Below are 72,089 nucleotides of genomic sequence, written 5' to 3'. Positions count from 1 at the left end.
GGCCGTCAAATCCATACTGGGCCTAACACCGTCTGAGCCTGCCTCCTGATGTATAGACATATATTTTGAATGTGTACGCTATCCATACATGTTATCCGGGGATACGGTACCCTTTCTAACCTTTGTGCAATCACGTGCAATCCATACTGGGCCTAACACCGTCTGAGCCTGCCTCCTGAGACATATATTTTGAATGTGTACGCTATCCATACATGTTATCCGGGGATACGGTACCCTTTCTCACCTTTGTGCAATCACGTGTAATCCATACTGGGCGTGAGAACGGCTGGCGAGCTGTTAAGCAAGCTACAGCACCTGTGGTTTGCACACGTAAGTTTTTCATTTTTTCAGGAATGACGGTTAGGCCTAATTCCGGAACTGCGGTTGACCTGCACTTACTGGGAAATCATTGTTCGCGGGTAATAATTGTAATCAGTGATCCCCATCACTAACGTTGTTCAGCGGGTTATCTGCACCTGTAAGCGACAAACGCTGGCCTTTTCAGTGTAGCGCACATGCAGCCACGGACATGTAAGGGCATGACACACCAGTTATTGGCCAATCTCATGTGCCAGAGCCTCACGTGTCCCTCTAGTAAGCCGGACTCGGACCGCGGGGCATGACGGAGTCTCGTTCGTTAACGGAATTAAGCTTGCAATGTGTGCATCTGTTCTGTAGCTGGCATGGTTGAGGTTTCCCAGGTGGAGTCGAATTTAACCGTAGGCTCCACTCCTGGTGGTGCCCTTCTGGACATTCCTTTAAGGTTCAGCTTTGCAACCATACTGCCCACGTAAAACAAACACTTTGCCTTCATGAACGCTGTTTGGAGGGTCATGGGAATAACCCAATCAGTTAACCTGCTAGAGAGATCCTTCGTTGCTCCCAAGCATGACATCACACTCCCTAGGAAGAAGGTAATGCCACTGTGGCGACCGTACTCCTGGGGGCGACACAAGTGCACTGATGCCCAGCCACTGCTCGATGAATCTGCTGGTACATTGACCCAGACCACTACATTCCCCTCGCACGCTACCCGGCCTGAATCTGACCCTGATGAAACTCAGGTTACCCTTCCCATATACAGTTCCATCTTACACGGTGACAAAGAGGAAGCTGCAGATGAAAGTGCAGGTTCGGCCCACCCGCCATCAGACACACCACCGTACTATCAGGGGCCCTGTGCCAGTGCCGTCGCCAACGAGTGGGCCCCCCCTGCTTGCCCAGGATCACAGCACTTGCAAAGTTGAAATACTGTGCAGTGAGATGGAAGATGGGGACGACGAGAAGTCTAGACTAGTACAGGGATTCCCTAGCGAGGAGACTTATTTGATTGTTTTCAATGTTGGGACAGCAATTTTTGGGGAGCACTATACTCTGGAGAATGATAGATGGGGCCCACCATACACTGGAACATTCCAAAGGTGGACATCAGACACTGGAGCAGCATTTACAGGGCCCATTATACACTAGAGCATTAGAAATGGGGCCCATTATGTTTGGAGCATTATTTGGGCCCATAAGACAGTGGAGCTTCATCCATGGGGACCAACATATACTGTAGTATTATGTGGAGCTCATCATATACTGTTTCAAACATTATATGGGACCAATGATTCTGTTTGGAGAAATAGATGGGCCTCGTCATGAGATGTAAAAAGTGAGGTATTTTTCATTGTACTATACCGCTATTTCTCTGCCGTATCGGAGCATGATGAGTTGTGGTATGTGTTAAAGGGGCGCTCTTTCGCCCAGGGCACATGAAAACCTGCAGCCAGCCCTCCCCCCCCACAACTTTAGCCAAATAACCCCCATTTTTCAGTGCGTATCTTGTATTATGAAGTTAATTAAGGTTGACAAGCTTAAGTAAGAAGAATTGATGCTTTTGGCATTCAAATGGGCACTGTAGGTGTGTTTCCTGTCCTCCTCTCACTGCCGACTTTTATTCCCCATTGACTTACATTGGGTTTCGTGTTTCGGGACGACCCCGACTTTTCCCTATAATCGGACGATCTTGCTCGACCCGACTTTTGGAAAAGTCGGGTTTCACGAAACGAAACGCGACCCTAAAAAACCAAAAGTCGCTCAACTCTAGTTGCCAGTAATGGTCAGTCTTTGCCGCAGATAGGATGTAAAGAAATTACTGTTAAAGTGGGTCGGGTAGAGCTAAAGTCTCAAGGTCTGATAGTTGTTGATATTGATCGACGTGAATGTAATCCCATGATGACTCTTGGTACAAATGTAATTGAAAACTGTCTGTCCAAGGTTATTGTCTTGTTGCAACAGGTTCCTTGTTCCGGTGCTGGTTCCGGTGAACAACGAGTCCTGCAGAAGGAGATCAGAGCCCTGATGCAAAGACAACAGGTAGAACTATCTGGCGGAGAAATTGGCTGTGTCAGAGTGAGTGATCCCTTCCCCCATTGCAATACCCCCCAGATATGAAATGTTGGTTTGGTGTCGGGCAGCTATAGGTCTTAGAGGGAGAGATTACCAGGCATTGGTAGAACCAGTATACTCCGATAGCAGGCCCACTGTCCTGACAGCCAGAGGGGTGATTGACGTACGAAAGGGGAGAGTACCTGTACGCCTTTTGAATTGTGGGGAGGAGGAGGCCACGATACCTCGGTATGCCACAGTTGCTAAGCTGCTCACTGTCAATAACAACTCTTTGCAGGCAGCAGAGCCCTTGGTCTCATTCGATCAGGTGGAGGACAATGGCTCTGTAAAGCAGAGGGAGGAGTGGTGCCAGCAACTGCAGGTGGGAACTGACTCTACGCCCTCCTACCAGAAAAATGGGGTTTACAGAGTGACACAAGAGTATGAGCAGGTATTCAGCAAACACCCACTAGATTTTGGGCAGGCAAAAGAGGTTCAACATCATATCCCCAGTGGAGACCATCCACCCATAAAGGAGAGGTACAGACCTATACCCCCAACACAATACCAATGTGCTAAGAGTATGTTGAGGGAGATGAAGGAAGCTGGGGTTATCAGAGACAGTTGTAGCCCTCGGGCAGCTCCCATAGTTTTTGTAAAGAAAAAGGATGGTACCATGAGAATGTGTGTTGATTACAGGAAAATTAACAGCATTACACATAAAGACGCCTACCCTGTCATGAACTCATTTTCTGCTCCACCAGTTGAGAGTTCCCCTTCTGTTCTCCCTCTGGTGGTGACAGGAGGTAGTGCTGTTGGTTTAAGTGGTAGTGATTTGCCACCTGATGAGGAAGATAACGATTGGATCTCTGGAGTATCAGACTGGATATAAGACAGCCGACGCCCTATCCGGGTGCTGGCGATTCAGTCTTCTTCTCAGGTCCTGGACTTCAGCTCTCTTCCAGTCTTCTCAAGTTAAGTTTGCTTTTTGCTATTGTTCACACTTGCGCTTGTTGGTCAATTCAGTTTTTTGTGTAATCAGCCTGCCCCTGCTGGGACTATGCTGAAATTCCACTCCTATTAATCAGTATTTGCCAATCTGCTTTTTGTCCCTTATTAGATTGGCCTCTTTTTGCTCTGTCTCAGAATATTTCAGAGTGCTGATATAGATTTTGAAGTCTAGTGACTTCAGAGTTAATTTTGCTATCAGAAGTGTTGGACGATTTTTTTGTAGGTTGTTTTTGCAGATTGCAGACAGTGTCTTTCCTTTTCTGTCCTTTTTAGTTTGCCGGGCCCCACCGTTTGCTCAGCCTATTTTCCTGCCTTTGTTTGTATTTTCATCTGTTTCATCGTCAATACATGTGGGGGGCTGTCTTTCCTTTGGGGTCTGCTCTGGGGCAGTTAGTTTTCCTCTTTTCCTGCTTTAGGCTTATGTAGTTCTCCGGTTGTGACGAGGCATCTAGGACCAAAGTAGGAACGCTCCACGACTGCTTCTAGTTGTGCGGTTAAGATCAGGGATCTGCAATCTGCATAGTTACCAACTTCTCCGGTTTTCTGAGACTTAGCTTGTTGTCTTTTTTTCCTCCTCGGTTTCCCATTCATAACATAATCACCAGCCATACCGCAGATTCTAGGGTACTCAAAAGCAGGAAAGAATTGTTAGAGAAAGAGAAAAAAAAAAAGTGTCAGAATTTTTTTTTTATTATTATGTATTTTTTCGTCTTTTTCTTTGGGGCCGTAGGAGGATTTCTTTCCTAATGGAGATTAAGCAACTGTCTGATCGTGTGGAGCAGCTTGCTGCTGAAGTACATGGAATTTACACCTACCTTATTCAGTCACATGCTGCTGAACCCAAGATTCCTACTCCTGATGTGTTTTCTGGGGATCGGTCTAAATTTCTGAATTTTAAGAATAATGGTAAATTATTTCTTGCTTTGAAGCCTAACTCATCGGGGAGCTCTGTGCAGCAGGTTAAAATTGTCATCTCCTTGCTGCGCGGCGATCCCCAAGTTTGGGCTTTTTCTCTGACACCTGAAAATCCTATTCTGACTAATGTGGATGCATTTTTTCAGGCCTTGGGGTTGTTGTATGATGAACCTAATGCCGTTGATCAAGCTGAGAGAACCTTGATGGCATTAAACCAGGGTCAGGATCCTGCAAAGTTGTACTGTCAAAAATTCTGAAAGTGGGCAGTCCTTACTACATGGAATGATAGTGCATTGGCAGCTCTCTTTCGGAAAGGTTTGTCAGAGACCATAAAAGATGTTATGGTGGGATTTCCTGTTCCCTCTGGTCTGGATGGCTCTATGTCATTAACCATTCAAGTTGATCGGTGTTTACGTGAACGTAAAACTACACGGGAGGCGCTGCCACCTTTTGAACAAATGTCTGAACCTATGCAATGTGATGAGGTTTTGTCTAGGGCGCAACGTCGAGAGTTTAGAAGGCGTAATAAGCTGTGTTTTTTCTGTGGAGACGCCTCTCATACTATTTCTGTCTGCCCTAAACGAGAGAAATGTTTTGCACACACATTTGCTGTGGGCAGTATACAACCTAAGTTCCTTTTGGCAATTACTCTGATCTGCTCCTTGTCCACATTTTCCACTAAGGCTTTTGTGGATTCAGGAGCAGCTCTGAATCTGATGGATTTGGACTTTGCTAAACGTTGTGGTTTGTCCATGACACCTCTGCAGACGCCAATTCCTTTGAAGGGTATTGATGCCACTCCTTTGGCAGAGAATAAACCTCAGTTTTCGTCCCAGGTGATAATGCGAGTTGCCCAAGACCACCAAGAAAATTGTAAATTTTTGGTGCTGCATAATTTGCATGATACTATTGTCCTGGGGTTCCCCTGGTTGAAAACTCATAACCCAGTTTTGGATTGGAAATCTGTGTCGGTGGTGAGTTGGGGTTGTCAGTGTGTTCTTAGGGACGCTCCTGTTTAATCCACCTCTCCTCAGTCTCATGATATTCCTGATTATCTGGCTGATTTCTCTGATGTTTTTAGTGAGAGTAAGTCTGCGTCTTTGCCTCCTCATAGGAGTTATGACTGTGCAATTGAGTTGATGCCTGGGTGTAAATTTCCCAAGGGTCAGCTTTTCAACTTATCTGTACCCGAACATGATGCTATGCGATCCTATATTAAGGAGTCGTTGGAGAAGAGTCATATTAGACCATCCTCATCACCGTTAGGCACCGTTTTTTTTTGTGGCCAAGAAAGATTGTTCATTAAGACCGTGTATTGATTATCGTTCCCTTAACAAGATGACGGTTAAATATCAGTACCCATTACCTCTGATGTCTGATTTATTCTCCAGAGTTAAGAGTGCCTGCTGGTTTACTAAGCTTGACCTCGGGGGGCGTATAATCTTATTCGCATTAAGCACGGGGATGAATGGAAGACGGCGTTTAATACTCCGGAGGGACATTTTGAGTACCTGGTGATGCCTTTTGGGCTCTCTAATGCCCCTTCTGTCTTCCAATCCTTTATGAATGATATTTTCCGAGACTTTGTGGATAAGTTTTTGATCATCTATCTGGATGATATTTTGATCTTTTCTAGAGATTGGGATTCCCATGTGGAACATGTCTGGACTGTGTTCCTGATTTTGAGGGAGAATTCCCTGTTTGTTAAGGGATCGAAGTGCCTCTTTAGTGTACAGAGGATTTCATTTTTGGGATTTATCTTGTCTCCATCGACTATTGAAATGGACCCTGCCAAGGTACAGGCCATTTATGATTGGGTTCAGCCTACTTCTTTGAAGGCTCTCCTGAAGTTTTTGGGTTTTTCTAATTTCTATCGTAAATTTATAGGTAATTTTTCTAGCATTGTCAAACCACTGACTGATCTGACCAAGAAGGGAGCTGATGTGCTGAATTGGTCTCCTGAGGCTGTCTCAGCATTTCAGGAGCTTAAACAGAGATTTACTTCAGCTCCAGTTTTACGGCAACCTGATGTCTAACGTTCCATTTCAAGTGGAGGTGGACGCTTCTGAGATTGGTGCAGGTGCTGTGTTGTCCCAAAAAGACCCTGTGACTTCTAAGATGAATCCCTGTGCCTTCTTTTCTCGAAAGTTTTCCCCATCTGAACGTAACTATGATGTGGGGAATCGGGAATTGTTGGCCAAGAAATAGGCATTTGAGGAGTGGAGACATTGGTTGGAGGGAGCTAGACATCAATTTGTGGTCCTCACCGATCACAAGAATCTGATTTATCAGGAGTCGGCCAAACGCTTGAATCCTAGACAGGCTAGATGGGCCTTGTTTTTCACGCGTTTTAATTTTGTGGTCTCTTTTCTTCCGGGCACTAAGAATGTTAAGGCAGACGCCCTTTCTAGGAGTTTCTTTGCTGATTCTCTTAATGTGACTGAGCCTACTACTATCCTAGGTGAGGGAGTAGTTCTTTCTGCCATTTTGCCCGATTTGAGATGCGCCCTGGAGGAATTTCAGGAGGATAAACATGAGCGTTGCCCTATGGGAAGATTGTATGTTCCTGACCAGTGGAGAAAGAAAGTGATATCTGAAGTCCATTGCTCCGCATTGGCTGGTCATTCGGGTATTTTTGGTACCAGAGATTTGGTGAGTCGGTCGTTTTGGTGGCCTGCCTTATCTCGTGATGTCAGGAATTTTGTACAGTCCTGTGGGACTTGATCTCGGTCTAAACCCTGTTCTCGTTCTAGTGGGTTGCTGATGCCCCTGCCGGTGCCCAAGAGGCCATGGACCCATATATCAATGGATTTTATTTCTGATCTTCCTGTCTCTCAGAGAATGACTGTTATCTGGGTGATTTGTGATAGATTTTCTAAGATGGTCCATCTTGTACCACTCCCAAAGTTGCCATCTTCCGCTTAATTGGTGCCCTTGTTTTTACAACAGGTGGTTCGGTTACACGGGATTCCTGAGAACATTGTGTCTGACAGAGGGGTCCAGTTTGTTTCCAGATTCTGGAAAGCCTTTTGTTCCAATCTGGGTATCAGGATCCTGACAGTGCCGGCGTACAGTCTCCACTGAGCAGGGACTCACCCGCACTGTAGGGACCCCTGGGGACCAGAATAGCCAGAAAGTATAGGTGCACAGGACCTTAGTGATGAAGTTTAGCAAGCCGACAAGGGACCTACGGTCATGTGACTGCAAGGGGGCGGGGCTTAGCATCCTGCTTTCACAGAAGACAGCAAACTCAGAGTCAGGCAAAACGGAGGTCGTTCACAGTACGGACAGCGAGGTACAGAAGGGGTAAACAGACGGGAGGTCAGACAAAGCCAAAGGTCAAACACAATAGGGCAATGCAATACCAAGGGGACGAGCAGAGAGAAGTCGGGTCACAAGCAGAGAGTCATACACGAGAGGTAGCGCAGTACAAGAGGGACAGGCAGAACTCGTAACAGGGACAGAACCGAATCAAAAACCAAACAAGCAAGCAAGATATCAGGCACAAGGCACACGTACGCACAAGGTCAACTAACTCAGCTGAGGGCAGGAGTATAACTGACACCGGACCCAGGTCCAGTGAGCATTAAGTAGCCGCCCTCTGCCAGGGAGAGGTGGAATAATTAACCCCCAATCAGACCAGGATGGGCCAAAGCGAAACCACGTCCTGGATCATGACACTGGGAATTCAGTTATCCTTCTCCTCCGCGTTTCATCCCCAGACCAATGGGCAGACTGAGAGAACAAACCAGACCCTAGAGTCTTTTTTTGATGTTTTATATCTGCTGATCGAGATGATTGGGTCTCATTTTTGCCCTTGGCCGAATTTGCGCTGAACAATAGAGCTAGTTCTGACACTCTGATGTCACCCTTTTTTTTGTAATTTTGGGTTTCATCCACGATTCTCTTCAGGGCTAGTGGAATCTTCGTCCTGCCCTGGTGTGGCCACTGTGGTTGTGAGAATGCAGCAGATATGGGACCAAGTGGTGGATAAGTTGTCACTCTCTCAGGAAAAGGCCCAGCATTTTTCCAACCGGCGTAGGACCATTGGTCCCCGGTTTAAAGTGGGTGATATGGTTTGGCTGTTGTCTAAGAATATTCCTATGAAGGTTGCATCTCCAAAATTTAAGCCAAGATTTATTGGACCTTATAAGATTTTGGAGATTCTTAATCCTGTTTCTTTTCGATTGGCTCTTCCAGTTACGTTCAAAATCCATAACGTATTTCACAAGTCACTGTTGAAGAGGTTTGTTGAGCCAGTAGTTCCTGTGGCGGCACCTCCTGATCCTGTATTGGTTAAAGGCAATGTGGAATATGAGGTAGAGAAAATATTGGATTCTCGTTTGGTTAGACGGAGACTCCAGTATTTGGTAAAATGGAAGGGTTATGGCCAGGAGGATAATTCTTGGGTCTCTGCCTCTAATATTCATGCCAATAAATTGGTTCATGCTTTTCACCGGGCCCATCCTGATCGGCCTGGTGGCATGGATGAGGGTTCGGTGACCCCTCCTCAAGGGGGGGTACTGTCATGAACTCATTTTCTGCTCCACCAGTTGAGAGTTCCCCTTCTGTTCTCCCTCTGGTGGTGACAGGAGGTAGTGCTGTTGGTTTAAGTGGTAGCGATTTGCCACCTGATGAGGAAGATAGCGATTGGATCTCTTGAGTATCAGACTGGATGTAAGACAGCCGACGCGCTATCTGGGTGCTGGTGATTCAGTCTTCTTCTCAGGTCCTGGACTTCAGCTCTCTTCCAGTCTTCTCAAGTTAAGTTTGCTTTTTGCTATTGTTCACACTTGCGCTTGTTGGTCAATTCAGTTATTTGTGTAATCAGCCTGCCCCTGCTGGGGCTATGCTGAAATTCCACTCCTATTAATCAGTATTTGCCACTCTGCTTTTTGTCCCTTATTAGATTGGCCTCTTTTTGCTCTGTCTCAGAATATTTCAGAGTGCTGATATAGGTTTTGAAGTCTAGTGACTTCAGGGTTAATTTTGCTATCAGAAGTGTTGGACAGTATTTTTTTAGATTGTTTTTGGCAGATTGCAGACAGTGTCTTTCCTTTTCTGTCCTTTTTAGTTAGCCAGGCCCCATCGTTTGCTCAGCCTATTTTCCTGCCTTTGTTTGTATTTTCATCTGTTTCACCGTCAATACATGTGGGGGGCTGTCTTTCCTTTGGGGTCTGCTCTGGGGCAGTTAGTTTTCCTCTTTTCCTGCTTTAGGCTTATGTAGTTTTCCGGTTGTGACGAGGCGTCTAGGACCAACGTAGGAACGCTCCACGACTGCTTCTAGTTGTGCAGTTAAGATCAGGGATCTACAATCTGCATAGTTACCAGTTTCTCTGGTTTTCTGAGACTTAGCTTGTTGTCTTTTTTTCCTCCTCGGTTTCTCATTCATAACAGTACCCACTACCTAGAATTGAGGAATCATTAGCTGCACTTAAAACTGCTAACTTCTTTTCCACCTTGGATCTCACTAGTGGGTATTGGCAGGTTCCCGTGGCAGAGGCAGACAAGGAGAAAATGGCATTTACCACTCCATTGGGTCTCTGTGAGTTCAATTATATGCCATTCGGGCTCTGCACTGCTCCAGGAACATTTCAACGGCTGATGGAGTGCTGCCTGGGACACATGAACTTTGAGACGGTCCTGTTGTATCTGGATGATGTCATTGTTTTCTCCAAAACCTATGAAGATCATCTGGAACACCTGGCTGAAGTGTTTGAAGCTTTGTCCAATTTTGGCGTGAAGGTGAAGCCCTCCAAGTGCCACCTCCTGAAGCCCAAGGTGCAGTACCTCGGTCATGTGGTCAGTGCAGAAGGTGTGGCACCAGATCCTGATAAGGTCACAGTCATCCAGGACTGGCCGAAGCCCAGCAACCTTCATGAAGTACGCCAATTCCTTGGACTGGTAGGCTACTACCGAAGATTCATCAAAGGCTTTACTGAAATAGCCACACCTATGCAAAATCTTCTGGTGGGGCAGTCCAAGAAGACCAAACAGAAAAATTCCACCTTTGAATGGACTGAAGAGTTGGAAAGGTCCTTCACCAGATTGAAGATGGCTTTCACAGGAGATGAAGTTCTGGCCTACCCAGATTATGACAAACCCTTTGTGATGTACACTGATGCCAGCAACGTGGTACTGGGAGCAGTACTGTCGTAGGTACAGAATGGGAAAGAGTGATCTCCTATGCCAGCAGGAAGCTGCGCCCCACTGAAAGGAACCCTGACAACTACAGTTCTTTCCAGCTGGAGTTCCTTGCCATAGTCTGGGTGGTCACCGAAAGGTTCAAACATTACCTAGCTTCCGCCAAGTTCACTCTCTTCACGGACAACAACCTGTTGACGCACTTGGACACTGCAAAACTAGGTGCACTGGAACAGCGATGGAAGGCTCGGCTATCTAGCTATGAGTTTACCATCAAGTACTGGGCAGGGCACAAGAATGCCAATGCTGATGCGCTGTCCAGGATGCCTAATCTGCCAGATGTAGGAGAAGACCCTGAGGCTCTTGAAGAAATAGAGTTACCTCTCTTCCACCGGCCACTTGCGGCCCAGCGTGCTCAAGGAGTGAGAAACAGACGGTCTGGCCTGAAGGAGGTCACCCTGAATCCATTGCCCCATCATGACTGGGCAGAAACGCAAGATAGTGACCCTGCAGTCCGCCTGGTGAAGGAGCTGCTGGCACAAGCTGACTCACGCCCAGAGTTGGATGCTCCTTTAGAAACCCAGCAGTTGTGGAAGGAAAGAGGCCAGCTGTTCATTTATGAAGGAAAGCTGTGTCGGAGGAGTATCAATGCCCGCACTCATGAGCTGGTTTGGCAGGTGATCGTCCCAAAGAGAGAGGCATCAATGGTCCTGGAAGCATACCACAATGGAGCTGGACACTTTGGATGGAAGAAGTTGGAAGCATTGCTCCGGGAGAGATTCTACTGGGCTGGTATGAGGAAAGCCATTGAGAGGTGGTGCCGGGAGTGTGGACAATGTAACCAGCGCAGAAAGGATCGAAACAGCCAGAGAGCTCCTCTACAGCCAATCATCACCAAACAGCCCCTTGGGTTGGTAGCCCTGGACCATGTGAAGCTGGTTCCAAGCCGGTCAGGCTACATCTATGCTCTTACCATTGTGGACCACTACTCAAGATTCCTGGCAGTTGTGCCTGTCAAAGATCAGACAGCCAGGACAGCAGCCAGAGCATTCCAACAGCAGTGGCGTAGCAACTGTTTGTGGCGCCCGGGGCGGTCGAAAAATTTGCCTCCCCTTTGGCCGTTGATAATCCGGAAGCATCCGAAGAGCCCACACTACACTCAAAGATCTAATTTTTAGTCTGCTACTATCTCTGCTGTTATTATTTCTACATTTGTAGACTTTCATCTTCTTGCAGTTCTCTCTCTATATATATGTATTAGCTTGATGATGCTGGATGAAGACCTAATGGCTTTTTTAATAATAATTTTTAATAATGTGACAGAAAAAAACAAAGTATATGGGGAGGAGATGTATGAGGACACGTACAGGGGTATGTACGAGGACACGTATATATGGTTATGGGGGATGTACGAGGACACATATATGGGAGATGTACGAGGACACGTATATATGGGGGGATGTACGAGAACACTTATATGGTGGATGATTATTGTATTAGGACACCTGTGGTGTGATGTCTATGTGGCATGTGACAGCTGTCTGTGGCTTCTCCCGTACAGATGTTGGTGGTGCATTCTCCGGTAATGGCCGCGGTGCACCCAGCAGCCTCTCCCACAAGTCGCACCCATAACATGCTCCTCAGTATCCCACCTCACCCCGTGCAGTACTGTCGCTCCCAGCCGGGGCAGCAGCACCGCCATATTCTTTCCTCCTCCCGGGAGCATCAATAGGGCGGAGCCTCTGCAGCTGCTACGGTGCCAGGACTGGACAGAAAACCTAGGAAAGCAGAGCTGCTGCTATGCTGACACATGCACAGAGTGTACACACACAGGCGTACACACACAGGTGTATACACAGACACACACACAGGCATACACAAACACAGGCGTACACACACACATAGGTGGATACACACACAGGCGTACACACACAGGTGTATACATACACACACAGACACATACACACACACACAGGCATACACACACACATAGGTGGATACACACACACAGGCGTACACACACACATAGGTGTATACACACACAGGCGTACACACACACAGGTGTATACATACACACACAGGCATACACACACATAGGTGGATACACACACAGGCGTACACACACATAGGTGGATACACACACACAGGCGTACACACACATAAGTGGATACACACACAGGCGTACACACACATAGGTGGATACACACACACAGGCGTACACACACACAGACACACACACATAGGTCTATATACATACACAGGCGTACACACACACAGGTGTATAAACACACAGACAAAAGAAGAAAGACGCGCACTCTTGCTGTGGAGGAGATAGGTGCTGACTGTACGTGGAGGGTCCACAAACAATAGTCAGTAGATAAACAGTCGCACTCAAGTGTGGATTAATCTTGCCAAAAAATCTTGAAGATTTTGTGAAATTTTTGGATTTTTATTTTATTTCAAATGCATCAAATAGTGTAACACCGCAGACAAAAGAAGTATCCAAAATGTGGGTATAATATCGTAATCCAGGATATGAGTATACTATGGTTACGTTTCGACCTACTAAGAGGCCTTTCTCAAACCATACTCAAGTAGTGTCAAGGAAAAGATTAATTAGAGCATTTTCAGAAGTCCCAAACAGGGGCAGATGGCATGGGAGCAGCCTGGACCTGCGGTGTTGTACACTATTTGATGCATTTGAAATAAAATAAAAATCCAAAAATTTCACAAAATCTTCAAGATTTTTTGGCAAGATTAATCCACACTTGAGTGCGACTGTTTATCTACTGACTAAACACACAGACACACACACACAGGCATACACAAACACAGGTGTACACACACATAGGTGGATACACACACAGGCGTACACACACAGGTGTATACATACACACAGACACACACATAGGTGGATATACACACACAGGCGTACACACACACACATAGGTGTACATACACACACACACAGTGTGGCTGCAGGCACAGATCCTTTCGCTGCTGCACATGGTGAGACACAGGCAGCGGTGTTGGTGGCACATAACTGCACACAATTGAGGCAGAGACACACCCAGCGCAGCCTGTGATGAGGATGACAGCTGCCTGCACACAGGGCCGCCGGGGGAAGCCGCAGACCACCTTACCTCAGCCCCGAACTCACCAGCTCACTGCTTGGCTCTTCCTAACATGGCTCCTTGTGTGCATCACATTCCTGGCAGCCGCGACCATCCCACCATGACAGTCCTCCAGTGCAGCGGGGCTGACGGCAGCACTGCCTCTGCCCAGCGCAGCGCCGCTCACTGAGGATCCAGGCGGAGAGGAGGGAGAAGCTGCAAGGTAGCAGGGGTACAGCAGCTCCCGATAGGCGGAGGAGAAGGATGGAGGAAGGGTCGGAAGAAGAGGCTGCATTACCCCCTCACTGCACAGCCCCGCAGGCCGAAATGTACAGTCAGTGAGTCCAGGCTCCGCGCTTCTCCCACAGAGGAGAGGAACTGCTTCTGCTGCCGCGCCGCCCCCACACACGTGCCGCCTGGGGCGGACCCCCCACGCTACGCCACTGTCCAACAGCACTTCTGTAGACCACATGGATATCCTGAAAGAGTGCTTACAGATCAAGGTGCAGCTTTCGAGGCAGAAGTGTTCCAAGAATTCTGTATCTTGTATGGTTGTAAGAAGATCCGGACAACACCGTATCACCCACAGACCAATGGCATGTGTGAGAAGATGAATCAGGTAGTGATTGACCTACTGAAGACTTTGCCCTTGGAGGAGAGAAATCTGTGGCCAGAGAAGTTGCCAGATCTGTTGAACCTCTATAACCATATTCCAGTGAACTCCACCAACTGTACCCCAGATTACTTAATGAGAGCAAGACCTGGTAAACTGCCTATTGATTTGGACATGGGAGTCCTTACAGCCAAAGTAACGTCACCAGATGCTGACTGGGATACAGAAAGACAACAACAGTACAGAAGAGTTCAAGAATGCGTGGAAAAGAGTCTAGTCCAGGCAAGACAAAAGCAGGAAAAGCTTTACAATCAAAATGCACCTGCCGTTCCTTTGTTGCCGGGAGAACAAGTCTTAAAAAGGAAGAGAAGATTTCACAAATTGGATGATCAATGGGAAGCTGAACCTTATACCATTCTGCCCTCGAACTTTGATAATATCAAGGTATGCCTTATTAGCAAAGATGGAGGAGAAACCTCAGCAGCAATATCAAGAGATCACCTGAAATTATGTCCTGACCTGCTGAAGGAAAGAGTGGAAGAACCAGATAACATCCAACCCATAGAGGAAGAAGAGACGGTCAGCACAATACTTGGGCAATTCCCTGCGAATTGGACTAAAGTAAATGATGCTATAGTAGTGCCGGTGTTGACATTTCCCCAATTGGTAGCACAGGAAGACGTGACTCAAGGAAATCCTGAGGATCAGGAAAATCAGGCAGCAGATGCCACACCAGCAGTGGAGCCAGTGAACCCTCGCCCTGTCAGTGGTGAACCTGTTATGCCCCTGGTGAGTCTAAGAGTTCACAGACAATCTAGGATCCCTGTGCCATGCAGAACCCCCAGTAGTGTATCCGGTACATTACCCACTACACCAGTCTTACGCAGGTCTACCCGCATTACACAAGGGATACCACCCATCAGATATCGTATATAGATAAATGTAAATGCTGAAATTGTATGTGTATATATGTAACTGTTTTTCAAGTTTTGTGTCTACAGGTAGCCTGTAAGAGTTTCCTTTAGATTTGCCAATTTTATTTTTTGGACATTGTACCACAGGACTTGTGTGGTCACCAACTTGAAAATAATTCACCATTTGCCCAGGAATGGACCATGGACATTGATGCTTGGACTTATCATCATAGGACCATTTTTGAAGCTCTTAGTTTTTTGAACCTTTTTAATTTTTAACTCTTGTACAATTATTATTGTTTAACTATTTATATGTTTCATGTTTATGTTCAGCCCAGGAGTGCTGACTTGCACTAGGGGGGAATGTAGCGCCCCCAGGAGTATGGTCACCACAGTGGCTTTGACTTCCTCCAGGGGAGGGTAATGCCAGGCTTGGAGACAATGATGGGTCTCTCTTGCAGTCAATCTATGCATGCAACACAGTTCCACTCCAGGCCAGCAGGGGGAACTCTGAACTGGGATTAAGGGGAGGAGTACTCTCTGAGGGCCAAGAGGAAGGAGTGAGGGGTTAGTCTGCGGAGGGTGAAGTGTGCAGACATGTGGAAAGAGCGCTGAGATAGAGCTGAGAGGAAGAGCTCATCTCTGGAGAGAGCGCATGAACTGGAGCTTGGTCTCCACGGTTGTACGGATACTAACGGTCCTGCAACAGACACCAGAGGAGTAGGAGGCTGTAAATGCCCTACTCCCATCTAAAACTTGAGGGCACAACAGCAGCTTGGATAGTGAACCGGGACTCAAGAGAGAGGAGTCCCCGAGATAGGCTACAGCTGTCTGCCGTGCAAGTGAAGTTCTTGGGAACATCTGACAGGAGGAACTTCAGTGTAACTCGGTACTGGAGATCCCGCAAATAAGCGCTAGGAAGGAGACTGCACAGCCCATCTGCTGAGAGAGAATCCCTGAATTGCTTCCAGGCTAGCCTGCTCCAATACCATCTGTAATCAGGACCCTGGACTGCAGTTATCAAGTAAAGGTACAGAAATTGCACTCCGCTGTGTCTTGTCTGCTTCCTACCTTTCCAGCACTGCTACATCCCTGTGCCAACCACATCTACACTGCTCTGGGACTATAGCTTCACCTGTGGGGAGCTTTTACATCTTTGCTGCACCATACCATCGTCCCAGCGGAACTGTCTGCAGTGTCGGCTTAACACCTCCCTTGCCGAACACCACAGGTGGCGTCACAAACTATTCATCTAACTACATTCACCATTAACATATCGCCACTACTTGGGCGCCCAGGGCCATGGTCCAGGTCACTGCTGCTGTGATACATCCCACTGATACCGGCCCGGTACCGAGTACCCCACAGCCCTGGGAGGGCGACTCATATACCCTATGTGAATGAGCAAGCTAGAAATGCGATGAAACTACTAAGGTTAAATAAAACTGTAAGGGGCACAATAAACAACAAGAAAATGTTTAGGGAATTAAAGCAAGTGGATAGGGACGAGGCACTTAATAATTATAGAAAAAAAAATAAATTAAGTAGAAATAAAATCAATGCAGCAAAAACCTAGGGTATGTGCACACGATGCGGATCCGCAGCGTTTTTATCTGCACGGATTTGCATCAAATCCACAGTGTAGTGCAGAAGCAATGTCAGTCAATGGGAAATTAAGAACTGCTGTTCACATGCTGCGGAAAAATCCGCGCAGATCTGCAGCATTTTTTTTCCCGCAGCATGTCAATTGTTTTTGCGGATCTGCAGCAGCGTTTTCCAGTGTGGCACATAAAATCTCTCTCTATTATTGATACGAGTTATTGAGGCGCTCCCAGTGAGGAGGGATATACATCTCCAGTCCAGGCTGGGGATATATATATATATATAAACCTCCCGGCCATCACTATCAGGGCTCGTTTGAAATAAGCCCCATGAGACAGCAAGCTTATATTAGGTCAGAAACCAACCCGGGTAGCGTGTAATAACCAACGGAGCATGCGGACACAGGGATTTGTGTATCAAGATTAAAGAGCAGCCCAAGATTAATTTTATATTTAATTGTTGAAAAGGCACACTATAAATATAAAGGTATATATTTACAAGAGCAATATACAAGTATACAGTCACAAGTGTAGTACAAGGACAGGCAATAGATAGGTTGCAATTACTGTGTTATGTAGCATGTGACTACAGGGAGTCACTGATGGATCATAGGTCAAATCTTGGTTACGTGCTTTTCCTGGCTGCGTCAGTGTATTGCCAAGTTTTTAAACACTAAGGTTCGGATACAGGTTTAAAGAAGGCTACTGCTTGCGATTAGAGTTGAGCGAAACAGTTCGGTAAATTCATAAGTCGCCGACTTTCGCTAAAGTCGGGTTTCATGAAATGAAACCCGACCATAGCGTGAGGTCAGCCATGAGGTCGGCGACCAGAGCGCCAAAGTCACGTTTCAAATGATGCTTCCAGCGCCCTTTTTCAGCCAATGATGGAGGACGCACACTGTGGGCAACGCGATGACATGGGCAGCGGTCACCACCATCTTTGAGAAGGCATGCAAGTGATTGGGTGGCTTTGTGTGGCATCACAGGGGCTATAAAAGGCCGTGACCGCGGACCGCCATCTTACTTCTGCCGATATTAGCATAGGGAGAGGTTGCTGCTGATGATTCTGAATAAGGTAGAGCGTTAGGCAGGGAAGAAGAGCAAAAAAGCTGCTTCTGCTGATAGCGCTTTCCACTGTACAACACAACACTTTGTGTGCAGTGACAGGGGAGGATATATTTTTGTGCATCAGCTCTGTTGGTTATTAGGCTGCCTTATAAGGCTCCCTGATAGCTGCATTGCTGTTTGCACACTGCTGTGCAAACTGCTTTTTTAAAAGCAAAAATACTTTTCTTCCTCTTTTCTGCAGTTACCAAACGTTCATTTTTCCACCCTTTTGTGTGTGCAGCTGTCCTGCTTATTAGGCTGCCTGCTGCAATGGCATAAAGTGAGACTAGGGACTTTTTTTTTTTTAAGTGGCGGAGGAATACACTGCGGAAGGATACCTACCTTCCGTCATTGGATTCCTGCAGCCCGTAGAGAGCGGCAGCATCAGCTGATGCTGCAGTTCTCTACCCAAGATCGTCGTGGGACACACTCGTGGACTGCTTCGGATCATGGGTGAGTATTTTTGTGGTTTGTTATGTTAATATTTATTCCGTAAAAGACAATGGCTTCGGGGAACAATGTGACAAGTATTGGTAAGTATGTTACTCTATGTTATATGTACTGTATGTCTATGTATGTATTGTATGTAGCATGCATGTAGTATGTATGTAGTATATATGTGGTATGTATGTAGCATGTAGTATGTATGTAGCATGCATGTAGTATGTATGTAGTATATATGTGGTATGTATGTAGCATGTAGTATGTATGTAGTATGTATGTAGTATGTATGTAGTATGTATGTAGCATGCAGTATGTATGTAGCATGCATGTAGTATATATGTAGTATGTATGTAGCATGTAGTATGTATGTAGCATGCATGTAGTATGTATGTAGTATATATGTGGTATGTATGTAGCATGTAGTATGTATGTAGTATGTATGTAGTATGCATGTAGCATGCATGTAGTATGTATGTAGTATGTATGTAGCATGCAGTATGTATGTAGTATGTATGTAGCATGTAGTATGTATGTAGCATGCATGTAGTATGTATGTAGTATATATGTGGTATGTATGTAGCATGTAGTATGTATGTAGTATGCATGTAGTATGTATGTAGTATGTATGTAGCATGCATGTAGTATGTATGTAGTATGTATGTAGTATGTATGTAGCATGCAGTATGTATGTAGCATGCATGTAGTATATATGTAGTATGTATGTAGCATGTAGTATGTATGTAGCATGCATGCAGTATATATGTAGTATGTATGTAGCATGTAGTATGTATGTAGCATGCATGTAGTATATATGTGGTATATATGTATCATGTATCATGTATGTAGCATGCATGTAGTATATATGTGGTATGTATGTAGCATGTAGTATGTATGTAGCATGCATGTAGTATGTATGTAGTATGTATGTGGTATGTATGTAGCATGTAGCATGCATGTAGTATGTATGTAGTATATATGTGGTATGTATGTAGCATGTAGTATGTATGTAGTATGTATGTAGTATGCATGTAGTATGTATGTAGTATGTATGTAGCATGCATGTAGTATATATGTAGTATGTATGTAGCATGTAGTATGTATGTAGCATGCATGTAGTATATATGTGGTATGTATGTAGCATGTAGTATGTATGTAGCATGCATGTAGTATGTATGTAGTATGTATGTAGAATGTATGTAGTATATATATATATATATATTTTTAAACATTTAACACATTAGCCGGATGATGGGACTACTACTGTCCCATCATTGGCTAATGTGTCAATCACTGTCATGGTAGCAGGCATCGCCCGATGGGACTTGTAGTCCCATCGGACGATGCCTGCACAGACCCCCGGACATCAGCACAGCCCCCCCGGCAGGCCGGCACAGCCCCCCGGCAGGCCGGTACAGACCCCCACAGGGTGCACAGACCACCGGCAGGCCGGTACAGACCCCGGGCAGTCCACACAGACCCCGGGCAGTCCACACAGCCCCCCGGCAGGCCGGCAGAGACCCCCGGAAGGCCCGAAATGACGGTGCATCATGATGCGCACACACCGCGCATCATGATGACGTCATTTCGGCTGTCAATCAACTTTGAACTTCCGATTCCGATGCCCATGCCCGATATTGAAAAAATATCGGATGTCGGTATCGGAATTCCGATACAGCAAGTATCGGCCGATACCCGATACTTGCGGTATCGGAATGCTCAACACTAGTGGTGGTGCATCTGCTGGTAGTGGCAAAAGCACAATAGCACCTAAGGCAGGAGGTGTTGAGCCAGCGTCATCGTCTGGCTCCACAAGGCCTCGAAGGCTCCCTTTTCTGAGAGTAGGTAAACCACTTTTAAATCCGGAGCTTCAGGAACAAGTTTTGGCTTACATTGCTGACACAGCCTCCAGCTCTATCGCCTCCTCTTCTGAAGTTTCAAAAAATAAAAGCACTGAGTCGTCAGTGGAGGCTCCTGGTCAGGAACAACACCTTTCCTTGTGTCCTTCACCCCTACCAAAAGTGAAGGATGCAGCAGGCCACACTACAGATTACTCCATGGAGCTCTTTTCACATACCATATCTGGGTTATCAAGTCAAATCGTGAATTCCCCAGTCCAAGATGAATCGGACATGGAGTGCACTGATGCACAGCCACTGCTAGATTTTTCTGCTGGTACATTCACTCAGAGCACTACATTGTCCTCGCAGTGTACTGAGCCAGAATCTGACCCTGATGAAACTCAGATGCCCCTTCCCGCATACTATACCACCTTACACGGTGACAAAGAGGAAGATGCAGATGACAGTGCAGGTTCCTTGAGCAGGTGGGGGGGCATACTCATGGGCGAAAGCACTGGCACAGGGCCCCTCATAGTACGGAAAAGTGTCTCTGCCGGTGGGAAACACACCACTGTACTATGAGGGGCCCTGTGCCAGTGCCATCGCCAACGAGTTGGCCCCCCTGCTTGCTCAGGAACACAGCACTTGCAAAGTTGAAATAATTACCTCTCCCTGCTCCACCGCTGTGACGTCTTCCGTGTTTCCTGACAGTGACATTCTGGTCAGAGAGCGCGATGACATCACGTCTGTACGCCCTCTGCCTAAACAGTCCAAGTGCAGAGTGATGAAAGATGGGGACGACGAGGAGTCCAGACTAGTACAGGGATCCCTAGCGAGGAGACTTATTTAACTGTTTTAAAGGTTGGGAGCAATTTTTGGGGAGCACTATACTCTGGAGAATGATATATGGGGCCCACCATACACTGGAGCATTCCAAAGGTGGACATCAGACACTGGAGCAGCATTTACAGGGCCCATTATACACTGGAGCATTAGAAATGGGGCCCATTATATATGGAGCATTATTTGGGCCCATAAGACAGTGGAGCTACATCCATGGGGACCAACATATACTGTAGCATTATGTGGAGCTCATCATGTACTGTATGGAACATTATATGGGACCAATGGTTCTGTATGGAGAAATATATGGGCCTCATTACTCTGTATAGCGCACTATGCGGTGGCCATAATACTGTATGGAGTAATATACTGTCCGTTTTTAGAGCTATTGGAGAATTTAAAATGGATATCAGTCATGTGATGTAAGAAGTGAAGTATTTTTCATTGTACTATACCGCTATTTCTCTGCCGTATCAGAGGATCATGAATTGTGGCATGTGTTAAAGGAGCCCATTGACACTCTTTGGCCCTGGGCCCACGAAAACCTGGAGCCAGCCCTACCCCTCCACAACTTTACCCAAATATCCCCCAGTTTTCAGTGCCTAACTATTATTATAAATTAAATTAAGGTTGACAAGCTTAAGTAATAAGAATTGATGTTTTTGGCATTGTAGGTGTGTTTCCTGTCCTCCACTCACTGCCGACTTTTCTTCCCCATTGACTTGCATTGGGTTTCGTGTTTCAGTCGGCCTTCGACTTTTCACGATAATCAGCCAATTTCGTTCGACCCGACTTTTGAGAAAGTCGAGTTTCATGAAACCCGACTCGACCCGAAAAAAGGCAAAGTCGCTCATCTCTACTTGTAACAAGTCAGTTTCTTGTTATGACTTCATGACGTGGCTTGGCCGATATGGAGAGGTGGTGGAGTTGCTAAAGAAAAATTGCAATGAGTTTGGTATTTGGTCAGAGACCTGGACTTTTATTGTAAAACTTAGGCGTTCAGGTGGTATGCTACTCACATTCCATCATCTGCCTTCCTGGGTAGAGATTGTATCCAGGTCTTCTACCATGGGCAACAGAAGCTTTGTCAGTGACCCCACACTAGGGTGACCGCAAAAAATCGATGTCGGAATTTTGTCCGTCTGGACCCCACAAAACGATTCCCCTTTCCAGATATTGAGATAGCCAAAATTTGAGCTCGATCAAATGACGTTAACCCGTGCCGCTCGTCACTCAAAGTTTGAAAAAATCCAAATTGAGGTATTTTAAGATTTAGGTATTTTGCATAGTCTGTTAGACTATAAAGAATGTGACAACAACATTGCAGAAATAGCCCTGACCAAATTTTCGAACCATTTGTGGTATTTGAATGCAGAGTTGGTGGGATTATCGTTTTTTGATCCCACCATTACAGACAATGAAAAGTTGTTAATGGCTAATAAATTGCTCAGTAGCACAGATGAACCATCAGAGCACGCTAGGGTTGTAAATCCAAAAGTTAGGAAAGAAAAATTAAAAGAGGTAGGAAATAACCGACTTTAACGACCTTCTGACAAAAGATGAAGAACAAAAGCAATATGTCCTGCAAGTTGTAAGCAAATGCCGAGCATTATATTCTGACGTTTCCAAAACTACTTTAACAAAAGCTCTAGAATAGATTAGATAACTATGTAAAATTATCAACTCATGTAGGTTAGCGTGCTCTGATGGTTCATCTGTGCTACTGAGCAATTTATTAGCCATTAACAACTTTTCATTGTCTGTAATGGTGGGATCAAAAAACGATAATCCCACCAACTCTGCATTCAAATACCACAAATGGTTCGAAAATTTGGTCAGGGCTATTTTTGCAATGTTGTTGTCACATTCTTTATAGTCTAACAGACTATGCAAAATACCTAACTCTTAAAATACCTCAATTTGGATTTTTTCAAACTTTGAGCGATGAGCGGCACGGGTTAACGTCGTTTGATCGAGCTCAAATTTTGTCTCTCTCAATATCTGGAAAGGGGAATCGTTTTGTGGGGTCCAGACGAACAAGATTCTGACATTTTTTCCCCCCATATGAGATCCAGTCACCCTACCCCACACACTTCAGTGCAAACTGCGCTGTTCAGAAATGTGCATTGTGTGGGGATGTTGGCCATCTTGCTGCATCTTGTGTTGAGATTAGGTGCCACCTGTGTGGTGACTTAGGTCACCTATTCAGCCATATTAGGGAGCAGTATTATAGCAGTTTTATTCTTGTACACGAGAGAAGCATTATTGTAGACATATTATTTTATGTAGGAGCAGTATTATAGTAACAAAGCCAATTCTATCTGTGTTTATTGTGATTGATCTAGGCTGCTGTACACACATACAACAGCCTTACCCTCACCCAGGCTCTATTTGATTATGCACACGTGTCTGGACCTGTTTCACCCTTCATCTATGGTTGCTGGTCTGGTAGTGTGGAGGTCAGATCTGAGATGTCCATGTCCGGACGTGGTCGGCCTTTATCTGCGCTTGCCCTTCTGGTGCCACAGGAGTCATTCAGAAATGGTTTGGGTACGTTTGCATTTTATTCAGTCTTGCTTTTAATACATTTAGGACTGCCCCATATGAGAATTCCTTGGCATGGCGGGGTGGCTCAAAGAATTGATCAATTGTTTGCTAAATGTCTCATTTTAAGGTTCAGTTAGAAACTAATATGTGCATTTGCACTTTATGCATGGTTTGCTGACCACAGGCAGCGCTGGCTTCTTGATTTTTTTTTGCTTTGTATTGGTTTGGGGCTGACCCAAACTTTTTGCCGTGTATGCCTGGTTATGCATGCCATTCTTTCTGTCTTTATTGTGATTGATCTAGGCTGCTGTACATACATACAGCAGCCCATGACCGGACCTGGTCAACCTTTATCTGCGTTTTCCTTTCTGGCACCACGGGAGTGATTCAGAAATGCTTTGGGTACGTTGCATTTTATTCAGTCTTGCTTTTAACACATTTAGGAGGCCATAATGGCACAACGAATATAAAAAACGTAGAAGACTGCCCTATATGAGAATGCCTTGGCGTGGCGGGGTGGCTCAAAGAATTGATCAATTGTTTGCTAAATGTCTCATTTTAAAGTTCAGTTAGAAACTAATATGTGCATGTGCATTTTATGAATTGCGTGCTGACCATAGGCAGCGCTGGCTTCTTGGCTTTTTTGTTCAGTATTATAGTAGTTATATTCTTATACATAGAAGTAGGATTGTGAGGCTTGTGAATGTCACTTCACACGGACAAGCAGTGTAGTCAAGAAGTCCGTGGACAAATACTAAGGGAATTCTTCATGAACAGAGGAGCAAGACAGAAGTAGTATACAGGTCACAATCCGAGTGTCATGATCCATGCTGGATCATGATAGATAAAAGCACATGTAACCTTTTTTTTCCTTAACCTGTGTGCTTAAGTTTGGTTTTGCCTCCGGTGGCCATTAGGATTATTACACAGTGGTGTTTTTTGTTCTAGTTTGTCCCCGGTGGTGGTGAGCGTCATTGCACTCTGGTTTCTTTAGTTTAGTGCATGTGATATAAAGCAGGTGTGATTGCTGGCTCTTACCTATAAAAGAGTGTCAGGTGTTGCAATCACTATTGGTGATAGTGTTCATTTCAACCATCCTTGGTGGAGGAAGGATCTAGAGAGAGGTCCTGGCAGCTCAGTCAGAGCCCTGTGGTGGAAGGAGTCAGAGGGGATTTCCTTGCAGCTCTGACAGAGTTTGGTGGCAGCTATTCAGTAGGAAAGCTGCATTCTGGTGGTGGACTATGTTGCTGGGAGCAAGAGCAACAGAGCAAAGCTAAGTGGTGTTTCCCTGTCTGTATTTTTACTGGTGTGCATTAGTACAGCGGTGGGGCCAGTGCCTGCATCACCCAGCTCCCTAGCAAGGGATAGGTGTAGGGTGTGCTAGGGTGACAGGTATCCTGATCGGCGCCCGGTGCGGAACCGGCCTAGGGAACATTAGGAGTGTGAGGGACTCAGGGGAGTGCAGGAGGTCTCCACGTCCCTGCTCCCTATCGCAGGGTTCACCGTTGTAACCGTTTTCCCCTTCCCCCGTGTCTTGTTGTTTTAGTTACCGGCCTGCTAGCCATGTGACACAGGACAGTTTCACGTGCCGTGTCTTGTTGTTTCAGTTACCGGCCTGTGGGTCACATCACACAGGACGGGTCCACGTGACATTATCACCAACCATACATTTTTCTCTGGTGAGCCATGGGCCATGTTCAGACCAGTGAGCAGTTGCTGCTGGCCCTCACTGAGGTTAGTGAGGAGCTGAACGATGTGTTTCAGCAGCACCTGCAGCGGAATTATGGGTCTGAGGCTTATCCTCTGCCTCAACTAGAGGGGCCATATATGGCTTTGGCGAGGATGTGCCGTGGAGTCCCTGCTGGGGAGCAGGACTTGCTTATACAGGCAGAAGTGCCCAGGCAGGTGGGTGGAGTCGGTGTCCCCATGGTGCTGCCTGCTGTTCCCCAAGGTGAAGGGGTACGTCCCTGTAGTGAGCAGACTAATGATTTAGTCCTTGGCACTGACGCCGAAATTTCTGTACTATCAGAGAAGCCGTGCCCCCCTGGTCGTGTGGAGGAAGACGACCTGGGAGTGTATATTTCCTCCTCGCCCTCAGAAGGTACTATGTCAGCAGAGGTGATGATTGACGAGGTACCTGAGGGCATACCGGTGCTTGTGAACAGCGGAGCAGAAGTCAGTCTGGTGGATGCTCAGTTTGTCCAGACTCATGGTCTGAGTGGTGAGACGCCGGACAAACCCATAAGCGTCCAGGCCATTAACTCTGTCCCACTGAGCCAGGGGGGTTAAACCAAGTCGTAGAACACATTGAGCTGCATAGCAGACATCAGGATGTGTCCCAGCCATATTACATCATGGAGGCAAATCCAGCACCTTTTGTTGTGGGCCCCCCTTGGTCTAAAAAACACAACCCGGTCTTAGATTGGCGGACTAGGGAAGTAGTCAGCTGGGAGCAGTTATGTGAGGGCTGCTGCCTAGGGGCTACTGTCTCTGCCGTCTCTCTACAAACGTCCCCTTCCTCTCCAGTGGTAGCAGCTGAGGTGCTGCAGGAGAGTAGGGGCAAGGCTCAACCCTCGCCATTAGCCAACCCTGAGAGGCACAGACCTCGTGGTGGACGGGGTTGGAGGGTGGTGTTTCCCTTGGTGAATTGTGGGGGTGTGAGTGTGATGACACAGGGGGACACCTCAGTTGTCAGTGCCAGAAAGAGTTCACCCTATTTTGACAAACGAATGTGTGGTAATAGATGTTCAGGTCCGGACCTGTGTGTGAACGAGCATGTGTGGGTGGCCACCAAAAACATCCAGTGGAAGTGGGTTGCAGGGGTCTGGAATTCTCAAGTGATCGGGCCGTATCTGGTGTCGGCTGTCCAGGACCAGGAGACTTACCAGCTGGAGTTACCCACATACTTGCTGTTACAGAACCACTCAGCACCCAGAATATGTTGTGCAGTTATATTTATATATAATAGGTTCCATGTGAGATGCATGTCCCTAATGTATCAGCAGTGTCCGCCCTCCCCCCACCTTTGTAATTCCCACAGTAAACATACGCAGGCTCCGGCCACCTGCTGCTTTTGTAATGCATGTCTGGCTTGACGCTTGTCTATTGGCCGGCCCTCTGTATCTGTGTGATATATATTCTGTGTCCTGTGAGTGAAGTGTTGTCAGACTGGAAATACATGGAGAAGCAATGATCTTTTATATGCGCCCATGCACTCAGAGGAATTCCAGCCAGCGTCATTCAGACTCCAGCCAACGCAGAGTGGACCTCCGAAAACACGGGGTGGTACTGAAAGAGGTACCCCAGCTTGGAAGACCGCGTTACACTGGTGGCAGACAGCGGGATTTGATACCCCTTCTACAGGAGAAAAAAAGGAATGAATGGAAAATAATTACCAGAAGTTAAAGAGGACTACATTAAAAGACCTGGTGGAAGCCCGAGGGTTGATCGCCAGCAACAAAACAAAAGCGGATTTGATAGCCATCATGGAACACGACAGTGCAGCGCCCCCCAATGTGAATGTGGAGGAGACCGAATTCCAGAGGGAGGTAAAGAACAGACTGGCGTTCTATGGCCCAAACCCTGCAGTGGAGATCATACGAGAGGTAATGGCTGATGTGCGTACTGATCTGAAGGAAAAGATGGCCGAGCGGACCAGGATAGAGCTAGCCAAGATGGAGATGGCAGAGCGGACCAAAGTGGAGCTGGCCAAGATGGAGATGGCAGAGCGGAGAGAGGAGAGTCAGCGAGCAGGGGGAGCTCTGGCCTTCGATCAGGCACCTTCAACAATAAGCCACAAAAAGATCCAGTACAATGCCTTACGACAGTTGGGGGAGGCAGAGGAAGACACTGATGGCTTTCTGCAGGAGTTTGAGCGGCAGTGTGCTCTTCATCAAGTAAAGCCGGAGGAACGGGTTCAGATTCTGGCCAGCAAGCTGACAGGCTGGGCAGCGGACGCCTATCGCACGGTACCTGATGAGGACTGTATGGACTATGAGCGGATCAAAGAAGTGATCTTGGCCCGGTATGCACTGACACCAGAGGCCTACCGCCAAAAGTTCCGCGGACTTATAAAATGCGTAACCGATACCCACGCTGAATGGGCCTGTTAATTACGGCGGTCACTGCTACAGTGGGTACAAGGGAGCCAAGCAACCACTAAGGAGGACGTCCTCCAGCTCTTCCTGTTAGAACGATTCTTTAATGGACTAAACCCCGAGACACAGGAATGGCTTCGGGACAGGCGGCCAACGACTCTTGAGGAAGCCGCTCGTCTGGCCGATGAACATCATGATGCCAGGAGGCCGCAGTTGTCCGGATCAAAGGTGGTCACTAGGGGCCCACCCATGAACCTGGAGGGCCCCAAACCACCGAAGATTGTAGGGGGACCAGCTAGAAACCCGGCCTACAACAGTCCCCCTGGGGCGCGATGCCACACCTGTCCTCAGCTGGGCCACCTGCAAAGACAATGCCCCAACCGGACCCAGCATACCCAGTGGCCAAAGGCGGGAACAGCTACCTTCAGCCGGGCTGCTGTACACTGCTACCAAGGTGAAGCTGACCCGGCTTTGGGGGCTACGATTAACCAAGGGGTGGAAAAGATGGAGGAAGTGCTGCATGAAGTAGACCCCGTGCAGGCTGCCCGGGCAGATAATCGACAACAGCATCGACAAGTCGTGTGGGTTAATGGGAAACGTATGCAGGGACTAAGAGATTCCGGGGCAACTTTGACCCTTGTGAAGCCTCATCTCGTCCGGGACCAAGAGAAGACTGACCAGACAATGGTAGTCCGTGTAGCAGGGGGAGCCATACATTGACTACCCACTGCCAGGATTCACCTGAACTGGGGAGTCGGGGATGGCCTTGTTGAGGTCGGCTTGATGGAGGATTTGCCTGCAGACGTCTTGCTGGGAAATTACTTGGGGCCCATGTTGTCTGCATTCTCGGTGGCCCCTCTGGCTGAGACATATCCTGTGACCACCCGGAGACAAGCTCGAGCTGCGGAGGCGGAATCACACTCAGAGGCCCAGGTAAGACATTCCAGCCCTACACGTATTCCCATAGCCAGACACATTTCTTGGGCCACCCCAGATGAATTTAAGAGGGAGTTACTTGAGGATCCTTCATTAGAGGGATATCATGGGAAGGCACAGGAGGGGAGAGGGGTACTGGAAGGGGAACAGTTTGTATGGAAGCAGGGACTCCTCTACCGGATCACAGAGCAGCACCACACAGGGACGAGCCCCACTATAAAACAACAGCTGGTAGTTCCCAAGAAGTATAGGCAGGAGATACTGTGAATCTCTCATGATATACCCTTGGCCTGGCACTTTGGCGTCAGTCGCACCAGGCATCATCTGACACAAAACTTCTTTTGGCCGGGGGTAACCTATGATGTTCGTCAGTACTGCCAGACCTGTGACAGTTGTCAGCGCATTGGCAAGAGGGGGGATCGATGCAAGGCCAGATTACGCCCCCTCCCCATTGTGGACAAACCATTTAGCCGAGTAGCGGTCGATCTGATAGGGCCGTTAGCCAAACCCAGTCCGTCCAGGAAAAAGTATATATTGACAGTGGTAGATTATGCCACATGGTATCCAGAGGCGGTTGCGTTACCTAACATACTGGCAGAGACGGTGGCGGCCGCCCTGCTCCAGGTATTTCCCCGGGAGATTATCTCGGACCAGGGTACCCAGTTTACAGCAGAGGTGACCAACCAACTGTGGAAGTTGTGCGGCGTAAAGTCCATTCGAAGTGCCCCATACCACCCGCAAACCAATGGGTTGTGTGAACGCTTTAACGGGACATTAAAACAGCTCATTGGGACTTTTACCAGGACCTACAGGGACTGGGAGAAATTCTTGCCACACCTCCTGTTTGCCTATAGGGAGGTGCCCCAAGAATCCACAGGGTTCTCCCCGTTCGAGCTGGTATACGGGAGACGGGTAAGGGGACCCCTAGACTTAGTGCTGGAGCACTGGGAAGGGGAGGGCCTCGTAGAAGGGGTACCTATTGTACCCTATGTGCTGGAATTCCGGGACCGCCTCCAGGAGCTGACTCAGGCTGTGCGTGAGAACATGCAGGCGACCCAGCGGCACCAGCGCATATGGTACGATCAGAGGGCCAGAGAGCGCACTTTGGAAATAGGACAGAAGGTCCTGGTGTTAGATCCTACTAAGCAGAATAAGTTTCAAGCTGCATGGCAGGGGCCCTACCATGTAGTGGGGAAAATAGCCGACACCACCTATAATGTCGCTGATTGTAACGACTCCAGGGTTATCCGCATGTTCCACGTGAATATGCTGAAGCCCTACCGGGAGCGCCCTGAAGAGGTAGTGGCCATCTGTGCACCTGAAGCAGAGGATTTAGCCGGACTTCCCTTGCCGGATGTCTTAGGGGAAAGGACTCAGTCTAAAACATGGGACCAGGTACACTTGGGCGAAGACCTAGGCCCTCGGGAGAGACAGCAGGCGGAGGCGTTGTTGAGGCTGCGACAGAGGATGCTTTCAGAGAGACCGGGGTACACTCGCCTGGCACAACACAAGGTTGAGACCCAGGATCAGACCCCCCTGCGACAAAACCCCTTCCGCGTCCCTGAGTCTGTACGAGAGGGGATGCGACAAGAGATTCAAGAGATGCTGCGTTTAGGGGTCATTGAAGAGTCAGATAGTCCCTGGGCATCCCCCGTAGTGTTAGAGCCCAAGAAGGATGGGACTACACTGTTTTGTGTAGACTATCGTAAGCTCAATGAGAAAACAGTGACAGATGCATATCCCATGCCGCGTGTGGATGAGTTGTTAGACCGGCTGGCGGGGGAAAAGTATTTGACCACCATCGATCTATGCAAAGGCTACTGGCAGATTCCCCTTAGTCCTGACGATATTCCCAAGTCGGCATTTGTCACCCCGTTCGGCTTATTCCAGTTTCGAGTTATGCCATTCGGGATGAAGAATGCCCCGGCGACCTTCCAAAGGCTGGCTGACCGGCTTCTGGATGGTCTCCAGGACTATGCTTGTGCCTACCTGGACGACATCGCCATCTACAGTGCGACATGGGAAGAGCATCTAAATCACCTAGAGACAGTATTGGACAGGATCCACCAGGCCGGAATCACTCTGAACCCAAACAAGTGTCAGTGGGCAAAGCAGAGGTTCAGTATTTAGGGCATTGGGTGGGAAGTGGGAAACAGTGACCAGAACCAGCCAAGATTGAGGCCATAGCCAAATGGCCCATCCCACGCACTAAAACCCAGGTCATGGCGTTTCTAGGGACAACGGGGTATTACAGGAAATTCGTTCCCAATTACAGCAGCGTAGCCAAGCCCCTCACTGATCTGACCCGTAAGAACCAACCCCGCCAGGTAACCTGGACCTCAGAGTGTGAGGAAGCCTTCCGCCAACTAAAGGACGCCCTCACCAATACCCCTGTATTGGCCGCACCCGATCCAACTAAACGTTTCCTTGTTCACACTGACGCTTCTATGTTTGGATTGGGGGCAGTACTGAGCCAAGTCGGGCCGGACGGCCAAGAACACCCGGTAGCTTACCTGAGTCGGAAACTACTGCCCCGTGAAGTAAGCTATGCGGCCATTGAGAAGGAGTGCCTGGCAGTAGTATGGGCACTCAAGAAGTTGCAACCATATTTGTATGGACAACAGGTTTCCCTCCTAACGGACCATAATACCCTAGTCTGGCTTAATCGGGTCTCCGGAGACAACGCCAGATTGCTGCGGTGGAGTTTAGCCCTACAACCTCTGGACTTCACCATCCACTACAGACCCGGCAAACAAAATGGTAACGCCGATGGACTAAGTCGACAAACGGAACTTGTACCAACCCCATAAACTTCGGTCATCCCCAAACCGATCCGTTGAGGATCAGACTGTGTATGCCGATCGCGTCGCTGAAAAGGGGGAGCCGTGTTACAGAACCACTCAGCACCCAGAATATGTTGTGCAGTTATATGTATATATAATAGGTTCCATGTGAGATGCATGTCCCTAATGTATCAGCAGTGTCCGCCCTCCCCCCACCTTTGTAATTCCCACAGTAAACATACGCAGGCTCCGGCCACCTGCTGCTTTTGTAATGCATGTCTGGCCTGACGCTTGTCTATTGGCCGGCCCTCTGTATCTGTGTGTTATATATTCTGTGTCCTGTGAGTAAAGTGTTGTCAGACTGGAAATACATGGAGAAGCAATGATCTTTTATATGCGCCCATGCACTCAGAGGAATTCCAGCCAGAGTCATTCATTCAGACTCCAGCCAACGCAGAGCGGACCTCCGAAAACACGGGGTGGTACTGAAAGAGGTACCCCAGCTTGGAAGACCCCTTTACACTTGCCCATACACCTCTCGTTCCCCAGATCGGCGCTTTTTACATGGGTGGTGCCTTCCGGAACATACATTGCCAATACCAGCGGTGCTCGTTTGTCATAAACCTGAAGTGCAGGTAGTTGCTGGGGTGAACTCTGGACCTGGGCATCCCTGCTGTAGGTGGTTCCCTGATGAGGAGCGGTCTTGAGGGTCCAGAGGCCCCTCATTAAGGGGAGGGTACTGTCATGATCCATGCTGGATCATGACAGATAAAAGCACATGTAACCTTTTTTTTTCCTTAAGCTGTGTGCTTAAGGTTGGTTTTGCCCCCGTGGCCATTAGGATTATTACACAGTGGTGTTTTTTGTTCTAGTTTGTCCCCGGTGGTGGTGAGCGTCATAGTGCATGTGATATAAAGCAGGTGTGATTGCTGGCTCTTACCTATAAAAGAGTGTCAGGTGTTGCAATCACGGTTGGAGATAGTGTTCATTTCAACCATCCTTGGTGGAGGAAGGATCTAGAGAGAGGTCCTGGCAGCTCAGTCAGAGCCCTGTGGTGGAAGGAGTCAGAGGGGATTTCCTTGCAGCTCTGACAGAGCTTGATGGCAGCTATTCAGGAGGAAAGCTGCATTCTGGTGGTGGACTCTGTTGCTTGGAGCAAGAGCAAAAGAGCAAAGCTAAGTGGTGTTTCCCTGTCTGTATTTTTCCTGGTGTGTATTAGTACAGCGGTGGGGCCAGTGCCTGCATCACCCAGCTCCCTAGCAAGGGATAGGTGCAGGGTGTGCTAGGGTGACAGGTATCCTGATTGGCGCCTGGTGCGGAACAGGCCTAGGGAACGTTAGGAGTGTGAAGGACACTGACTCAGGGGAGTGCAGGAGGTCTCCACGTCCCCGCTCCCTATCATAGGGCCCACCGTTGTAACCATTTTCCCCTTCCCCTGTGTCTTGTTGTTTTAGTTACCGGCCTGCGGGCCGTGTCACACAGGACAGTTTCACGTGCCGTGTCTTGCTGTTTCAGTAACCGGCCTGCGGGTCGCGTCACACAGGATGGGTCCACGTGACACCGAGGTCTTAATTCTAGAAGGTAGCAGAACAAGACAAAGTGGCTAGGTAAATGGATGGTCAGTGGCAAATAAAAAATAGTGTGTGGTCAGCTTACCACAATCTATGCAAAGACTCCCTGTTGCCAGCCAATGCCTCTCTGAAATCCGGTTTGAGGAAACACAAGTGATGAAAAGGTAGAGTGATGAATCCAGCTAAAAATTGCAGGAGAAGGCTGTTGTCGAAACATGTTGATCTATCCCATGTTTACTAGACCCGATAATATGTGCCATTCATTGATTTTTAACTTTGAAATAAAAGTTATTTTTTAGCTGCTCCAATTTTTCCCTGGATTCATCCCTCCTCCTTTTCAGTCAAACGCAAAGTCCAAGGTGGGGTAGCAAAAGATCAGAATTATGGAGCACTAGAGAACAAGGCAGACTCACCACTGAGCTAAAGCTACAATTGGCAATGATCTAACCATTATCAGGTAACTAAATAGCCAGGCAATCATTCAGAGCATGAAACACCTAGACGAAACCCAGCAGGGTTGACCTAACTGGATGTCTGAGCTGTCGCCACAAGTGAATACATTCTTGTACATAAGGGGGAGTTTTGTAGTAGTTATATTAATGTGTATGCAACACCCGCTCCCTGTCCTGGCACGGCGCCCAAGTCTGCCACTGTTATAGCTGGTCCCCGTCCTGGTGCTGCGTCCAGGTCTGCCGCTGCCCCTCGCTCTGGGCACTCACCTCCTGCCTCACACGCTGTCCTTAGGCAGCAGCCGGCCTCCTCTGTGTCTCATGCTGCTGCTCAGTATTCTGGTCTCTCCCCTGCCTCCACCTCCTGGCATCCTGTGGGCAGATCTGTAGCTAAAGCTATTAGGGCACGCCCACCCACTCTCTTGCCTTCTTAAAGGGACAGCGTGCATTTTTCAAAAAGTGCAATTAACCAAAGGCAGCGCACTGGCTGCTATTTCTGGCCTCTCCTCCATAGGGAGAGCGTCGAAGCAAAGAGTATCAATCATTGCTACATCCGGTTCTCTTACTAACCTGTCTGCGCTGCATCTGCAGTCTCTGTGCATTCTCTAATGCTATCTGTCTCCGCAGAGTATCAGTATCCTGTGCTCCCTGATTATATCAGCAACCATCTGGGTGAAAGCCATCCCGTTCCGCCAACAGCCTTCTGAGTTGGAGGACTGTATGAAGGTCACTGGAACCAACTACCTACCAACTACCCGGATCCAGGACTCGTCTCATTACGGTCTCTGCTGTTACTTTTGTTATCCCTTTTGGTCCCGCTGGGACAGCCGCCACGTGTCCGGGGTCTAACTGCAGGTAGCACCTGTGACCTCCGGGTATTCCATTCTGGCCCTGTCTGAGGGGTTTTACGACGGGTACCCGGGGCTCACTAGTCATGCCCCCTTCGGAGCCCCCTGGACCGTGGTCCCGAGGTTCCACTTTAAAAATAAAAAACAAATGTGAACTTCACCATCTCTGCCTCTGCTTCCATTTGTTACAGTGTATATTAAGCAGCATTACAGAAATTATATTCTTGTACATATAAGGTAAAATATAGTGATTATTTTCTTTTATAAATGGCCATATTTGGCTATGCGCACTTAGAGTCTTTTTGCTGAGTATTTGAATCAGAAACTTCCCACACATTGGGCTGTCTCTTTATGACTCTGGCGAAGATTGTGATTCACCTGGATAGCCAGAGACATGGCCACCTCAAAGGAAACTGGAGTCTCAAACAGTGCCAAGGCATCCTTACCCATACTGATAGCTGAATACAGAAATGGCTAGAGCACGGGGTCATTCCACTTAGTGTCAGTGGACAACCTTTGAAGCTGTGTGCAATACTCTGCTGGCCGGTCACTCTGCTGAAGCTGAAATAGTGTGGACTCAGCCAGGGAGACACAGTCTGGGTCATTGTATATATTATCCAGCCCCAGAAAAAATTTCTGCACAGTGTGAAGCGACTGGGAGTCAGACAGGAGAGAGAATGCCCATGCTTGGGAGTCATGCTGAAGGAGTGAAATTATTATCTCCACTGCTGCTCCTCGGTTCCTGAAGAACAATGATGTAAGCTGAAGTACAGTTTACAGGCCTACCTGAAAACAATAAACATCATGCCCCTAACACAATTCCAAAAAGGAAGAGAAAAACTATGGGTATGACAATTAATTATATTGATAAACTCAAAGGAGAATCAATAATTTTTACCCCATAATATAATATTGGACTAACACTGTATACTCCAAATAATAAACAATAGAAAGAAAAAACGGAGTTCCATACAAAAAATTATAAAAATACATAAATTTATTTGGTTCATCAAGCGATATGCATGTATACAAAATATTAACTAGAAAAAAACCCTAAAAGAAAATATATATATATATATATATATATATATATATATATATATATGAACCCAGGGCACACAATAGGGTAATATAATATAGTAATATAAAAAAATTATTAAACATAAAAGAAAAATAATATCAATATAAAATTCTATTTTGCAGCCATATCTATCCACAACATAAACCCCTCAAAACAGACAAGTACTTTTGCTCATAAAACCTGGAATCCCTCCAGTTTATATAACATCAGAGCGCTGTTGAGAGGAAATGATAAAAAGCTGTGCAAAAAGTGCTTTCAGTGCTTACCCATAAAGTATGCTGCTATAGTGCCCCGGAGCCATGTGCTGCCCCTGACGCGCGTTTCGCGTTTGCTTTATCAAAAGGGAGTGAGGTTCTATAGATAGAGTGAGTAATGGGTAAGCAGTTGCAGCTGAGGACAACCAGGCTGTATGGTCTCAGTCAGCATGGAATGAGTTCTTAACCCTCTGGGCACTGAAGGAAAGGGAAATCCATTTACATTAGGATATGAATCACACCATCTCTAAAGAGGACTGTGATTCATTACCCAACATGACCGTCTAACTTCAAGTCTTCGAGGGGTCGTGACACTCTCTCGACAATTAGATTATGGCATATACAGTGGGGAAAAAAAGTATTTAGTCAGTCAGCAATAGTGCAAGTTCCACCACTTAAAAAGATGAGAGGCGCCTGTAATTTACATCATAGGTAGACCTCAACTATGGGAGACAAACTGAGAAAAAAAAATCCAGAAAATAACATTGTCTGTTTTTTTTTCATTTTATTTGCATATTATGGTGGAAAATAAGTATTTGGTCAGAAACAAAATTTAATCGCAATACTTTGTGATATGTCCCTTGTTGGCAATGACAGAGGTCAAACGTTTTCTGTAAGTCTTCACAAGGTTGCCACACACTGTTGTTGGTATGTTGGCCCATTCCTCCATGCAGATCTCCTCTAGAGCAGTGATGTTTTTGGCTTTTCGCTTGGCAACATGGACTTTCAACTCCCTCCAAAGGTTTTCTATAGGGTTGAGATCTGGAGACTGGCTAGGCCACTCCAGGACCTTGAAATGCTTCTTACGATGCCACTCCTTCGTTGCCCTGGCGGTGTGCTTTGGATCATTGTCATGTTGAAAGACCCAGCCACATTTCATCTTCAATGCCCTTGCTGATGGAAGGAGTTTTGCACTCAAAATCTCACGATATATGGCCCCATTCATTCTTTCATGTACCCGGATCAGTCGTCCTGGCCCCTTTGCAGAGAAACAGCCCCAAAGCATGATGTTTCCACCACCATGCTTTACAGTAGGTATGGTGTTTGATGGATGCAACTCAGTATTCTTTTTCCTCCAAACACGACAAGTTGTGTTTCTACCAAACAGTTCCAGTTTGGTTTCATCAGACCATAGGACATTCTCCCCAAACTCCTCTGGATCATCCAAATGCTCTCTAGCAACCTTCAGCCGGGCCCGGACATGTACAGGCTTAAGCAGTGGGACACGTCTGGCACTGCAGGATCTGAGTCCATGGTGGCATAGTGTGTTACTTATGGTAGGCCTTGTTACATTGGTCCCAGCTCTCTGCAGTTCATTCACTAGGTCCCCCCCGCGTGGTTCTGGGATTTTTGCTCACCGTTCTTGTGATCATTCTGACCCCACGGGGTGGGATTTTGCGTGGAGCAACAGATCGAGGGAGATTATCAGTGGTCTTGTATGTCTTCCATTTTCTAATTATTGCTCCCACAGTTGATTTCTTCACTCCAAGCTGGTTGGCTATTGCAGATTCAGTCTTCCCAGCCTGGTGCAGGGCTACAATTTTGTTTCTGGTGTCCTTTGACAGCTCTTTGGTCTTCACCATAGTGGAGTTTGGAGTCAGACTGTTTGAGGGTGTGCACAGGTGTCTTTTTATACTGATAACAAGTTTAAACAGGTGCCATTACTACAGGTAATGAGTGGAGGAAAGAGGAGACTCTTAAAGAAGAAGTTACAGGTCTGTGAGAGCCAGAAATCTTGATTGCTTGTTTCTGACCAAATACTTATTTTCCACCATAATATGCAAATAAAATGAAAAAAAAACAGACAATGTGATTTTCTGGATTTTTTTTTCTCAGTTTGTCTCCCATAGTTGAGGTCTACCTATGATGTAAATTACAGACGCCTCTCATCTTTTTAAGTGGTGGAACTTGCACTATTGCTGACTGACTAAATACTTTTTTTCCCCACTGTATAATACTGTTTATATATACCTCGAGTAAGGATACTCCATTTAACTTTATGCGACCCGTGGGTGTGTTGTAATCAAAACATTTGGCACTGAACCAGCAGTGACAATGCCAATTGGAGCAGTCCAAAAATGTAGTTGAATTTTGATTGCAGCTCTGCATGTGACTGGAGTATATGAATTGAATAAGTGTGAAGGAAAATCTGCATCCAATCATTGCAGACTATCAATTCTATACCTGTCTTCAAAACCAAGTGTTTCTACATTTCAGTCTAAAAAATGTAAGTGACCTTGTGTCATTGAAATATTTCTACAATGTATGTTTAGATTTCTGTCTTCTACAAACAGCATGTACCACAAGGCTGGAGCACTGGAGCAGAAAGGGTGCAGAATTGAATGCTCTGGTTGTTATTGCACATTCCGCAGTACAAAACCCTCCATTTCATCCATTATAGGCAAAGTGCATTTCATATATCATTACACTCCTCAGTTACAGCGAATGCATGGCCCAGGCAGGATCGCAATCCATTTATCATTGCTAAGCAGCTGGAGTCCGGCTCCAAATGCCTCCTAAATGTAATTAATGGAGATAAGGTAGAATAGAGCTACAGGAACTTATTTCTAGTGCTTCTCCTCCATTAAAGTGGCCATTTTACTAAATGTCTGTCACAAAGCCAGTTTCGGGAAGGGTCGGTGTACTACTTAGTAGCATCAATTGTCTCATAAAAAACTGCTATGCTATTTTTGCTGTTTTTTTCTATTCTCCTACCTTCAATCTCTTTCAGTTATATTGTTTGCAGCAGCTTCCTTGGAGCGATGGTTGAACACACACAGTGCTCTGAAGCGTTTTCCATCTGAGCTTGTAAGCGCTGTCTTGAGGTTGCCCGGGATTTCTGGAGCACACGGTTAGCTCCTGATCCCAGACAGCTACTTCCTTCCCATGGTCTTAAAGCAAGTCTGTCTCATATTTAGCATCAGAACATGGTCCTGGCCAGAAGAAATCGATCAGCTTGTACATATATGAAGCTCTTAAGTTTAAGTAAGGAGAAACTTGTCCAATCCATTCAATGTGGTCCACACTCGAATATGTGAATCCGGCCTTGAGATGTGACGAGATACCCACGGCGAGCCAATGGCTCCAAAATTTGACCTCACAATCTCGTAGCTATTGGGCAGCCACTGGTGGGGACAGTTTCTACCATGAGGCCACACCCTAAATATCCAAATGCTCATTGAGGCTCTAATTAAGGGCTCATACTCACTTGCGAGAGACTCGCACCATTCTCGTGCGAGTCTCTAGCATGAAAACCTGGCACTGCCGCCAGCACTTGGACCGGAGCGTGCGGCTACATGTATTTCTATGCAGCCGCACGCTCCGTTCCGAGTGCCGGCTGCAGTGCCAGGTTTTCATGCGAGACTTGCACGATTCTCGTGCGAGTGTCTGGCAAGTGAGTACGAGCCCTAAGACTGGGGCTACATGGTGACTGTATCTGCCGCAGGTATTACCTGGCCAGGGATCCTTTTATGCAAATATTATATCAGAGACAAGAAAGAATGTGCTCACAATGCAAACAGCAAATTGCTGCGACTGTGGTCCATAAGTTGAAAAAGTTCCAGTAGATTCTGATTTTTGGAACCTCTAATGTTTCATGTCACGGTCACTTCCTACATACGAGAACATTATAATGATGAAGAAATCTGCTAAAATACAAATTCGGAAATTTTCTTGAATTTTGGCTGGAAATTCCAGTTGCGTCTAATCATTAATTGATGACTGCGGTTATACCCATAGCTTAAACAAAACCTTTCCCTCTTAATCAATACAATTAAAACACAAACAATTTGACCTTTTTGTGGACGGGGCCGGCCACAGCTTTTATTATTATCTTTGCTTATCAACAAATTTTTAACCGTTCTCTCATATTTCCATCAATTTTTTAAAACTCTCCAACAGGGTATGTACCTCCAGACTCCCAGAGGACAAGTACGTCGTTGGAACAAACTCAGAACTTGTACTTTTTCACCGCCAGCCGTTACTTCACATTTCTCCATCTCTTCTTTCCTTATTATTTCACAATTGACATTGAAAAAAAAATGAATCAAAGGAAAATCATAACAAAAAAAAAATTTTTTTTTTGAAAGCTGTCAGCGGTATCCGGTGAAGAGGGAAGGCACAGGGATGAGTAGAACCTTATACCCCGAACTATTCCATATAACATAAATGGGCAGGGGTATAAAAGGGGAGGAGAAACAAAAGGGGGCATCCATCCTATAATAACGTGAAAATGTAGGAAGATGATGCTACATTGTGCAGAAGGAAAGAAGAGGCTGGGGGAATCGGCAAGGCGAGCTGAATTGGGGGTTGCTGGCCAAGACCAGTGTCTGGTAAGGTGAGTATAATTTTTTATATGCCTTCATGGGCCCTTTACAAATCAGCAAAATCGCATTCAGCCACAATTTTACTGCACTCACACGAAGTCAATCACAAAAAAATTCAGGAAAATCCAAATTCTTTGTAAAATTTAAACAGAATTGAATTCGGCATCTGGCTAGTTGCTATTTTGCTGAATTGTAGAGGGCTGAGAAAAGGGGTATCAAAAGAATATTAATCAACTTGCTGCTCACCAGTCCCGCTTCTGGCACCCCAGACTTCTAGGCTTCTCACTGTGTCACACCTGCCTATTTGCTATGGTAAATGGCTGGCTTGAATCATTCATAGCAGTGCTCACTGTGTTCATTTGTTTCCCTGAGGGTCTGAACGTGGTGATTTATAGGACCTCAGAATATTTCCCGGAATTATGCAAGAGAAAGTGGACAAAAAATTACATAATAGATGACAATACAGCCAAGCTGGGGTAATTTTAGGAGAGATCTGTTTCTCTGGGCTTTTAGATTTTTTGAGATATAAGCTCTCAAGAGTCAATGATACCCGGCTCAGGCTGGTTTCACACTTGCGTTTTTTTTTGCGGTATTTTAGCGCTAAATAGCGCATGCGTTTTTTTTTCCTATACTTTGCATGGGATGCGCTTATGTGCGCATACACATGCGTTTGTACGCGTTTTTCCGCGCATGCGTTTTTTTGCGGTATGCGCTCGGGCGCACAAAATGCAACCTGTTGCATTTTTTGGGCGTCCGACTTGCCTCAAAAAAACCCATGCGCGAGCAATGCGTTTTTTTACAGCAAGACACCCATTATAAGTCTATGGTGAGCATATGTGCGCATTGGCATGCTTATGTATGCGTTTTTTTGCACATGCGTTTTTTTTTTTACCATTAGTTTAGACAATGGAATTTAGGGGTTTGGGTTAGAGTTAGGGTTAGTTAAGGGGGTTTAGGGTTAGGGTTAGGGATAGGGTTAGGGTCAGGGTCAGGGTTAGGGTTAGGATCAGGGTTAGGGTCAGGGTCAGGGTCAGGGTTAGGGTATGGTTTGGTTAAGGGTTAGGGTTAGGGTCAGGGTCAGGGTTAGGGTTAGGGTTAGGGTCAGGGTTAGGGTTAGGGTCAGGGTATGGTTTGGTTAAGGGTTAGGGTTAGGGTCAGGGTCAGGGTATGGTTTGGTTAAGGGTTAGGGTTAGGGTTAGGGTTAGGATCAGGGTATGGTTTGGTTAAGGGTTAGGGTTAGGGTCAGGGTCAGGGTTAGGGTTAGGGTCAGGGTCAGGGTTAGGGTTAGGATCAGGGTATGGTTTGGTTAAGGGTTAGGGTTAGGGTCAGGGTCAGGGTTAGGATCAGGGTATGGTTTGGTTAAGGGTTAGGGTTAGGGTCAGGGTCAGGGTTAGGGTTAGGGTCAGGGTTAGGGTTAGGGTCAGGGTTAGGGTTAGGGTTAGGGTCAGGGTATGGTTTGGTTAAAGCTTAGGGTTAGGGTCAGGGTTAGGGTATGGTTTGGTTAAGGGTTAGGGTCAGGGTCAGGGTTAGGGTCAGGGTTAGGGTCAGGGTTAGGGTTAGGGTTAGGGTTAGTAAAGTCATGGTTTGGGTTAGTGTGAGGGGCCACCTAATGTTGGAAAAAAACGCAAACGCGGTAAAAACGCACTAAAAACGCATACAAACGCATATAAACGCTGCGTTTTTTTCATGCATGCTCATAAAAATGCTTGAAAAAAACGCAGCATCTGTATGCGTTTGTATGCGTTTTTTCAATGCGTTTTTTTGCGGGAAAAACGCGCTGCAAAAAAAAGCAAGTGTGAAACTAGCCTAAGTCAGTGGTCCCACAGGCAGTTCCAGCTCCCACGCCCCATGCTCCTGAAGACTCCGCGGCCCCCGCAGGGCCGACCAACGCCCTCATCAATGACCCAGAGCCGCCCCACCGGCGTGGAACAGACGCGCGGCCACCCCTGCCGCACTTCATGTCCCAGCGGCCTATCCATCGGGGCCTGCTGCCACTTCGGCCCTGCTCCAGACCGCCGCGGAGGCCGGGCCGCCAGGCTCCGCAGCCTATTTGCCTGTGCCTGCGGCCGCCTCGGCCACACTCCATGCCGTGGCTGCGGCCTGTCCATCAAGGCCCGTGGCTGCCACGGCCCCATTCCAGATCACGGCTGTGGCCGGGTCACCAGGAGGAAGTGTTCCAGGAATTCTGTAACTTGTACGGTTGCAAGAAGATCAGGACAACACCGTACCATCCACAGACCAACGGCATGTGTGAAAAGATGAACCAGGTGGTGATCGACCTACTGAAGACCTTGCCTTTGGAAGAGAGGAATCTGTGGCCAGAAAAGTTGCCAGATCTGGTACACATCTACAACCACATTCCTGTGAATTCCACCAACTGCACTCCAGCCTACCTAATGAGAGAGAGGCCTGGCAAGCTGCCTATTGATTTGGATATGGGAGTCCTTACACCTGAGGTGACGTCACCAGATGCTGACTGGGACACAGAGAGGCAGCAACAGTATCGAAGAGTACAAGAGTGTGTAGAAAAGAGTCTAGCTCAGGCAAGACAAAAACAGGAGAAGAACTACAATCAACATGCACCTGCAGTTCCCTTGTCACCCTGAGAACAAGTCCTAAAGAGGAAAAGAAGGATCCATAAATTGGATGACCAATGGGAAGCTGAACCCTACACCATTCTACCCTCAAACTTCGACAATACCAAGGTGTGCCTTATTAGTAAAGATGGAGGAGAAACCTCAGCAGCAGTTTCAAAGGATCATTTGAAATTGTGCCATGATCAGTTAAAGGAAAGAATGGAAGAACAAAATAACATCCAACCCATAGAAGAAAAGATCAGCACTGTACTTGGAGAATTCCCTGCAAATTGGACTAAAGTAAATGATGCCATAGTGGTGCCAGTGTTGACATTTCCCCAATTGGTAGTACAAGAAGAAGTGACTCATGAGAACTCTGAGAATCAGGAAGTTCAAGCAGTGGAAGCCACACCAGCAGTGGAGCCAGAGAATCCTCGCCCTGCCAGTGGTGAATCTGTCATACCCATGGTGAGTCTAGGAGTTCGTAGAAGGATACTACCTAGTTTACCCACACCAGAGTTACGTAGATCTACCTGTACTACTCAAGGTATACCACCCCTTAGATTCTGCATATAACTAAGTTAAAGTATTGAAAGTTAACATGTATATATGTAACTGTTCAAGTTTTGTGCCTACAGATACTCTGTAAGAAATCCCTTTCTGAATATTCCAGTTTTGTTTTGATGAACATTTTGGCCACAGGACTGTGTGTGGTCACTAACTTTGCACATAGTTCACTGTTGTGAGTTCATTTTCCCCTTCACTACTGAGGCCCGAGGAACTCCCTCTTCTGGTGAAGAAAGGTAGTGAGCCTGATTGTCAAACACCTGGGGCTGATGATGATGACTGGCTGAGTGGAGTTAATGACTGGATATAAGGCTGCCAACGCCCTTGTGGCCTGCGGGTGATTTCTCTGTGGACTTCTAGGAAACCAGTCTGATTCCTGCTCATCTAAAGATAAGATTTCTGCTTTGCCTTTTTGCATTAGTGTTTTGTTTTCCTTGCTTTTCTGGATTCTGCCATTCCCTGCTGGGGTGAGCGAAATCTCCTTTTGCCTATTGCTCTGTCTTCAGAATATTCCTGAGTACTGACATAGCTTTTTTGAAGCCTAGCGTCTTCAGGGCCTTTTTTACTGTCAGTTGGTTGGCTCTTATTTTCATAGGGTTTTTCACGGATTGCAGACAGCAGCCTTCCTGTCCTTTCCTATCTAAGCTAGCGTGGGCCCCATCTTTGCTCAGTCTATCTTTCTGTCTGTGTTTTGTTCTTTCTTCTTGCTTCACCGTCATTATATGTTGGGGGGCTGCCTTTTGCTTTGGGGTCTGCTCTGGGGCAGTTTAGATTTCACTTTCTGTCTTTAGGCTATGTAGTCCTCCGGCTGTGATCGAGGGGCCTAGGGCATTGTAGGAGCCCCCCACGGCTACTGCTAGTTGTGTTGATAGGTTCAGGGGTCTGCAATCCGATAGCTGCCAACTTCTCTGGTTTTCTGGACTTAGCTAGCATTTCTATTTTTGCCTCCTACGGTGACTCAATCATAACAAAATCACCCGCCATACCGCAGATTCTAGGGTACTCAATAGCAAGAAAGAATTGTATAAAAAAAAAAAAAAAAGTGTGTATATTTTTTCCTCTATATCTCTGAGGCCGTAGGGGGAATTTTTTTTTCTCTCAATGGAGATAAAGCAATTGTCTGATCGTGTGGAGCAGCTCGCTGTGGAAGTGCGGGGAATTTCCGCCTACCTTGCTCATTCACATGCTGCTGAACCAAAGATTCCTACTCCTGATGTATTTTTTGGGGATCGGTCTAAATTTTTGAATTTCAAAAATAATTGTAAATTATTTTTTGCCTTGAAGCCTAACTCGTCAGGGAGCTCCGCGCAGCAGGTTAAAATTGTCATATCTTTGCTGCGTGGCGATCCCCAGGATTGGGCGTTTTCTTTGAAACCAGATGATCCTATTCTGACTAATGTGAACGCATTTTTTCAGGCCTTGGGGTTGTTGTATGACGAACCTAATGCCATTGATCAGGCTGAAAAGACCCTGCTGGCATTGAACCAGGGTCGTGATTCTGCAGACTTGTACTGTCAAAAATTCCGAAAGTGGGCAGTACTTACTACCTGGAATGATAATGCCTTGGCTGCTCTCTTTCGGAAGGGGTTGTCAGAAGCCATAAAAGATACTATGGTGGGATTTCCTGTTCCCTCTGGTCTTGACAATTCTATGTCTTTAGCCATTCAGGTTGATCGGCGTTTACGCAAACGCAGAGCTGCACGAGAGGTGTTGCCACCTGTTGAACAGATGTCTGAACCTATGCAATGTGATAGAGTTTTTTTCCAGAGAGCAGCGTCAGGAGTTCAGAAGGCGTAATAAGTTGTGTTTTTTCTGTGGAGATGCCTCGCATATTATTTCTGTCTGTCCTAAACGCGAGAAACGCTTTGCACACACGTTTTCTGTTGGTGGTGTTCAACCTAAGTTTCTTCTGGCTATTACTCTGATCTGCTCCCTGTCCACATTTTCCGCCAAGGCTTTTGTGGATTCGGGAGCAGCTCTAAACCTAATGGACTTGGATTTTGCTAAACGTTGTGGATTTCCGATGACACCTCTGCAGACGCCTATCCCTTTGAGGGGGATTGATGCTACTCCTTTGGCTAAAAATAAACCTCAGTTTTGGACCAAGGTGGTAATGTGGGTCGCCCCAGACCATCAAGAAAATTGCAGGTTTTTGGTGTTACATAATCTGCATGATACTATTGTTCTGGGGTTTCCCTGGTTACAAATTCATAATCCAGTTTTGGATTGGAAATCTGTGTCTGTGGTGAGTTGGGGTTGTCGGTGTGCCTTTAGTGAGGCTCCGGTGTTTTCCACCTCTCCTCAGTCGCATGATGTTCCTGATTATTTGGCGGACTTTTATGATGTATTTAGTGAGAATGAGTCTGCGTCTCTGCCTCCTCATAGGAGTTATGACTGTGCTATTGAACTGAGCCCGGGGTGTAAATTTCCCAAGGGTCGGCTCTTCAATTTATCAGTACCCGAGCACGAAGCTATGCGATCCTATATTAAGGAGGCGTTGGAGAAGGGTCATATTAGACCATCCTCGTCACCCTTAGGTGCCGTTTTTTTTTTTTTGTGTCCAAAAAGGATGGATCATTAAGACCTTGTATTGATTATCGTGCTCTCAACAAAATTACTGTTAAATATCAGTATCCGTTACCCCTGATTTCTGATCTATTCTCCAGAGTTAAAGGTGCTTGCTGGTTTACCAAGCTTGACCTTAGGGAGGCGTATAATCTTATTCGCATTAAGCATGGGGATGAATGGAAGACGGCGTTTAATACTCCGGAGGGACATTTTGAGTACCTGGTGATGCCTTTTGGGCTCACTAATGCCCCTTCTGTCTTCCAGTGCTTCATGAACGATATTTTCCGAGATTTTGTCGATAAATTTTTGATTATCTATCTGGATGATATTTTGTTCTTCTCCAAGGATTGGGATTTCATGTGGAACATATTCGGACTGTGTTCCGGATCTTGAGGGAGAATTCCCTGTATGTCAAAGGATCTAAATGCCTTTTTGGAGTACAGAGGATTTCGTTTTTGGTATTTATTTTGTCCCCGTCAACTATTGAAATGGACCCGGCCAAGGTACAAGCCATTTACGATTGGGTTCAGCCCACTTCTTTGAAGGCCCTCCAGAAGTTTTTGGGTTTTGCTAATTTTTATCGGAAATTTATAGCAAAATTTTCTAGTATTGCCAAGCCATTGACTGATTTGACTAAGAAGGGTGCTGATGTGTTAAATTGGTCTCCGGAGGCTGTTTCTTCCTTTCAGGAGCTGAAGCGAAGATTCACCTCTGCCCCGGTTTTGCGGCAACCTGATGTCTCACTTCCGTTCCTGGTAGAGGTGGATGCTTCTGAGATTGGTGCAGGAGCTGTTTTGTCCCAAAAGGATCCTGTAACATCTAAAATGAATCCCTGTGCTTTCTTTTCCCGAAAGTTCTCTCCATCTGAACGTAACTATGATGTGGGGAATCGGGAACTGTTAGCCATGAAATGGGCATTTGAGGAGTGGAGACATTGGTTGGAGGGAGCTAAGCATCATGTCGTGGTCCTCACTGACCACAAGAATTTGATTTACCTAGAGTCGGCTAAGCGCTTGAACCCTAGACAGGATAGGTGGGCCTTGTTTTTTACACGTTTTGATTTTGTGGTTTCTTTTCTTCCTGGAACTAAGAATGTCAAGGCAGACGCCCTCTCTAGGAGCTTCTTTGCTGATTCTCCTGTGGTGACCAAGCCTGCTACCATCTTAGGCGAAGGGGTAGTTCTTTCTGCCATCTCGCCCGATTTGAGACGTGCTCTGGAAGAGTTCCAGGAGGACAAACCTGAGCGTTGTCCCAGTGGAAAGTTGTATGTTCCTGACCAGTGGAAGAAGAGAGTGATGTCTGAAGTTCATTGCTCTGCTTTGGCTGGTCATCCAGGTATTTTCGGTACTAGAGATCTGGTGAGTCGGTCTTTTTGGTGGCCCTCCTTGTCTCGTGATGTCAGGAATTTTGTGCAGTCCTGTGGGACGTGCTCCCAATCTAAATCGTGTTCTCGCTCTAGTGGGTTGTTGATGCCTTTGCCTGTCCCCAAGAGGCCATGGACCCATATTTCAATGGATTTCATCTCTGATATGCCTGTCTCTCAAAGGATGACTGTTATTTGGCTGATTTGTGATAGGTTCTCTAAGATGGTTCATCTTGTACCACTCCCTAAGTTGCCGTCTTCCTCTGAATTGGTGCCCCTGTTTTTACAACAGGTGGTTCGCTTGCACGGGATTCCTGAGAACATTGTATCTGACAGAGGAGTCCAGTTTGTGTCTAGATTTTGGAGAACTTTCTGTTCCAAGCTGGGAATTCAGTTGTCCTTCTCCTCTGCTTTTCACCCTCAGACCAATGGGCAGACAGAGAGAACAAACCAGACCTTGGAGTCATATTTGAGATGTTTTATTTCTGCTGATCAGGATGATTGGGTTTCATTTTTCCCCTTGGCCGAATTTGCTTTAAATAATAGAGCTAGTTCTGCCACTTTGATGTCTCCTTTTTTTTGTAACTTTGGGTTTCATCCTCGATTTTCTTCAGGGCAGGTGGAGCCCTCTGCCTGCCCAGGGGTTGACACTGTGGTGGAGAGAATGCACCAGATCTGGGACCAAGTGGTGGATAAGTTATCTCTCTCCCAGGAAAAGGCCCAGCGGTTTTCCAACCGACATAGGACCATTAGTCCCCAGTTTAAGGTTGGTGATATGGTGTGGTTATCATCAAAAAATATTGCTATGAAGGTGGCTTCTCCTAAGTTTAAGCCTAGATTTATTGGAACTTACAAGATTTTGGAGATTATTAATCCGGTCTCTTTTCGTTTGGCTCTTCCTGTCACATTTAAAATCCATAATGTGTTCCATAAATCTTTGTTGAAGAGATTTGTTGAACCTGTTGTTCCTGGGGTTGCACCTCCAGACCCTGTATTGGTTGAAGGTAACATGGAATATGAGGTAGAGAAAGTACTGGATTCCCGTCTGGCTAGACGGAGACTCCAGTATTTGGTTAAGTGGAAGGGTTATGGTCAGGAGGATAATTCCTGGGTCTCTGCCTCTGATATTCATGCCAAAAGATTGGTGCGTGCCTTTCATCGGGCTCACCCTGATCGCCCTCGTGGCGTGGTTGAGGGTTCGGTGACCCCTCCTCAAGGGGGAGGTACTGTTGTGAGTTCATTTTCCCCTTCACTACTGAGGCCCGAGGAACTCCCTCTTCTGGTGAAGAAAGGTTGTGAGCCTGATTGTCAAATACCTGGGGCTGATGATGATGACTGGCTGAGTGGAGTTAATGACTGGATATAAGGCTGCCGACGCCCTTCTGGCCTGCGGGTGATTTCTCTGTGGACTTCTAGGAAACCAGTCTGATTCCTGCTCATCTAAAGCTAAGATTTCTGCTTTGCCTTTTTGCATTAGTGTTTTGTTTTCCTTGCTTTTCTGGATTCTGCCATTCCCTGCTGGGGTGAGCTGAATCTCCTTTTGCCTATTGCTCTGTCTTCAGAATATTCCTGAGTACTGACATAGCTTTTTTGAAGCCTAGCGTCTTCAGGGCCTTTTTTACTGTCAGTTGGTTGGCTCTTATTTTCATAGGGTTTTTCACGGATTGCAGACAGCAGCCTTCCTGTCCTTTCCTATCTAAGCTAGCGTGGGCCCCATCTTTGCTCAGTCTATCTTTCTGTCTGTGTTTTGTTCTTTCTTCTTGCTTCACCATCATTATATGTTGGGGGGCTGCCTTTTGCTTTGGGGTCTGCTCTGGGGCAGTTTAGATTTCCCTTTCTGTCTTTAGGCTATGTAGTCCTCCGGCTGTGATCGAGGGGCCTAGGGCATCGTAGAAGCCCCCCATGGCTACTGCTAGTTGTGTTGATAGGTTCAGGGGTCTGCAATCCGATAGCTGCCAACTTCTCTGGTTTTCTGGACTTAGCTAGCATTTCTATTTTTGCCTCCTACGGTGACTCAATCATAACAGTTCACCATTTGCCCAGGAATGGACAATGGACGTTGATGCATAGACTTACCATCACAGGACTATTTTTGGAGCTTTTGGTTTTTGCAATTTTTCATTTTTCTAAATTTTTTACATTTATAATTGTTTATTTGTTATGTGTTATGTGTTCTGTCTGCAGCTTCGGCTTAACACATATTACAAATATTTAAAGGGCTGTCACATTGTAGAAGGATCAACTTTATTCTCATTTGCACAAGGAAAGACTAGAAGCAATGGGATGAAACTGAATGGGAGGAGACACAGATTAGATATTAGAAAAACTTTTTGACAGTTAGAGTGATCAATGAGTGGAACAGGCTGCCACGAGAAGTGGTGAGTTCTCCTTCAATGGAAGTCTTCAAACAGAGGCTGGACAGACATCTAACTGGGATGATTTAGCGAATCCTGCTTTGAGCAGGGGGTTGGACCAGATGGCCTAGGAGGTCCCTTCCAACTCTACGATTCTATGATTCTATGATTCTATAACACCTTTATTGCCGAACACCACAGGTGGCGTCACGAATCACTCATAAACTTTATTTAATCACTCAAACCCTCTTTTACATGGGCGCCCAGGGCCACTGACCGGGTCACCGCTGCTGTGACAATCCCCTCTGAGAGACCGGCCCGGTACCGAATACCCCACAGCGCTGGGAGGGCGACCCACAAATATGCACTCACAGACAAAAGAGAGGAACACCGGGGAGAAAAGGAAGGAGAACGCAATAGAAGAGATTGAGGATTTACCCACAGTCAAAACATCAAGCAACAGTCATAGATCAACACTTCAAATGCTTTTACCAACAACTGACACCTCCACTCCATACCAGGCAGAATAAGGGTGTGTGCACACGCTGCGGATTCGGCTGCGGTTCCGCAGCGGTTTTGGCCGCTGCGGGTCCGCAGCAGTTTTTGCTGCGGAGTACAGTACCATTATTCCCTATGGGAATAAAAAGCCGCAGTGCAGACGGTGCAGATTTTTCCACAAGGTTTTTCTCTTTTTGACATCTCCTCCATTGAGGAGATGAAAAACTGCAGGGCAAAACTGCAGAGCAATCCGCAGGTAAAACCGCAGGTCTTTTGACCTGCAGATTTACCTGCGGATTTTACAAAATCTGCGCTGCCAAATCCGCACTGCAATCCGCAGCGTGTGCACGTACCCTAAGGCAATCCAGATTGCTAGAGGGGATTGGCCAACACTGAACAGCTGAGATCATCCAAGAAGGAAAGCTTCAGAGACTCTAAGCTGTACAGTTTAACACCTGAACTGCTAGAAGAAACCTCCACTATTTAATATGAAGAAGTGCTTCTAATCAGTGTACGAGTATGTCAAATCAAACACTGCAGTCTTCTGATCCCTCTCTAATGCGTTTAACCCATGACAGCTTAGCTGCACTTTTTCCACCATGCCAATTTTTAAATACCTCAAAAAATTTTGCAATTTTTATTCAGAAGCTGAAACCTTCCTCCTTTTTTGTTTGATACTCACTGTGCTTGGTCAGAATGGGTTCCGGGCACACTGTATTACAACATGGTGGTGAGCTGACAACGTTCCTTTTGGGCAAGCATGATGCCACGGACTGGGCCACTGCCGCTGTGACATTTCCCATTGAAGTTAATGGGCCCGATGCCGAGTATCCTACGGCCCCTGGGGCGCGTCATTTTGGCGTCACAAACAGGATTCCGTGCGTGCCTAAAGTCCTACAGGAGCAACGACCTGCAGCAACTGAAGCGGTGAGTCGCACCCCTGCAAGGGTTAACTAGGGGGGAAGATGTCTAATCCCAGTGACACCCATGGTTCAGCAGTTGCAGCTCCCATATTGCCTCTCACCATACCTTATATACCGGGTGCGACATGGCTGCCACAGTACACTGGTGAATCGCACACCTTAAGTGACTTTAAAGAGAAGCTGTGCAGCATGTTTGAAATTTATCCTGTGTCAAAGGAGAAGAAAGTCAGTATACTTATGCTATGTGCACACTCTGCGGATTCACCAGCAGATTTTTCTGTGTGGATCCACAGGTAAAACTGCATGTAAATTGACCTGGGGTTTTACCTGCAGATTGGCCAGCAGTTTTCCCCTGTGGTTTGACACCTGGACAATGGAATAGGTGGCAAACCGCAGCGGAATCCGCAGAAAGAATAGACATGTCAATTCTTTCTGCGGATTTAAAACCGCAGCTTTTCCGCAGTGAAAAAACCGCAGCATGTGAACTGTGGTTTGTAAATCCCTTAGGCTATGTGCATACGCTGCGGATTGGTCTGCGGATTTGTATCTGTGGAGCCGCAGGTAAAATTACCTGGGTTTTTACCTGCAGATTCGCCTGCGGTTTATCACCTCTACACTGGACATGGTAAACCGCAGCAGAATCCGCAGAAAAGAAGTGACATGTCATTTCTTTCTGTTGATTCAAAACCGCAGCTTTTCCGCAGTTAAAAATCCCCAGCATGTGCACAGTAGATTGTAAAGCACATAGATTTACATGCTACTGTACACTGTCTGCAGAACTGCTGCAGATCCGCAGCGGCCAAAACCGCAGCGGATCCGCAGCAAAAACCGCAGCGTGTGCACATAACCTTAGACTTACATAGTACTGTACACTGTCTGCGGAACTGCTGTGGATCCGCAGATGCCAAATCCGCTGCGGATCCGCAGCAGAATCCACAGCGTGTGAATATACCCTTACAAGTCAGCTCAGTGGTGCTGCTCAGAGAGAAGTTAAATCTTGGCCAGCTACTGATAAAATGACTGTAAAAGACATTTTTGCTAAATTAAGGGATACTTTTGACACCCGTACTGCTTCAGAAATAAAGATGCGATTTTTCAGCTGCAGACAGAAATCATAGGACACTGTTAGAGACTATGCCCTTAACCTACAGGAGGCGCTGCAGGCCATTAAACAAATTGATCCAGACAGTGTAAGAGATGAGAACAAAATGCTGAAAGAGCAGTTCATTGAAGGTCTTCTGTCTGATTCCAGTAAGGCACAACTGCGCATGATGTCATTGCAGAACCCTGACATGGACTTTGTTCAGTTAAAAGACAGATCCATCCGTATCTTAAGAGAATCTACCTATGTCTGCACTGAGCCAGTTAAACATCCAGCAGTTACGTACCACCAGGGGGCAGTATCCTCACCCCAGGTGCCTGCAGTACAGCATGTGCAGATTCCAATTGATGATTCTACTGCAGATTTACGGCTGCAAGTGCAGGAACTGACTAAAAATATGGCTGCTCTATGTAAAACTGTTCAGACTCTCCAGACTTGTTCTCCCATAGAGAGGATCCAATTAGCATCAAGCCCGGATGATCTCCCATTGCGACAGCCAAAGAGGATGCCGCATCATCAGCGACGACTGACTCGCACCGGCAGGAGAGCAACAGACCGATTTGACTCTTCTGGGAGACCCATCTGCAGACAGTGCCATAAGGTTGATCACATTGAAAGAGAATGTCCTTTAAATGGGCGACCCCTGGGGCTGAGGACCAACCCCCAGGAGTAAGACAATCTGGTTCAACTAACTGGAGAAACAGGTATGTTGGAGGACGTCCACTTATACCCATGGTAGTGGATGGTATCCCCTTCACCGCCCTCATGGACACTGGATCACAGGTAACCACAATGCCTCACACACTGTACCAGATATATTGGACTGATGCTGAGTTCACCCAACATCCTGATGGTGACTTGTCATTAATAGCAAGTAATGGTCAACCTCTGACACAGGTTGGGGTACAAAGAGGTTGTCATTAAAGTTGGAAGGGTGGCGCTCAAAGCTCAAGGTCTTGTGGTGGTAGAGGTGGACAGAGCAGAGTGTCAACCTACAGTATCATAACATTAGGCACAAATGTGATTGAAAATTGTTTAAGTGAGGTCATCACCATTTTGAAAGACATAGCTGAATCGGCCCCGTGCAAAGAACAGCATGCCCTCAATAAAGATATCAAGGCCCTTGTGCAACAACAGCAGATGGTGTTAACTGGTGGAGAGATTGGTAGTGTAAGGGTGAGTGATCCCTACTCCATTATGCTTCCCCCTAGGAGTGAGACCCTCATCTGGTGCAGAGCAGCCATAGGCATCAGAGGATGGGACTATCAAGCTCTCCTTGATCAAGTCTACTCAGATAGCACACCTACTGTGCTGATGGCCAGGGGAATTGTTGATGTTAAAAGGGGCAGGGTCCCGCTACATGTTCTGAACTGTGGAGAGGAGGAAGCTTGCTTTCCCCGTTATGCAACTATACACAAACTATTCACAGTCAGCAACAATGATATTCAGGCTATAGGACCCTTAAGCCCCCGTTACACACTGCGATATCGGTAGCAATATCGCTGTAAAGTCACCGATTATGTGACGTTGCAGCGATATTGCTAGCGATATCACTGTGTGTGATACTTACCTCCGACCGGCTCCCCCGCTGGTTATCGCTGATCGCGCGAGAATCTCCTGGACCATTCCTTGTCGGTCACTTCCTGCGGCGCTTCCTGTGGCGCCGACGAGCGATGCGTGGAGCCGGGCGGGAGGACGCAGGATCGCCGCGTCTGACAGGTAAGTAGCGATCCCCGTCCCCAGCGATGTCGCTGGTGAGATCTGCCTCTTTGGCAGCTCACTAGCGACCACCTAGCGATGCACCAGCGATCCTGACCGCGTCATATCGCTGGTCGGGATCGCTGGTGCATTGCTAGGTGTAACGGTACCCTTAGATCCGACAGAAGCGACGGATGCCAATGGCTCTTCTGTTCAGACAGAGGAATGGTTCCAAAAGATACATGTTGGCACCGATTCCACTCCTGTACATCAGAAAAATGGAGTGCAGTGGGTGGTGCAAGAATACGAGAGGGTTTTCAGTAAGCATCTCTTGGATTTTGGGCAGGTAAAAGGGTTTCAACATAGCATCCCCGCAGGAGATCACCAACCTATCAAAGAAAGGTATCGTCCTGTACCTCCAGCTCATTATCAGTGTGCAAAAGGTATGCTAAGAGAAATGAAACAAGCTGGGGTAATCAGGGATAGCTACAGTCCTTGGGCAGCTCCCCAGGTGTTAGTCAAAAAGAAAGATGGTACCATGCGCATGTGTGTAGATTACAGACAACTTAACAAAATTACTCACAAAGATGCATACCCCTTACCGCGCATAGAGGAGTCTCTATCAGCGTTAAAATCAGCTAGGTACTTCTCCACTTTGGACTTAACCAGCGGGTACTTGCAGGTTCCTGTTGCTGAGGCAGACAAAGAAAAAACTGCGTTCACTACTCCTATGGGGCTATGTGAATTTAATTACATGCCGCTTGAGCAGTGCTCCTGGGACCTTTCAGAGAATTATGGAATGTTGCCTGGGACATATGAACTTTGAGACTGTGCTATTGTACTTGGATGATGTGATTGTATGTTCCAGGGCCTATGAGGAACATCTGCAACACCTGGCAGAGGTCTTGGAGGCGTTGTCCAACTTCAGCTTAAAGGTAAAACCATCTAAGTATCATCTCCTAAAGCCCAAAGTGCAGTATTTAGGCCATGTCGTGAGTGCAGAAGGAGTAGCACCCAACCCAGACAAAGTGACTGTCATCAGAGACTGGCAGGTACCCACCAATATCCAAGAGGTCAGACAATTCCTAGGTCTAGTGGGATACTACAGACGCTTTATCAAAGACTTTACAAAATTGGCAGCCCCCCTTCAAGATCTCCTAGTTTGCCAACCCAAAAAGGCCAGAGGCAAGAGTCCCCTGATTGAGTGGAATCCTAGGTTGGATGAGTCATTCAACAGCCTTAAGCAAGCACTAACGGGAGAAGAGATCTTAGCGTATCCAGACTATGATCAGCTGTTTATCCTGCACACCGATGCCAGCAATGTTGGGTTAGGAGCTGTCCTATCTCAAGTGCAGCAGGGTAAGTAGAAAGTCATTGCTTAGGCCAGTCGGAAGCTTAGTCCTACTGAGAGGAACCCTACCAACTATAGCTCTTTCAAGCTAGAATTCTTGGCTATCGTTTGGGCAGTGACAGAGAGGTTCAAGCAATATTTGGCCTCATCTAAATTTACCATCTATATGGACAACAATCCGTTAACCCATCTGGAGACCACCAGGCTCGGCGCCTTGGAACAAAGATGGATGGCTCGGTTGCCCAATTATGAGTTCGTCATCAAATACCGAGCTGGCACTAAAAACGCCAATGCTGATGCTTTGTCCCGTATGCCAAATGCTCCTGATCCAGCAGAAGATCCAGAAGACCTGGAAGAAATAGAGATGCCGGCATTCCACCGCCACGGTGCCTCCCAAGACTAACTATGTGACCAGGAGAAGTCTTGCTGTTCATGAAGTTTCCCTTAATCCACTACCTCACCATGGTTGGGCAGAGATGCAGAGCAGTGACCTGGCTATATGTATCATCAAAGAACTCCTTGGACAAGCAGATTCATCTCCTGCTCCTGATGCACATGCAAATGTCCAACAGTTGTGGAAAGAGAGAAAGAAGCTGTTCCTTTTTGAAGGCAAATTGGTCCGAAGAGGTATTAACCCACGTATGCATCAACTGGTCTGGCAGATCGTGGTCCCCAGAAAAGACTTGTCCATGGTCTAGGAAGCTTACCACAATCAAGCAGGACACTTTGGTTGGAAAAAGCTGGAAGTAGTCATCCGTGACCACTTCTGGACAGGTATGAGATGGTCTATTGAACAATGGTGTAGGGAATACGGCCCTTGTAACCTCAGAAGAAAGAATTCTGCCAATCAATGGGTCCCTCTTGAAGCCCATCATCACTAAACAACCTTTGGAACTGGTGGCCTTAGACCACATGCAACTAACCCCAAGCCGATCAGAGTATACCTATGCCTTAACAATAGTGGATCACTATTCCCGTTTCCTAGTGGTCATTCCAGTGAAAGACAGAACAGCAAGAACAGCTGCAAAGGCATTCCAAGAATATTTCTGCAGACCCCATGGCTACCCAGATCAAATGCTGACAGACAGAGGTCCAGCCTTCGAAGTGGAAGTCTTTCAAGAATTTTGCTCCCTCTATGGATGTAAAAAGATCAGAACTACACCATACCATCCACAAGGCAATGGTCTTTGCGAAAAACTGAACCATCTGGTGATCAGTTTATTGCAAATCCTACAACTGGAAGAAAGGAACCAATGACCTGAGAAATTTCCTGATTTGATTGAAAATTTACAACCATATCCCAACCAGTGCAACAGGATATGCCCCAGCTTACTCAATTGCGTGCACGTCCAGGTAATCTCCCCATTGACCTGGAAATGGGAGTCTTAACTCCTGAAAACATATCCAGCCAATAAGACACTGATTGGAATATAGAAAGACAACTGCAGTATCAAAAAGTTCTGCAATGTGTAGAGGAAAGTCTTGCTCAAGCTAGGCAAAAACAGGAAAGGAACTTTAATAGACATGCTGTGGCAACCCCCTTACCAACAGGTGAACAGGTGCTGAAGAAAAAGAGAAGAAACCACAAGTTAGATGACGAATGGGAGGCTCAACTTTATACTATTCAACCATCTAGCTATGACAACAGCAAAGTGTGTACCATCTCCAAAGACGGCGGCATAACGTGTACCACCGTATCCAGAGACAATCTGAAAGTATGTCCAGCACAATTGCGTGAAAGAGTTGAGACTAAGGAAGATCCTCAGTTAAAGGATAAGACTGATACAAAGATTCACACTGTTCTTGGCTACAAGTTAACAAAGCAGTGGTAGTTCTAGTGGTGGTGTTCCCACAGAGGTCTTTACCAGAGTCACCAAGTTATTCTGGAAGCGACGAATCACTAATGCCAACCACTGACACTCTGCATGTGGAAGAATCAGAAAACTTACCCACAGTCAGCAGTGAACCTGTTGTACCCATGGTAGGTTCAAAGAGTCATTGGAAGTCGTCTAGTATTCCTATCTTGCGCAGATCACAGCTTAGCACACAGGGCCAAACCCCTTCTTGCTATAGAAATGATTTGTAAAATTTTCTAAGAATAATAATTTAGTTTTGAGATGTACTTACATTGAACTTTGCCTTAGGTAATGTTATTGAAAATGTCTAAGAAATTGTGCCCACATGGACTAATGTGAGATTTTAGTAGTTATTATGCCTTATTCTACTGCAAGAACTCTTGTAAAAACTCTTAAACTTGAGAAGAAAAATATGTTCATCGTGCCGTGGCAGGACGCCTTCTAAAACAGCCAGTGCAGTGAATTTTCTATTATGATCTGTGTGCCCTGCTGCTGCACTCAGGGATGATCTAACAGATCAGAAGTGGTTTTGGGTTCAACTCAGTTACTGGGACTATTCACCCATACCCAGGTTAAATGTTATGTCATTTTGTTATATGCTTATGTTCCTTGTGTAGCCCGAGGACATGCTACCTTTAGCTAGGGGGGAATGTGGCGCCCTGCATCTTTACCACCACAAAAGGGTTAAATATGTACTGTTTTGCATGTGTTTTGTAAGCAATGGGAGTTATGCTTTCTCTGCTAGAGACCACAACACCCACAATTCACCTCACTCCCTTACTTGTCTGAAGCTTAGAGCTTTGCAGACACACCCTAATTGGGAGGGGGAGGAGTTGTTGTTTTCAGTGTGAAGAAGAAAAAAGAGAAGAACACTCTTGGAAACAATTAGACATGTGCTCTATCCAGGAATAGAGCTAAGAAGCATCAGGGAATCAGCCCCTAGACCATCCATGCTTTCCGAGCAGGGTGGTAAGCTGAGAGACTGTGTGGGATTATACAACCAACGGTATGATGTTTTCCCTGGGAAAACTGCAGCAAATTAGGATCAGTGAAGGATTATGCCAAGAGGGATCTTGAGCTGCCTCACCCAGGACCCAAGCTGCAAGTTGCCAAAGGGGAAATACACAGTGAGTAGAAGCTATACTGGAAGTTTCTAAACTCTGGGAAGCCTTGGTCCCTGAAGGGATTAGAATAGCAGGAAGCATACACTGAGTCACTATCAAAGCAGACTGTAACCTGATAATATTTCCTCTGAACTGCACCTGAACTACAGTAAATGATAAAGTGAGTTTCCTTGTCTCCTGCCTTTTTACTCGGTGCCTTCTACTTCCATCACAATCTCTGGGGGTCGGTCCTAGTTGGAGAGGATTAAACATCTGCACTGCCATCACCATCTACTCCCCCAGGGATCATCTGCAGTGCCGGCTATGCTACAGTTGAACACTCCAACTGGCGTCACGAATCACTACATTAACCTTATTCCCATTCAAATCTACACCTTTTACATGACCGCATGAGGCCACGGACAGGGTCACTGCCACTGTGACATTTCCCATTGAAGTTAATGGGCCCGATGTCAAGTATCCCACAGCCTCTGGGGCGCGTTAATTACAAGGGAGGACATAAAGGGATAAATAAAAATATCTATCATACAAATATGCACTCACAGACAAAAGAGAGGAACACCGGGGAGAAAAGGAAGGAGAACGCAATAGAAGAGATTGAGGATTTGCCCACAGTCAAAACATCAAACGACAGTCATAGATCAACACTCCAAATGTCTCTACCAACAACTGACACCTTAACTCCATACCAGGCAGTATAAGGCAATCCAGATTGCTAGAGGGGATTGGCCAACACTGAACAACTGAGATCATCCAAGAAAGAAAACTTCAGAGACTCTAAGTTGTACAGTTTAACACCTGCACTGCTAACAGAAACCTCCACTATTTAATTTGAAGAAGTGCTTCTGATCAGTCTACGAGTATGTCAAATCAAACACTGCAGTCTTCTGATTCCTCTCTAGCGCGTTTAACCCATGACAGCTTAGCTGCACTTTTTCCACCGTGCCAATTTTTAAATATCTCAAAAAATTTTGTAATTTTTATTCAGAAGCTGAAACCTTCCTCCTTTCTTGTTTGATACTCACTGTGCTTGGTCAGATTGGGTTCGGGCACACTGTATTACAACATGGTGGTGAGCTGACAACGTTCCTTTTGGGCAAGCATGAAGCCTGGCAGTGTAACTGCAGTCAGGTATATTTTTCTCTGAAATGCTCTGGCAGTTCAGAAAACTTATAGTTTAAAGAAGAAGCTTCTTGAAGTGATCAACAGGTCTCTTCCATAGCGAAAGACCTGTCAATCACCTACAGCAGTGGTGGGAAAAGCAAGTCGGGGGCAGAGTTGGACTAATGGAAGTGTATAATCGGAATGTACTGTATTCTGCAGCCAGGCTCTATTCCATGCTGCCTGATCTTTGGGCAGCATGAATCAGGTGACATGTTTGTTTCAAGGAGATTTCTCTAAATCTATGAAACTTATTCTACTTTTGTAATAATTTTTAAATCTCTTTTTTAATTAGTGCTGATTATTAGAGTTGAGCGATTTTTGGTTTTTTAGGGTCGAGTTTCGTTTCGTGAAACCCGACTTTTCCAAAAGTCGGGTCGAGCAAGATCGTCCGATTATAGGGAAAAGTCGGGGTCGTCCCGAAACACGAAACCCAATGTAAGTCAATGGGGAATAAAAGTCGGCAGTGAGAGGAGGACAGGAAACACACCTACAGTGCCCATTTGAATGCCAAAAGCATCAATTCTTCTTACTTAAGCTTGTCAACCTTAATTAACTTCATAATACAAGTTACGCACTGAAAAATGGGGGTTATTTGGCTAAAGTTGTGGGGGGGGAGGGCTGGCTCCAGGTTTTCATGTGCCCTGAGCGAAAGAGCGCTCCTTTAACACATACCACAACTCATCATGCTCCGATACGGCAGAGAAATAGCGGTATAGTACAATGAAAAATACCTCACTTTTTACATCTCATGACGAGGCCCATCTATTTCTCCATACAGAATCAGTGGTCCCATATAATGTTTGAAACAGTATATGATGAGCTCCACATAATGCTACAGTATATGTTGGTCCCCATGGATGAAGCTCCACTGTCTTATGGGCCCAAATAATGCTCCAAACATAATGGGCCCCATTTCTAATGCTCTAGTGTATAATGGGCCCTGTAAATGCTGCTCCAGTGTCTGATGTCCACCTTTGGAATGTTCCAGTGTATGGTGGGCCCCATCTATCATTCTCCAGAGTATAGTGCTCCCCAAAAATTGCTGTCCCAACATTGAAAACAATCAAATAAGTCTCCTCGCTAGGGAATCCCTGTACTAGTCTAGACTCCTCGTCGTCCCCATCTTCCATCTCACTGCACAGTATTTCAACTTTGCAAGTGCTGTGATCCTGAGCAAGCAGGGGGGGCCCACTCATTGGCAACGGCACTGGCACAGGGCCCCTGATAGTACGGTGGTGTGTCTGATGGCGGGTGGGCCGAACCTGCACTTTCATCTGCAGCTTCCTCTTTGTCACCGTGTAAGATGGAACTGTATATGGGAAGGGTAACCTGAGTTTCATCAGGGTCAGATTCAGGCCGGGTAGCGTGCGAGGGGAATGTAGTGGTCTGGGTCAATGTACCAGCAGATTCATCGAGCAGTGGCTGGGCATCAGTGCACTTGTGTCGCCCCCAGGAGTACGGTCGCCACAGTGGCATTACCTTCTTCCTAGTGAGTGTGATGTCATGCTTGGGAGCAACGAAGGATCTCTCTAGCAGGTTAACTGATTGGGCGGCGTTATTCCCACGAGTCATGACCCTCCAAACAGCGTTCATGAAGGCAAAGTGTTTGTTTTACGTGGGCAGTATGGTTGCAAAGCTGAACCTTAAAGGAATGTCCAGAAGGGCACCACCAGGAGTGGAGCCTACGGTTAAATTCGACTCCACCTGGGAAACCTCAACCATGCCAGCTACAGAACAGATGCACACATTGCAAGCTTAATTCCGTTAACGAACGAGACTCCGTCATGCCCCGCGGTCCGAGTCCGGCTTACTAGAGGGACACGTGAGGCTCTGGCACATGAGATTGGCCAATAACTGGTGTGTCATGCCCTTACATGTCCGTAGCTGCATGTGCGCTACACTGAAAAGGCCAGCGTTTGTCGCTTACAGGTGCAGATAACCCGCTGAACAACGTTAGTGATGGGGATCACTGATTACAATTATTACCCGCGAACAATGATTTCCCAGTAAGTGCAGGTCAACCGCAGTTCCGGAATTAGGCCTAACCGTCATTCCTGAAAAAATGAAAAACTTACATGGGCAAACCACAGGTGCTGTAGCTTGCTTAACAACTCGCCAGCCGTTCTCACGCCCAGTATGGATTACACGTGATTGCACAAAGGTGAGAAAGGGTACCGTATCCCCAGATAACATGTATGGATAGCGTACACATTCAAAATATATGTCTATACATCAGCAGGCAGGCTCAGACGGTGTCAGGCCCAGTATGGATTGCACGTGATTGCACAAAGGTGAGAAAGGGTACCGTATCCCCGGATAACATGTATGGATAGCGTACACATTCAAAATATATGTCTATACATCAGGAGGCAGGCTCAGACGGTGTCAGGCACAGTATGGATTGCACGTGATTGCACAAAGGTTAGAAAGGGTACCATATCCCTGGATAACATGTATGGATAGCGTACACATTCAAAATATATGTCTCAGGAGGCAGGCTCAGACGGTGTTAGGCCCAGTATGGATTGCACGTGATTGCACAAAGGTTAGAAAGGGTACCGTATCCCCAGATAACATGTATGGATAGCGTACACATTCAAAATACATGTCTATACATCAGGAGGCAGGCTCAGACGGTGTTAGGCCCAGTATGGATTGCACGTGATTGCACAAAGGTTAGAAAGGGTACCGTATCCCTGGATAACATGTATGGATAGCGTACACATTCAAAATATATGTCTCAGGAGGCAGGCTCAGACGGTGTCAGGCCCAGTATGGATTGCACGTGATTGCACAAAGGTTAGAAAGGGTACCGTATCCCCGGATAACATGTATGGATAGCGTACACATTCAAAATATATGTCTATACATCAGGAGGCAGGCTCAGACGGTGTCAGGCCCAGTATGGATTGCACGTGATTGCACAAAGGTTAGAAAGGGTACCGTATCCCCAGATAACATGTATGGATAGCGTACACATTCAAAATATATGTCTCAGGAGGCAGGCTCAGACGGTGTTAGGCCCAGTATGGATTGCACGTGATTGCACAAAGGTTAGAAAGGGTACCGTTCCCCGGATAACATGTATGGATAGCGTACACATTCAAAATATATGTCTATACATCAGGAGGCAGGCTCAGACGGTGTCAGGCACAGTATGGATTTGACGGCCCAGATTACACAGCGGAGGAGCAGGGAGAGGTAAAGATTGCAAATGCTGGGGCCCTGCCCAAGCAAGGGGGGCCCACTCGTGGGCGTCGGTACTGGCACTGGGCCCCTCATAGTACAGTGGTTTGTCTGACGGCGGGTGTGCACCACCACCGTCAGAGGCACTTGATTGCACTATGAGGCACCCTGTGCCAGTGCCCGCGCCCAAGAGTCGGCCTACCCACCTGTCCAGGGCAACGGCACTCGCACGGTGTCGTGCGCTAGGTGGTGACCCCGGCCATGGGGGGGGAGGCAGCACAGTTAGGGAGTTTTAGAAAGTGGCATATGTTGATGTTGGACATTCAGCTGATGCAAAAGGCGAAATAGGTGAAGTCCCAGGAAGAGGTGGACCAAAGCAAGCCATTTTTCTGTCACCCTATGTGTCATCAGGGGAAGGTGGGACAAAATCCTTGGAAACCCATGCATGGTTCATTTTAATGAAGGTTAGATCATCCACATTTTGGGTTGACAGACGGGTCCTTTTTTCTGTCAGGATTGATCCAGCTGCACTGAAGACTCTTTCCGATAGCACACTTGCAGCTGGGCAAGCGAGCTCCTGTAAGGCATATTGGGCCAATTCAGGCCAGGTGTCCAGTTTAGCGGCCCAATAGTCAAAGGGGAATGACCTGTGTGGGAGAACATCGATATGGGAGGAAAAGTAGTGTGTAACCATAGTTGACAACTGCTGTCTCCTGTCACTTTCCATCGATGCAGTATTACCAGTTGTGTGAGCGGTATTTGAAAAATCAGTCCACAACATTGTCATGAAACTCCTGTCTCCAACGCCACTTCTGCTGTGTGCACCACGAACACCTCTGCCAAGCTGCCCCCGGCCCCTATGGCTCGTGTGAGAACCATCACCGCTGCTGTGTGCTGGGAATGCCTCAAGCAACCGATTTACCAGAGTTGCTTGTTTATTAGCCAATATTAGGTCAAGGTTCTCCTGTGGCATGATGTTTTGTAATTTGCCTTTATAGCGTGGATCCAGGATGCTGGCCAAACAGTAGTCGTCATCGTTCATCATTTTGGCAATGCGGGGGTCCCTTTTTAGGATCTGCAAGGCATAATCTGACATGTGGGCCAATGTTCCCGGTGTCAATGATGCACTGCGAGTGCTGGGTGGAGGATCACTTTCTGGCAAATCCACATCCCTCCAGTCACGTACAAACCCTGTACCAGACCTTGCCACGCCAACATTTTCACTTTCCCCTCGAGATGCATCCTCCTCCCCTAAGTAATCATCCCCATCATCATCCTCCTCCTCCTCTTCTTCCTCCACCTCATCCAGGAGAGGTCCCTGAGCAGACAATGGCTGAATGTCATCAAGGATTCCCTCCTCCTCTTCCTCCTCATCAACATTGGCTGCAGACGCCTGCTCCTTAAGGTGCGTCAAAGTTTGCATGAGCAGACGCATAAGTGGGATGCTCATGCTTAGGATGGCGTCGTCTGCGCTTACCAGCCGTGTGCATTCCTCAAAACACTGAAGGACTTTACAGAGGTCTTTCAGCTTCGACCACTGCACACCTTTCAACTCCATGTCTGCTCTCAAAGTGCCTGGCCGTGTATCCTCCCAAAAATGCATTATGGCCTGCCTCTGCTCGCACAGCCGCTCCACCATGTGCAGGGTGGAGTTCCACCTTGTTGCAATGTCGATAATGAGGCGGTGGTTGGGAAGGTGGAGCAATCGCTGCAGCTTCTGCATACGAACGGAGTGTACAGGTGACCGGCGGATGTGTGCGCACAGTCTTCGCACCTTCTGGAGCAGGGCTGTTAACTCCGGATAATTTTTGAGGAAGCACTGCACCACCAGGTACAAGGTGTGAGCCAAGCAAGGTATGTGGCTGAGTTTTGAAAGGGCTATGGCTGCCACAAAATTACGGCCGTTATCACTAACTACCTTGCCTGCCTCAAGATGTACACTGCCCAGCCATGACTCAGTTTGTCGCTTCAAGTACTCGGCGGTGTGTCTGTTGCCCAAACACATCATCTGCAACAAAGCCTGCTGACGCTTTCCACTAGCTGCTCGATAGGGGGACACATCGTGTGCAACAGTGGCAGCTGCAGATGGAGTGATCGTACGACTGCGCTCTGTGGACGAGCTTTCGCTTCTGGAGGAGGAGGAGGAGGAGGAGGGTCGAATGCCTACAGCCAACTGTTTCCTATACCGTGGGCTAGGCAGCACTGTCCCACCACCGCTGTCCCCTGTGGACCCTGCATCCACCACATTAACCCAGTGCGCAGTGATGGACACGTAACGGCCCTGGCCATGCCGACTGGACCATGCATCAGTTGTGAGGTGCACCTTTCCGCTCACTGACTGCTTGAGTGCATGGACAATGCGGTCTTTCACGATGGTGGAGGGCTGGGATGGCTTTGCGAGAGAAGAAGTGGCGACTGGGTAGGTCATAGCGTGGTACTGCATAGGCCATGAGTTCGCGGAAAGCTGTGCTTTCCACCAACCGAAAGGGCATCATCTCAAACGAGATTAGTTTGGCAATGTGGGCGTTCAAACCCAGTGTACGCGGATGAGAGACTGAGTACTTTCTTGACCTACTCATAGTGTCTGGGAGGGTGAGCTGGACTTGAGAGCTGCATATGGTGGAAGTAGCGGTGGACAGGGCGGACTGAGAGAGGGTTGATGATGGTGATGGAGTTGGTGTTCTTTCTGATGGCCTAGAATCAGTCTTTCGTTGATATAACAGTGGGATTCCCTGACTGCTGTGGCCTTGCAACGACACCTCAACATTTGCTGCTGTGCTAACCGGTGGGCTTACAGTGGGGGGAAACAATGTAGCGTTGCTGACTACCTTCGTTGTGATCAGTTGCACATGTGGCACTTGAGGTTTGGTGTTGTGTCCACGCTTGCAAGTGCATGCTGGTTAAATGTCTAAGCATGCAACTGGTATTCAAATTTTTCAGATTTTTCCCTCGGCTAAAGGTCTTTGCGCACTTCTTACAGATAACCTTGGCCTGATCATGAGGATTTTGTTCAAAAAAGTGCCACACTGCACTCTTCCTACTTTGGCAGACATTTTGCGGCCTAGCACGCTGTGATCTTTTGACTCTCTGGACAAGCTGTCCAGCAACTCTTTTGATGTTTGGAACCTGTCTTTGGAGTGCTACGGGCCTGCCAGATAACAGCTGTTGCGATGTCGATGTCTGCTGTGGATGCTCCTCATCTGAGCTATTGGAAGCAGCACCCTTTTCCCCCAATGGATGCCAATCTGGGTCAACAACTGGGTCATCCATCACCTCCTCTTCTATGTCATGTGCACCTTCCTCTGTGTCACCGTGTATGGTGGTATAGTGTGCGGGAAGGGGCACCTGAGTCTCATCAGGGTCAGAATCTGGCTCTGTACACTGCGAGGACAATGTAGTGCTCTGAGTGAATGTACCAGCAGAATCATCCATCAGCGGCTGTGCATCAGTGCACTCCATGTCAGATTCATCTTGGCCTGGGTAATTCACCATTTGACTTGATAATCCAGGCATGGTATGTGAAAACAGCTCCATGGAGTAATCAGTAGTATGGCCTGCGTCATCCTTCAATCTTGGTTGGGGTGAAGGACACAAGGAAAGGTGTGGTTCATGAACATGAGCCTCCAATGACGACTCAGTGCTTTTACTTTTTACAACTGAAGAAGAGGAGGCGAGAGAGCTGGAGGCTGAGTCAGCAATGTAAGACAAAACTTTTTCCTGATGCTCTGGCTTTAAAAGCGGTTTGCCAACTCCTAGAAAACTAAGCGTTCGAGGCCTTATGTAGCCAGACGATGACGCAGGCTCAACACCTCCTGCATTCGGTTCTATTTTGCTCTTGCCACTACCATCAGATCCACCACCAACACCATCATTACCAGCTGCCAACCCCCGCCCAATTCCACGGCCTCTTCCACCAGCCTTCCTCATTTTTGGTAGAAATGTAGACAAAATCCAACAAACTATATAGTAATGTAAAACAAGGTACAAGGTGTCTATAGGACAGGGGAGATTTTGAATTTCTGCAGACACTTGTGGACACTGGACACTTTTGGATTGTGTGAGGCCCACTGATATCTGAGCGCTATGTGACAGGCTCGATGGCACAGCTGTGACCAAAGTGACTAGAGGATAAGGGAGATTTTGAATCTCTGCACACACTTTTGGACACTGGACACTTTTGGATTGTGTGAGGCCCAATGAATATCTGAGCGCTATGTGACAGGCTCGATGGCACAGCTGTGACCAAAGTGACTAGAGGATAAGGGAGATTTTGAATCTCTGCACACACTTTTGGACACTGGACACTTTTGGATTGTGTGAGGCCCACTGATATCTGAGCGCTATGTCACAGGCTTGATGGCACAGCTGTGACCAAAGTGACTAGAGGATAAGGGAGATTTTAAATCTCTGCACACACTTTTGGACACTGGACACTTTTGGATTGTGTGAGGCCCAATGAATATCTGAGCGCTATGTGACAGGCTCGATGGCACAGCTGTGACCAAAGTGACTAGAGGATAAGGGAGATTTTGAATCTCTGCACACACTTTTGGACACTGGACACTTTTGGATTGTGTGAGGTCCACTGATATCTGAGCGCTATGTCACAGGCTCGATGGCACAGCTGTGACCAAAGTGACTAGAGGATAAGGGAGATTTTGAATCTCTGCACACACTTTTGGACACTGGACACTTTTGGATTGTGTGAGGCCCACTGATATCTGAGTGCTATGTCACAGGCTCGATGGCACAGCTGTGACCAAAGTGACTAGAGGATAAGGGAGATTTTGAATCTCTGCACACACTTTTGGACACTGGACACTTTTGGATTGTGTGAGGCCCAATGAATATCTGAGCGCTATGTGACAGGCTCGATGGCACAGCTGTGACCAAAGTGACTAGAGGATAAGGGAGATTTTGAATCTCTGCACACACTTTTGGACACTGGACACTTTTGGATTGTGTGAGGCCCACTGATATCTGAGCGCTATGTCACAGGCTCGATGGCACAGCTGTGACCAAAGTGACTAGAGGATAAGGGAGATTTTGAATCTCTGCACACACTTTTGGACACTGGACACTTTTGGATTGTGTGAGGCCCAATGAATATCTGAGCGCTATGTGACAGGCTCGATGGCACAGCTGTGACCAAAGTGACTAGAGGATAAGGGAGATTTTGAATCTCTGCACACACTTTTGGACACTGGACACTTTTGGATTGTGTGAGGCCCACTGATATCTGAGCGCTATGTGACAGGCTCGATGGCACAGCTGTGACCAAAGTGACTAGAGGATAAGGGAGATTTTGAATCTCTGCACACACTTTTGGACACTGGACACTTTTGGATTGTGTGAGGCCCAATGAATATCTGAGCGCTATGTGACATTCTCGATGGCACAGCTGTGACCAAAGTGACTAGAGGATAAGGGAGATTTTGAATCTCTGCACACACTTTTGGACACTGGACACTTTTGGATTGTGTGAGGCCCAATGAATATCTGTGCGCTATGTGACAGGCTCGATGGCACAGCTGTGACCAAAGTGACTAGAGGATAAGGGAGATTTTGAATCTCTGCACACACTTTTGGACACTGGACACTTTTGGATTGTGTGAGGCCCACTGATATCTGAGCGCTATGTCACAGGCTCGATGGCACAGCTGTGACAAAAGTGACTAGAGGATAAGGGAGATTGGATTGCTTTTAAAAAAGCAGTTTGCGGAGCAGTGGGTAAACAGCAATGCAGGAATGTCAGGAAGCCTTAGAAGGCAGCCCAACAACCAACACCACTTATACACCACTATGTAGCCTCCCCTTGCACTGCACACACAGTGACTGGTGTGTTGTGTAGGCCAAATCGCTAGCAGCAGAAGCAGTTTTTTTGTCTTCTTCCCTGCCTAATGCTCTCCCTACAGAATCAGCAACCTCTCCCTATACTGAGATCGGCAGAAGTAAGATGGCGGTTTCGTTTCATGAAACCCGACTTTGCCAAAAGTCGGCGACTTTTGAATTTTTTCGACCCGTTTCGCTCAACTCTACTGATTATTTTAGAATCTAAAAGCAAGTATCTAGGGGGCACAGAGATGGTACTTACCGGTTTCACATTTTCAGCTTCAGCGAGGGAGTGTTGAAGAAGCTGAAGAAATTCTTTGTTACTGAGCTTATTATACATTCTAAAAGCATTTTTCAAGGTGGCATACAGATGGTCCAGACTGGTTTCAACTTCACCAGGGGGGCTGATGAAGCCGAAGCAGTTCTTTTTCATTGAGTTCAAATTAGTTTATAATTTAAAAGTATGTAACAAGGTGGCACACAGATGGTCCAGACTGGTTTCACACTTTCAGGTTCATCAGAGGGCCTTGATGAAGCAAAAAGAGCAAAAAAGGTCACGATAAACCAGCTAAATGCTGATTTGTTGCATATCTGATTTTGTCTTCTGTGGAATCAAATTACTGGAAGAGAAAGGCAAACTGTATTATTTTAGAAACTGGAATACCCTGCACATTTATTACACTCAAAGAAATCAACAGTGACCACAACAAGAGCTACAGGTTTCAGATCAGTACTTTGCTGGAGGAAGCTTGGCCAGCTGTGGACTTTTGCAAGCCTGAGGTGGAGGAAAGAGTGTATTTTGGGATAGGAGATGTCGAAACAGATAACATGAGGTTTGGGCTGCATAAAAGTTTGAATTTCCATGTGGACAAAAGAAGCAAAACTGCTGAGAAAGCTGGGAGGCAATCTATCCTATGTACAGTATGTATACATAGTATAACTATTTACTTTTTGGTATGTAGTCATATGCTGGGTTCATCTTTCTGGACATAAATTTATTGGTTGCTAGAGTTGAGCGAAACGGGTCGGTCAGATTAAAAAATCACCAACTTTCGCCAAAGTCGGGTTTCGCCGATCGAAACCCGACCCTAGCGTGAGGTCGGCCGTGAGGTCGCCGATCAGCGCACCAAAGTCACGTTTCAAATGATGCTTTCAGCACCTTTTCTCACCCATTGATGGAGGACGCACACTGTGGGCAACGCGATGACATGCGCAGCGGACAGCACCATCTTAGAGAAGGGCATTGAAGTAATTGGCTGGCTTTGCGTGGCGTCACAGTGGGTATAAAAGGCTATGAACGCCAACCGCCATCTTACTTCTGCCGATCTTACAATAGGGAGAGGTGCTGCTGCTGATTCTGAACAGGAACAGCGTTAGGCAGGGAAGAAGAAAAAAAAACTGCTTCTGCTGATAGTGCTTTTCACTGTACAGTTAGTGTGCAGTGAAAGGGGAGGATCTTTGTTGTGTGCAGCAGCGCTGGTGGTGATTAGGCTGCCTTATAAGGCTACCTGCTTTGCTGTGTGCACACTGCTGTTCAAACTGCTTTTTTCAAAGCACTCCAAATGTTATTATTTTGTCCTGGTGAGTTACTGAGAGTTCATTTTTTCACACACCGTCTCAGTTTTTCCAGACCTACACCTTAGAGTCGTGTCCATTTTTCAAACAGTTTCGTATATCTGCTGTTAGATCACAGTCAAAACTAGACAGAGACAGTGTGTGTCAGTCCGTATACAAATACACAGAGCTTGACAATTTTCCATACACAGCGTACAGCGGTGTACGCTCCTCATACACTACCGTGTACCGCCTTCTAGCACGGACAAATAGAAGCTACCTGTGTGTGACTCTGAAAAAAAAAAACGAGGAGTTTTTCCATTTTTCCAGACCTACACCTTAGAGTAGTGTCTATTTTTCAAACAGTTTCGTATATCTGCTGTTTGATCACGGTCAAAACTAGTCAGAGACAGCGTGTGTCAGTCCGTATACAAATACACAGAGCTTGACAATTTTCCTTGCACACATCGTATAGAGCTGTCCGATTCTCCAACAGTATTGTAAATCTGCCGCTCGCATTACAGTCACTTTTATACCTAGCCAGCGTGTGTGTGTGTGACACTCCGTAAATACATATACGGAGATTGTTAGTTGCACAAAAATCATATACAGCTGTACAATTCTGATACAGTTCCGTATATCTGCTTGTTGGATTACGGTCCAATACATACTGTGAGAGCGTCTGTAACTAACATAATATATACATTGATTTAATTTGTTTAATACACCTTACACAGCTGGACGCTCCTCATACAGTACCATCTCTTTGCTGGTATTTTTGGTACATTTTCCCAAACATGAGGAAGTATGGTGGAAGAGTCCACGGACGTGGGCAGGGGGGCACAGCTGGTACTGATGGTGGTGGTGCATCTGCTGGTTCTGGCAAAAGCACAATAGCAGTTAAGGCAGGAGTTGAGCCTGCGTTATCTTCTGGCCCAAGAAGGCCTATAAGGTTGCCTTTTCTTGGAGTAGGAAAACCGCTTTTACAGCCGAAGCATCAGGAACAGGTTTTGGCGTACATTGCCGAAACAGCCACCAGCTCTATTGCCTCCTCTTCTGCACAGTCAAAACATGCAAGCACGGAATCGTCAGTGCAGGGTTCTGGTCATAAATAACCCCTTTCCTTGTGTCCTTCACCCCCACCAAAAGTTAAGGATGCGGCAGCCCACACTTCAGATTACTCTATGGAGCTCTTTTCACATACCATGCCTGGGTTATCCAGTCAGATCTTGAATTCCCCAGTCCAAGATGAATCTTACATGGAGTGCACTGATGCACAGCCACTGCTAGATGATTCTGCTGCTACATTGACCCACAGCACTACATTGCCCTCGCAGTCTATTGAGCCAGAATCTGACCCTGATGAAACCCAGGTGCCCCTTCCCGCATACTATACCACCTTACACGGTGACACAGAGGAATGTAAAGAGGAAGGTGCAGAGGACTTTGAAGAGATGATGGATGACCAAGTTCTGGACTCAGATTGGCATCCATTGGGGGAGGAGGGTGGCGCTGGCAATAGTTCAGATAAGGAGAAGGATCTGCAGCATGCATTGACATCGCAGCAGCGGTTATCTAGCAGGCACTTAGCTATCCTAAAACGTGGAACAAAAACGAAAAGAGTTGCTGGACAGCTTGACCAGACGGTCAACTTAGCACAGCGTGCAACGCCAGAAAATGTTTACCATAGTAGGAAGAGTGCAGTGTGGCAATTCTTTGTCCAAAATCCTACTGATGAGGCAAAGGTTACCTGTAAAAAGTGCGGAAGGACCTTTAGACGAGGTAAACAACTTAGAAATTTGAATACCAGTTGCATGCTTAGACATTTAATCAACATGCACTTGCAAGCGTGGAAGGACTACAAAACCTCAGGTAGCACATGTGCACCTGCTCCGACTGAAGGTAGCCAACAATGCTCCATCACTACCCCCACTGTAAGACCACCACCACCATTAAGCACACCACCAGCACTACATGGGGAGGTGTCATCGCAAGGCGAAAGCACTCAGGGAATCACAATGGTTTTGCAACACAACACTGAATCTAGGCCATCACCACCAATACCATCACCAACCCCCTCTCACTCCATCCGGTCCACCACTACTTCCCCCATATGCAGCTCTCCAGTCCAGCTCACCCTACCAGACACTCTGAGTAGGACAAGAAAGTACTCATCCTCTCATCCGCGTACACTGTGTTTGAACGCCTACATTGAACATTGCCAAACTAATCTCATTAGAGATGATGCCTTACCGTTTGGTTGAAAGCGAAGCTTTCCGAGACCTCATGGCCTACGCTGTCCCACGTCATGACCTACCCAGTCGGCACTTCTTTTCTCAAAAAGCCATCCCTGCCCTCCACCGGCATGTGAAAGACCGCATTGTCCATGCACTAAAACAATCAGTGAGTGGAAAGGTGCACCTCACAACAGATGCATGGACCAGTAGACATGGCCAGGGCCATTATGTGTCCATCACTGTGCACTGGGTTAATGTGGTGGATGCAGACTCCACTGGGGACAGCGGCGGTAGAACAGTGCTGCCTAGCCCACGGTATAGGAAACAGT

Source organism: Dendrobates tinctorius, unplaced genomic scaffold (genome assembly GCF_039654945.1).
Source record: "Dendrobates tinctorius isolate UK_male_01 unplaced genomic scaffold, ASM3965494v1 ptg000019l, whole genome shotgun sequence".
NCBI lineage: Eukaryota > Metazoa > Chordata > Amphibia > Anura > Dendrobatidae > Dendrobates > Dendrobates tinctorius.
Note: the sequence above shows the minus strand (reverse complement) of the source record.